Source organism: Wolffia australiana, chromosome 6 (assembly GCF_029677425.1).
Source record: "Wolffia australiana isolate 7733 chromosome 6, ASM2967742v1".
NCBI classification, from domain to species: domain Eukaryota; kingdom Viridiplantae; phylum Streptophyta; class Magnoliopsida; order Alismatales; family Araceae; genus Wolffia; species Wolffia australiana.
In genome coordinates this window covers 622,506-693,927 of record NC_135840.1, presented here as the reverse complement: position 1 = coordinate 693,927, position 71,422 = coordinate 622,506, and the positions used below count along the sequence as shown (strand labels likewise).

At 39.8% G+C, this 71,422-nt stretch overlaps 5 protein-coding genes and 2 long non-coding RNA genes across 14 annotated transcripts; 3 read left to right on the top strand and 4 right to left on the bottom strand.

Moving 5' to 3' along the window:
- Nucleotides 1-15,501: 15,501 nt before the first annotated feature.
- On the bottom strand, nucleotides 15,502-16,241 carry LOC144704413 (RNA-binding protein-like RNA recognition motif protein). The gene is made up of 3 exons (XM_078576830.1): nucleotides 16,159-16,241; nucleotides 15,878-16,004; nucleotides 15,502-15,786 (listed from the first exon to the last, which is right to left on the bottom strand). Exons 1-3 carry the CDS (start codon nucleotides 16,239-16,241, stop codon nucleotides 15,502-15,504), a joined length of 495 nt encoding a protein of 164 aa, XP_078432956.1.
- Nucleotides 16,242-34,971: 18,730 nt separating this feature from the next.
- On the top strand, nucleotides 34,972-40,272 carry LOC144704322 (pre-rRNA-processing ESF1-like protein). The gene is made up of 7 exons (XM_078576712.1): nucleotides 34,972-35,664; nucleotides 35,936-36,052; nucleotides 36,736-36,992; nucleotides 37,508-37,670; nucleotides 38,139-38,267; nucleotides 38,577-39,298; nucleotides 39,987-40,272. The coding sequence occupies exons 1-7, from the start codon at nucleotides 34,987-34,989 to the stop codon at nucleotides 40,180-40,182; spliced, it is 2,262 nt and encodes a 753-aa protein (XP_078432838.1). The 5' UTR covers nucleotides 34,972-34,986; the 3' UTR covers nucleotides 40,183-40,272.
- On the bottom strand, nucleotides 37,239-39,093 carry LOC144704326 (uncharacterized). Its single transcript, XR_013581791.1, has 3 exons — nucleotides 38,953-39,093; nucleotides 38,143-38,846; nucleotides 37,239-37,684 (listed from the first exon to the last, which is right to left on the bottom strand). It is a non-coding gene; the product is annotated as an uncharacterized LOC144704326 (long non-coding RNA).
- Nucleotides 40,273-40,530: 258 nt separating the features above from the next.
- LOC144704324 (uncharacterized) lies at nucleotides 40,531-42,333 on the top strand. 5 transcript variants are annotated; one of them, XM_078576716.1, is made up of 3 exons: nucleotides 40,531-40,961; nucleotides 41,238-41,595; nucleotides 41,764-42,333. In XM_078576716.1, the coding sequence occupies exons 1-2, from the start codon at nucleotides 40,546-40,548 to the stop codon at nucleotides 41,578-41,580; spliced, it is 759 nt and encodes a 252-aa protein (XP_078432842.1). In that variant the 5' UTR covers nucleotides 40,531-40,545; the 3' UTR covers nucleotides 41,581-41,595; nucleotides 41,764-42,333. The 5 variants fall into 5 exon arrangements, with proteins under 5 accessions (XP_078432842.1, XP_078432843.1, XP_078432841.1 ...); XM_078576717.1 differs by having other exon boundaries at nucleotides 41,792-41,935; XM_078576715.1 differs by having other exon boundaries at nucleotides 41,787-41,935.
- On the bottom strand, nucleotides 41,692-43,777 carry LOC144704323 (uncharacterized). Its single transcript, XM_078576713.1, has 4 exons — nucleotides 42,298-43,777; nucleotides 42,166-42,241; nucleotides 41,929-42,087; nucleotides 41,692-41,860 (listed from the first exon to the last, which is right to left on the bottom strand). Exons 1-4 carry the CDS (start codon nucleotides 43,752-43,754, stop codon nucleotides 41,777-41,779), a joined length of 1,776 nt encoding a protein of 591 aa, XP_078432839.1. The 5' UTR covers nucleotides 43,755-43,777; the 3' UTR covers nucleotides 41,692-41,776.
- Nucleotides 43,778-61,190: 17,413 nt separating this feature from the next.
- On the top strand, nucleotides 61,191-63,054 carry LOC144704075 (uncharacterized). The gene is made up of 2 exons (XR_013581731.1): nucleotides 61,191-61,373; nucleotides 62,341-63,054. It is a non-coding gene; the product is annotated as an uncharacterized LOC144704075 (long non-coding RNA).
- On the bottom strand, nucleotides 61,779-64,425 carry LOC144704074 (MOB kinase activator-like 1A). Of its 4 annotated transcripts, XM_078576309.1 has the most exons (8): nucleotides 64,167-64,425; nucleotides 64,014-64,062; nucleotides 63,051-63,159; nucleotides 62,873-62,966; nucleotides 62,646-62,779; nucleotides 62,403-62,566; nucleotides 62,174-62,251; nucleotides 61,779-62,089 (listed from the first exon to the last, which is right to left on the bottom strand). In XM_078576309.1, the coding sequence occupies exons 1-7, from the start codon at nucleotides 64,190-64,192 to the stop codon at nucleotides 62,210-62,212; spliced, it is 618 nt and encodes a 205-aa protein (XP_078432435.1). In that variant the 5' UTR covers nucleotides 64,193-64,425; the 3' UTR covers nucleotides 61,779-62,089; nucleotides 62,174-62,209. The 4 variants fall into 4 exon arrangements, with proteins under 4 accessions (XP_078432435.1, XP_078432433.1, XP_078432436.1 ...); XM_078576307.1 differs by lacking the exon at nucleotides 62,174-62,251 and having other exon boundaries at nucleotides 64,167-64,424; XM_078576308.1 differs by lacking the exon at nucleotides 61,779-62,089 and having other exon boundaries at nucleotides 62,096-62,251.
- Between the last annotated feature and the right edge of the window lie 6,997 nt (nucleotides 64,426-71,422).

Below are 71,422 nucleotides of genomic sequence, written 5' to 3'. Positions count from 1 at the left end.
TAGTAATACCCACTTAGCATTTATATAGCAGCCAAACTTTTTTAAAGTTTCCAATGTGGGATAAACACTAACCAATTATTCTTAGTTATGTGTCGAGCCAGGCCAAAAATCAACAAACGAATCACAACCCAACGGATCACATTCCTAAAAGAAGTAGAATGACATTATGATTGGGCTTCGAGACAACCCAGCCCAGAGCCCGCTTCATAACAAGCTTCTTTAATTATTCAGATATAATCTTGACCGTCCAATTTTCTTATGAGATTGGATGGCGAGATCTTCTCATCTTTTTTCATTTGTATTTATTTCCTTTTGTAGGCTTCTAATAGGCTGCGACAGTTAACGAGGCCAGAGGGCTCCTTCGATATATGAATCGCAGTGTGGGATGACGTTAGGGCCCTAACTACGACATTCCCTGCCCTGAGGCCTGCGTACTTATTGGGAGGGTGTGTTCGCGAGAGACTCACGATCTGTAAGGACTGAGTCCAATTAGTGTTACGATACACTAAGGGTGGTGATGCCCAATCTTTCAGGCCATCGCCCCCATATGTGGTGATACACTACGGACGGTGCGCATGCCGGTTCGCGCATAGGTGCAACGGATCAGGTGAAGTTTGTGTGTGTTGGGCGCGCGGGCTGACAGGCGGGAGCGTGTGGACGCCAAGCGCCGTGCGCCAGCGCCAAGTGCCACGAGCGGGCGCCAACACTTCATGCAAGCGCCAAGCACCACGCGCAGGCGCAGGACGCGCAGGTCGGGTGGCATGTCACGGGTGCAGCGCGCGGAGTTGTGTGGGATGTCGCGCAGCGGCTGCATGGGCAGCGCATGCATCGCGTGTGCGGGGCGCGGGCCAGGCAACACCCGTGCTGGCTGGTGGGCACATGCGTAGCGACAAGACTGGTGATCACCACGCCCGTGGGCGCGCAGCGTCTGACCCGTGGACACATGTGTAGCGGCAGGGCTGGTGGACGTGCTCGCGTAGAGCGACAGGCCTTGAGGTAGTGAGGCGACACTACCCTGGCGTGATGTGCCTCGTCTCGTTACTATGTATCATACCTGGTCTTCCCCCATGTAACGATCATGGCTACGATGTAACTCCTTATGATATTAATGTAATGACCCTATTCCTTGACAGGGCTGCATTCCCACACTCTCCTCTAACCCCTTCTACATGATCTTAAGCAATTGCAAAGACTTCTGCAGGAAGAAATCAAGGCTGCTCCAAACACTGAGGCCGACACGTGCCAAATTCGAGTGATAGTCATTCACCCTTTATCACATAATATCCACCTGTCACAGGAAATTTCATTTATGACCACCCTTTTTCATCATTATCCTCTGGTTTGACGTCAGTTTCCAGTCAAGGGAGGACTATCAGGGCAATCTGATGGCTTGGGAGGACCCCCAAGGCTGTCCCAGTACATCGACGCCCATGGGAGGTCCATCACAAGCCTTTAAAGGGGCTCAACAGCCCTTAATTCAGCATCTTCCAGTTCATATTCTTGGTAGCAACATGACACCCAACTAGAGCGCATCTAGCAAAATTGGATGTTGTGACACCTCCAAGAAGGCTTGGCTTGTTCAAGAAGGCGCTGAAGAAGGAATAGAATATCCCGAAAGTGCCTGAGCACGGAGGAGGATGGCTGAGATGCACCACAAAGCCATGGGATGGGGAACGACATCCTCGTCTGCAGCCGTTGGAATCTAGTCAATGCCAGTGATCCTCCGAATCTTCTTGGTAGATATCTATTTTATACTTCTAATTCTTCACTGATTTTCGGTACAAATCCATGTTGCAATCCGGTTTTGATTCTTGTTCAATAGCTTATCTTCATTGAGGTATTTTCACAAACAGCTTTTAGGCAATGATGATTTCAACTTATTTTATTCTGATTTAATATTATAAAAAATACCAATTAAATATATTACCTATATAGATCATATTTATATTATTTTAAGCTCACCATAAATATAAAACATTAAAAATACGTAATTATACTCCTCTTAATTATCTTCTATCTTCTCTTAACCTCTCTTTCTTGCTCTCTCTCACTCTCTCTCCCTATCTCTCTCAATCTATTTAATTAAACTATCTTAAATATGTCTAAATGTTAATATACATATCATATCTTACATATAACTTACTGTAAATTAAATAAATGACCTTCTTATCTTCTACTAAAAATAGGCTATAATTATTCTATCTCCCAACTCATCATATGTACCTCTTATACTATCTATCTTAGTATCATCCTTTATTCTAAAACTATAAATCTAATTCATAATCGTTCTTGCTAACTAATTGGAAAATCAAAAAAGAATTTTAAACATAAGAGGTGATATAGTGATATTATCTTATTACTATCTCAACTCTCCCTTTCACTGCTCTCTATAACTACATAATAGTAGTTATTATTACATATAAACTTAATTCTCTTAAATTATAACTCAACAGTTAAATTCACCTTAAGAGGACAGTCACTGTGGAGATGACCTCGCTCCGACTATTCATTTGAGTGGGTTTTCTATATTTAACTTCATTTAATTTAAGCAAATTAAAAGTACAATGACATTAAATTAACATCGTAATTTTCTCCATCAATTATGTCCCTCCTTGATATTATTTTGAAGTCATGGTATTTCAAACATGTCTCTGATTCAATTGATTATATTTCTGACAGTGGGATAACAGAAACAACATTGAAATTTGTCCCACATAAGGTGATGACTGATACATACCAAGTATGTCTTCCAGTTTATATTTTTGAATGTATCATTTCAAATTGTTTTTGCTCATAAATGGTAAAATTCAGGGTAATCCCATAACTTGAGTCTCATATAAAATTATGAATTTATACATTTCTCTATACTAAAATTATGGAATTATTTTTAATTCTAGGTAATTTAATATCAAGGATATTCTCTTCTATGGACATCTAGAAGTGATGTTTAAAGAAAATTATCAAAAATATATGTTTAGGAATCAAAAATTATCTTCAATAAGTGATCGGCAATATGATTCTAACTCCATGTCATGTCCTATGCAAGGAATTTATACATTTTCTCTGTAATAAAATTATGGAATGCTTCCTACTGATAGGTAATTTTGTATCAAGGATATTCTCTTCTATGGACATCTAGAAGTGATTTTTTAAGAAAATTGTCAAAAGTATGTCTTTGGGAGTCAACAATCATCTTCAATAAGTGATCAGCAATATGATTCTTAATCCATGTCATGTCCTCAATTTTGATGTTGACTTCCAACAATTTACATACCTAAAATTCAATCACAACTTATTATCCTTCTTGTTTGGAAGGTATCTAAGGGATGGGAGATCACTGACGAGAATCACTTGAGTGATGGAACCATATGTGTCCACCAAACTAGTCACACATTCTACATTGATTCAATATTGGTTGATAGAATATATTAATGTAATGCATATCTGATTCATATAATGAATTCCATGAATACATGCAATGACTAAGTGAATTAGGATGAGATTATAGTAATACTAATTTTTAAATGTGTGTTCTAAAGAGTCCCATTTAAGTTGTACTTAAGAAGGGCATCAAACTATTACAATAAAATATCACTATCTAGTCTCACTCATGTGATGAGTATGGCTGATGCATTCACCATAGGTTTAAAGAGACTAAGGAAAGGTATTGATTGCTCTTTGGGACAATATTTCACTCATTTATACCTATAAATCCCCTAATGGTAGTATTCCTAAATTCGAGTCAGTTTGATATGTGTCATATTTTTATATGTGATCTTTAGACTTGAGACACCAAAAACATATTTCATAATGGAAAAATGTATTTTGACTAGGATATATGAGTTCCTTATCATAGGATATCAATTAATATTAGCTCAAATTCAGCAACAGGTTTAGAAAGGTGATTGAATAGTCAAGATGGGATCATCCAACCTTCATATAAGAAAAGACACTTCAAGAATAATGATGTGATGAAGTCCTTGGCCATGGTAGTATCAAAATTTCTATCAAAATTTAAATATAGCATTGTGGATCTTATAGAGCATGACTTGTAGCTTGGCTTCCCACAATATGGCAGCTCAAAATATAGATTGGATCAAATAAATCATGATCAACTAATACATATATATGTGTGTGTGTGTTTAATTAATAAGGTTTCCTAATAAAGGTTAATGGACATTAGAGCCATTGACAATATTGATACATAAGAGGAGAGGATAACACGCAAAAAACCTATTAGATGTCAAAAGATATACATAACTTTTAGGGATTTTTATGAATAAATTACATTAAGTATAAATATTAGAAATCCCCATACAAAATTCATAAGGGCAAGAGTTCTTCAAGTTCCCATCCTTCTTCTCACTTCTCTCCTTGGACGCATTCCCTCCTGATGCAACGGTGATAAAATTGATGGTAGATAAATAAAGGGGATCACTTATATCAAGAGGAGATTACAAATGTCAAAGATCTTTTAAATACATCTATAAGGAAAAAACCTAAATGGCTCATCACAATTTTCTTAAAGAGCAGACGAATCATGGATTCCATTCATGCAAAAGATTTTCAATAGCTCGGATTTTACTTTGCTTTAAAGGTCTGTTATGACTCCATTTTTCTTTCAATGTGAAAATTTTATCATCATCCCAACCTCAAAACCCAAAAATTTTCTTTTCTAGGGAAGAAATTCCAAAGAGAATTTTTTTTCAAATCAATACAATTTTCCTTCTACAATTTTTTTCGTGTTTAAAATAATGAGTGGTCTCTTCTCAACTCGTTGAATGAGTAATCACCCCAAGGCACATTTTAAAATGGTATTCATTGATGATGCTTCCATTAAGACTTTGTTCAAGGCTTGGGATACCTCTAATATAGCTGTGCCCATAAAATCCTCATTTTTGCCCAGTGGTGTTGTCTAGGGTTCAAATTTTCTAAAAAATACTTATACATTTATAATATTACTCTACCCATGCAATAGAAAACAGGAGAAAAATTAATGTTCCGTGGGGATGATTTTTGAATGACAACAATCTCTTACTTCTCTACCCCAACTCCTAAGGAAGACATTGAGTGACCTAATACTACTCTCCCTTGAAATCTGAAATGTGATTTCTCCCGATTAAACTATAGTCTCCTATTCATTCTCTTGTACAAGATTTTGGACCAATTAGATAGGTATTTCAATAGTTTTGCCAATTTTTGAGAAACCACCCATAAATACTTCCATGTTCTCTAACAGCACGCTAGTTCTTACATTATTCTACTGAATTTTACATATTTTTCATGTATTGAAACTATAATATATGCATCTATCATCATGAAATACATTAAATATATTATTGCAATGATATTCTGGTTTCCTAGATTTTTTGGTATTTTAATGGATTTTTCAAATATCATGTCCATGAAGAAATAAATTAATTTAACATATATTTTAAGGGTATATCGAAATGGTTTTACGAATTGAAATGTCACTAAATAACGTTTAACATTGTTGTGCCATGTGTCTCAGTTCACTGTTGGGGCCAATTTACTGTGTGGATTGTGGCCAATTCACTGTTGGGACCAATGATTGGCTGTGTCGATCAATGCAAAAATTTGCAATTATGACATTGTGATTCATGATGCCTTAATGCATGAATCACAATGCCATAACTGCAATTTTTCTCACAGCAGGGACATGTGGAAACATGAGAGAAAAGTGATGACTAACATCATAGTAAATTTTATTTTCATGATTGTTAAATGTGACAAGAAGGAAGAGACACATACCAGCACTCAAAATATGGTGACCAAAATTTCCATACATTCAGCACAAACTTCATAAGATGCATGCACATATGGCAAAACTTGGGCATTTAAATGTAGAAAATGAAGATGTTTTATTGAATCCAAGAACGTGTTTGACATGTATCAGTTCACAATAATAAATACATATATCACATCATTAATCTTTCTCAATATTGGGGATTCCAATGAAACATTGGGTATCAATAAGGAGAAGAAAGACCAATAACTTAGAATGATCTAACTTCAGATAAGAATATTTGTCAAACTTGAAGGAGTTTATTACTGTACTTCCATGGACAGTTTTATTTATATTATGTACTCATTGATATAATGCATCTAAAAATAAACCCCCATTTTCATGCACAACAATCTTATCTTTTCTTGTGCATATTTAGGCCCAGTTAAAGAGGAGATTTTATGAACCATCAAGAGTATGTGATTTTCTAATTCACAGAGTAAATGAGGACACAATGGCAGTGGAGGGCTTTCCTTTAACAACAAATTGCCTAGATTGTGTCAAAACATGAGAATATAAGGTAAGTTCCTAACACTTATGTTGTCCTCATCTTCTCAACACCAATCTCTATCCATCCATATATTTACAGTTCACACTTCATCATCTTCTGTTCATTTACCATGGCCCCCATTATGTATACAAAATTTATGTTTATTAACTATTAAATATATTTATATATCTACTTATCACCCATCTCATTCCTTCACATTTCTATGTATCATCCCTCATCTCTCTTATATCTCTGTATTCCTTATATTTTTTTCTTATAATATTTCTGTTATTCTTTATTACATTCTTCTCTCTCCATCTTATTCATCAATATTTATTATCCTATTAAATACCCCATCTCATCCTCTAAAGTCATTTCACCATTTGAAAAAATTAATTAATTCACTAATCACCATTCTCTATGGAGATGACCATAACTATATAATCATATTTTTAAGGTTCCATTTCTTACAAGCTTGTCTTGAGTAGATTGACAAGCTTCCTTCAAAGCATGTAAATTTTCTCCTCTTGATCATTTGAGTGGTCTTTATCATTGTCCTTTGATTTCTGAGTGACGGTTAGATCTTATGATGTGAGCTCCTTCCTCCTCTGTTTTTTCATCTCATATGTGATGCGTGATTTAACAAGCTCATCCACTGATGTCTCATCCAGATATTTTTATTCTTTGATTGCCCTAATCTTCATACTCCTCTCTTGTGAAAGAGAACTCAAAATATTATGGCTAGTGTCAAGATTAGAAAACACTTTACCCAGGGTTTTGATTGAGTTAAAGATCTTGTTAAGCTGACTCATCATCTCCCCTATCTCCTCGCTGTCATTCATTTTGAAAAGCTAAAACTCAGTCATTGGCATCCCTAGACTTGTTATTTTGACTGTGGATGTACCTTGATAGGTGGTACATAATTTATCCCATATATCTTTAATAGTGCAAAGAGATGAGATATTCTCGTGTTCAGATGGATCTATGCAATGTAGGATTATGTTCATGGCTTTTGAATTCAGAGATAGAGTATTTTCATCGCCTTATCTAGTTTGACACACAAGCCTTTATTCAAGATGTTCCAGAGCTTGATACTAATGCCCATTAGGAAAATCCTCAGCCTACTTTCCTTGTAGGAAAAATTAGCGTCATCAAAAAAAGCGGGACTGAAGTGATGGAAATATATGTGGTCAGCAAGCCAATCACACAATCCACATCCCATTCTATATTCATAAATACAACATATTCATTATAGTGCATGTCTCATGCTTATAATGAAGTCCATGAATACAAGATCGGACTACCTACTTAGTATAAATCGAGGAAGGCCCTGAACGAAATTCACCCACACCAGAATTTTTCAGGGGTCTTCCCCTTCTTCTCCCTTCTCCTCACATCCCCTCTCCAACCCCTATGTGATCGAGACGATGTAACAACGACGACAGAGAAAGAACAGAGCTCATCGATGAGGAGGAGATTCGACATGCCAAGGGTCGTGTGGATACGTCTAGAGGCTGTACACTTGAGCAGCTCGACTCGTCTCACTCTGAGATCCAAGAAATCACGGATTTGATCAGTGCAAAGGTACTTCATTTTATGGTTTTATCGATGTTGTTCGATTCCGTTCAAGTCCTCCGCTGTGGAATATTTTGATTTATTCATCCATACCAAGGCCTCTAGAACCCAACATGAAGTCAGTTTATATAGCTTTAGGATCTACTCTAGACATCGATTGTGGTTTCAAAATCTAGCTTAGCTCTGATACTGCGTGTTAGTTTATATGGCTAGGTTTATATCTAAGAGGGATGAATTAGGTGATAAACCCCAAATTTAGGTAAATATTATGTCGTTGAGAATTTGAGTTTAATCAATAAAGTAAACCTATACTCATAGATAATTTAATTAGACAGCGATGAGTAAGGTTCGTCTCCACAAAGAACGGATATTTGGGAAAATACAATCTTAATTGGGTGAAGCACAAAGATGAGAAGAGTTACATATGCGGTAATGAATGTGTGATGAAAGCGAACGATATGATGAGAGATGGTTGATTAGGGTTCTTCTAATTAGGTTTTAAGATAGATGATGATGGAGAAACGAGATGGGGTCATAAAGACAACATGTTAAGTGGTGGATACGATGAGTGATGCAGCGTTATCAAGAAGGGATGATAAGTTGAATTAGGAGAATGAAATGTTAGCTTAAATGGGAAAGATATAGGTAGGTGAGGAGATCGTCACTTCATAAGACGGAATATGAAATGGTTTAGAGTGGATGATATGGTATGATGATGGAGAGGATGAAGGATGGGAATGGATAATGGAGAAGGATGGTGGTGAAAGAAGGTGAAACTACTTAGAGTGTTGGAAATGATTCAATGTAAGGTGAAAGGCTAAACTTAGATCCCTATGTTCCGCCGGGATCAAGGTGTCTTCCTGATGTAGATCAGCCTCCCCACTTCTCTGTCGAACCTCTCCAAACACTAGAGAAACCAAGGAACACTTGGTGAACCTTAAAAACTTCACTTTCTTCAAATCAGCCTCACAAGGAGGAAGTGATCTTAAAGATGTTTATAGATCCAACCACATAGATGCATAGAGGATGAAAAGACAAAGCTGCCCTTAAAATTCAAGCTTGATCTGAGTTCTAGATCGTTGGATATCAAGCCTGGAATTGGATGATTTCTAGCTTTCGATTCACTTCAAATATTTCTCTCTCCTCATCCGCGTTAGCGTCATCACGTCATTCAGTTAGGGTTTTATCTCTTATGGGCATTAAATGGAATGAGTGGCTGAGATTCCTCATCATTTGTGATCGACAGCTCTCTTCGCTCCACATGTCACCTCGGGAAAAGACAAAAAAAGAATAATGATAGTATATTATTTAATAGCTTTTGTCGTAGCTGATGTGGGGACACATCAGCGCGTTCCACGTCAGCAATTTCCCCTTCAAAAACCAATAGAAATGTGACATCTATGTGTCACGTGTACACATGTGCCCACGTGTAGACGTGGCGCTCTGTGGTGCTACCACGTCACCGGTCGTCATTGTTGATTATTCCAAGGAGAGAGAGAGAGAGAAAGAAGGGAGAGAAAAGGGAGGGAAATAATGATATCTTAATCCTCTCTTTCTCAGGCCGTGAAAATTCCTCCTTTTCTGATTGGTCCATATCACCTATGCCAGGAAAATTCAAGAAAAATCCAAAATATATTCTAAATTTCAAATAAATATAATAAAAGCCCAAAAAATACATAAATTCAATGCAAAATAAAGATATATTTTGACTTATAAAAATCATATCTTTCCAAATTTAATATCTAAAAATTCCAAGAAAAATTCTATTCTGACTCAAAAAATTGTTTTCTTTCAGACTATGCAAACAGAAAAATCTCCATTAATACATAAAATACGGAAATCTCATAATATCATTCTAAAAATGAATTTAATCATTTTAAGCTTGATAACATGCATATATGATTAATTCAATGCAAATAAACATGTAAATATGGTCCTATTAAGCTACTAAAAATGCATGTTATCATGATGTATTTCAAATTTTATTTCAGTTTTATAAGAGGATTTTCGCATATATAGTTGAATGAAGATGAAGGATCGACACTGTGATTTTTACAAAGGTTAGGGATAGACCCTTACTTTCGTCTCGGGGATATCATTTCTTGGAGTTCAATAAGGACATACTCTGATTTCAAAGCATTCCAGGAAAAAATTAAAAAATTGGGTTAGACAAAGATATTTAATAAAAGAAAATTTGGTGAACTTGCCACTCCTCGGCCCCTTTAACCGCGTCAGATGGACATCTCTTCCACCGTCTCTTCTTTATATCACTCAGGTCACTTGGCCCCCTTAGCTATCACGATGGAGGCTACCACACCCTCGAATCAATAACTTAAGTCGCACATAAGAGCCCCCCTTAGCATAATCTAGGAAACTCTCACAATATCCCTAGAGCTCTCAACATTCACAAGAACTCCTCTACTAATCCTTTGATGATTATCATGATGATTTAGCTCAACAAACTGAAGATATAAACATAAATATTCAACCAGCCACTAAGTGTACTTTTGATACTAATTTTTAATAAAAGTTAATTAATTTTTAATCATAAATGTATCTTATAAGAATGAGATTTTTGCTGTTGTTATGTCTTGAGTCAAGTAAACTCCATTTAGTTTTTTATCCATATTTTTAAATGAAAATGTGTAGATGGGTTTTCAAGGTGACTCAATTAAAAATGGTAAGTAAATGTATTTTAATCTCCTTAAGTCAATAACTCAAAAGAATAAAATTGTATAAAATTGGGAAATCAGTTTTAATAAGTTTTCTAGAAAATCATAGTTAAAATTGTATGAAAATATAGGTAGAATCTTAACACTAACATCATTTCCATGAAATATGATGAATATAGTTTAATATTTTCTATAAACTCTTTTTTGTCTATTATAAAGCCCGCAAATCACAATTGATTCAATTTCTACTCAAATCATAACATCTGGATGTCAACTTCAAGTGGATACAAATTATGTCTTTAATGTGGTGGATGTCTCATGAGTTATTATCATTTTGGAGTCTATCATTAAAAAAGAGGAAGAGAGAGCTGCATTGAAGTATGATTTTTATCATTCCATCCAGTTAGAATTCGACACCCAGAAACATTGTATTTTTGAGTAAGAGGAACCAGTGTGAGAGTAAATGTAAAACATTCTTAAGACATTTTGAATCGGTCCAGATCATATCCCTGATGGAGCGTGTCCAGACGACAACAATGAATCGTCAGCGGAGCCATCATCGTCAACAACAGCATAGCCGCCAGTCCGTGTCCAGCCCGACCAGCATGCCAAAGCATCCGCGAAGACGCCCGAGTTTAAGTAACCTGGGTAGAGCACGTGTTCGCATTTTTTTGCTATCTATTTTCGTTGGTTTAATCTCTGTTTTGTGTTCGTTACAACAAGGACAACCTACTCGTCGTGACACCTCCGTATCCTCGTGTTTTTGTATCCATCCATGTCGTTTTATTTTTACGTAGTTTAATCTCTTAATTTCCTTATTTATGTTGTAAATAAGGGGGGGGGGGATTCTTATTGGACTGCCCTTGTTGAACTCATTGTTAGGGGTCCATCATGGCCCTATATAAGGCCATGATGGCACCACGTTCAACTTAGATCTGGAAATTTTAAGTTGTTGGCCGTTATTCTGCGTTTTTAGATCTCACCCCAAGAGAGAAAGGGAAGAGGAAAAAGAGAGGGAGGAGAAGGGAAGGAAGAAGAAGGAAGCGTGAAGAAGAGTGGGAGGAGATTCCTGATATCAAGAGAAAGGAGCAAAGATCATCCATGGTATTATCTTGCTTGTGGTTCCTCTGCCCGTCGGAATTCTTTGTCATAGCCGCCGCGTGCCCGGAGGTTGTGATCGCTAACTCAATCGTACGGGTGCAGTTTTTCCTTCGATGGGTTGAAGAGTCTCACCCCTTGGTGGATGGATGATGTTGTCGTTCAGACAGACGCACGACGTCATTGCGCCTTGTGCGTTTGACTTAGCTGCGCACCTGACCATTGACCAGGACATGATATCGTAGCAACGTTCCGACCCTTTGCGGATTTGACTTAACCGCAAAGTGGAGAAGGAAAAGACCGCGATCTACTGGCGTTCCGTGGGATGAAACACCTGACCCCCCCCCCCTCCCTTCACGGTCGTGGCCAGTCGAACATTCAGTCCACCGTTGAGCAAGAAGGTGGAAATTGTCCTACCATGATCCCTGCACCAGTTCGCCCACTAACAATGACCCAAATTGACAGGTCCTTCTGCACCATCTGTGGCCTCTTTAGGACCTGCCCATTCTGTCAGATATGATCTTGCCCTGGGGTTCCCTCCTCGGTAGCGCATTGTTCCCTCATCAGGTGCATCCAGTGACGTGCCTGCTTGGGTGAGCATCTTTCCCACCGTGGCGTACGATGCACCACTGTGATACCCCACCTTCGAGCCGGCTACCACTGCTTGTGATCGCTACCTGATGTTGTTGCACCGACCCATCTTAAAGGCACACCTGATAAGCCCAGTCAATTGTCCAAGCTATGTTGCCACCCTCCTCCGATCTCCCCTATTGTTCCCGCACCGGTCGCCAGTCAAGCTACGCTAGACTCTTTCTCGGATCACCACCACTCATTAACCCGCGCCAACTGTTGCATCGCCGAAGAATTTGATGATGAGTACAGCCACCGATGAGGTACATCGTTCCCTTTGCTCGTCCGTTATATTACTTCTTTCAGTATATTTTTGACTGCACTCCACCGCGCTTGAGTAAGATTAGGTGAGAGAGTTACTTCGAGAAAACTATGAATTGAACATCTTCCTAGGTATAGGCCAAGCCCGTCCGTTACATGCGAGCCCCTACGGAATTATTCTGTTCAGCACCGTAATCACCATCGTCGCTCCGACTAGGGTCAGAAGGTCACCATCAACGTCATCGGCTGCCCACTCTGGAGCTCGGAACTCGGTGACTTCCCGCTCGTTGGCCCTACACGTACATTCCACTTAGGTCATTCGCATCCACGTAGTTACATTTCACTTAGCTAACTACCCATCGGGCGACGCCATTGACGACATCCGCCATCAATCCCCCTTGTAATCATTATTCTTAGTTATCTAAAATAAATATACATTTAATGTTGACCAAAGAATACAATTATTTTATGAAGATTAGTAGAGGTTTAAAATATATAAAAGATGTCGCATTTTTTGCCTTGATTGAATGATTGATATTAGTGAAGTATGAAACAGATAAGAACGAGAGCAGGTTAGGCTGGCATGGGTGCCAAAAATGGATGCCCCTCATCTAATTATACTTGACTTAATTTTTTTCTTAAATTTCCTTTAAATAAAGTATATATGTCGATGCCCATTTAATCTTATGTGTGTAATCATCTTCGCCCATTGATAAGCCAAAAATAGGGGTGAATTATCCAATTAAAATCTTTTATCGTTACTAATTTTAGCTTATACAATAAAATTTATAAAACCCTAACTTAAGATGTATAATGATAAGTATAGGTACGTCCAAGGGAAGCTAGTAAGGTAATTCAATTGGTGATCTACTTGAATAATTTAGTTTCATCTTCAATGAAGATCAAAATGCCCTAATTAAATGAAGAATTTAGAAGGGAGGGTAGAGGAGATGGGAAGAATAGAAGAAGTAAGGATCTCTAAATTGGCTTCTTTGGTCCAATCCAAAGGATCAAAGGAGTCACGTAGAAGGGTTAAGAAAAAAGTTTAATGTCAATTTGTTTTGGGGCGAAATTCGTATCATAACTAATTCCTTAACCTCTTTAATAAACTCAATCTATTCTTACAGGGAAATTAACCTCTTTTTCTTTTTATTTTCTTTTTGTGTTCTTGATTTGCAATTGGAATTGTTAGATCAATTCAATGCTCACTCTTAATCCTAGTAAGGGCTTGTACATTCTGCTCAAGCCAAGCAATTTAGAATTTCATACCAAGATCATGAATAATAAAAAATTGCACTAACACAATCCAAATTCCACTAAAATTCAAATACAATGAAGTAAAAAAAATACCAAATGCAGATGATCCAGGCTGGTTCTCCTCTCTGTCTTGCAGCTGTGAAAGAGTCCCTTCCAGAATGACCTCCTCAATTCAAATTTCTGATTTTATGCTTAGGTTAAATGGTAAAAATTCCCATTTTACCTGCATTAAGTAATTAATATTTATCCATCGATGTAGTCTTGAAAATGCCTTCAAAATATTGTCATTTATTTATTATCCTTTGAATTATCATTTTTAATTTATTGAATTATCATCAAATAATTCCTCAGATTAAATAATTAAGGTACTCATACCCTATCGACACAAACTAGGTTTAGTTTGTTTTGACGTAATGTTATGTCAAAGAATATCTAATTAAACTTTCCCAAAACGTGGTCAGCATCGCAAGAGGCTGCATCACTATATATGGTAGTTTTACCTACAGGGAGACATTAATGAATTTTCTTGTAATAAATATTTTATCTCATATATGTCCTCAATACTATCTAAAGTAGTTCCTAGATTCATGACATAACTAATATATAATAAAACCATCGTATGATGAATATGTTTGGCTAGTATATTAATTATTTCAAGAACTTTATCATCAGGCATAAGGGTTCTAGGTACAAAATATAATTTTATCCCTACTAGAACCATATGATAAGTACATATCCTACTCTATCATAACCTTTTAAAGTATATAAAATTAACCTTGATTAGGATCTCCATGATCAGGAAATCACAAAGTGTAATCTTTAAATCCCTCCCAAGCATCATAATTAGTTACTCAATACTTGTGTGAACTATGTAAACTAAATGTGAGGGTTTTTATTCTAAAAAACAGTTCTTTCTGAAAAACATTTATTCCAACTGTCCCTCATCTGTTCAATTTCTATTTATTATACCAGTATGTACATTTTGATAAATAATCAATATGTCTATAATCATCCTCATATTTTAGTCCATGGAATGATGGCAGAAGACTAATCATACGTGAGTCAATTATGAATGTGTAATATGAGGTTTCAATGAGTCTAGTAATTGCTCTGTAATAAATGATAGTCTGAATGCTCCCTAAATATCATCATTATACTTTCTTTGTGGTACTAGCCCATGGTTTGATGGTAGCTAAGTGATTTCTTGCAGTAAAAATGAAGTAACATTTAAATAATTAGGACACACTAATGTTACAAAGCCAATCCTAAATGTTAAGAAGTAATAAAAACTAAATCATTTTTCCTGTCCTCTTTGTTATCCTTCAGAATTGGTTATTAGAATAAATATATGGAAATATCCAATAGTCGTAAAGTATTACGAAAAATATGTGAAAAGCGATAGCATTTCCTTCAACTCACAAAGTTATGACTTAAAGTAATAAGGAGCCTAATGTGTTCCATGTGAAATAGAATTACAGGAAGAAATCAAACAGACTTCAAAGAACATCAGTTGATCACTTCCTACAAAAGACAGTGGCAGTTGAAGTTTTCAGGAAGCAGTAGTTCAACCTTGTTGGTGGGATCAAAATAAGGTTCTCACATGTATATGTCATAGGGCCCATGGTCCAGAAGGCACATTTGCCTCTATTTCTTTTCTCTCTCTCACTCTGTCACCTGGATATCAGAAATTAAGATTACTAGAGATCATTTGTCTAATCCAGCGGCCGCTTCTTCTTCCCCCCTCCATGGTCAAGTTCCTCGTCCATCGCCTTGAGCTTCCCCCGGATGGCGGCAATCGTGGCGGCGCGGCTCGTGCAAATGGAGGACGATGCAGCGGCTGCAGTGGTCAGATTCTTGCCCTTCCGGTCCTTACTGGCAGCACGGTCAGACGTCACGGGGTTGACCTCTGGGGACCACCTTTCTTGGGCGAAGTGGACGACTAGAGGCCGGCCACAAGCAAGCCTCCCGTGCATCCTGGACTTGGCCAGCTCAGCCTCCTGCTCACTCACTTCAACTGAAAATAATCAGCCACTAATCATGGAGATCAGATGATGATTAGATGGCGATCAGGCATTGTTGTAAGATTACCTCTTTAGAGCTGTACTGAATGAAGGCATACCCCCTGGGTTCTCCTCGCTTCGGACCTCGAGTGTGCCACAAGAAGTCTTCTGAGATTATGTTGCCAAATGGAGCAAACATTTTCAGTATGGTGGCCCTGGTTGGCATTATGATTATGACCGATCAATTTCAGCTCAGATCAAGCAAATTCTCTCTCAATCTCTCTCCCACTAGTCCACCTTGTGGTAAAGAGAGTCAGAATAGGTCTCAAAAAGTCTCTCTAGCTTTCTCTCTCTAGATATGTGACTCACTCTGTTATTCTCTGGTCAAGATTGCCGACGTAAAGTCTGTTGTCTGAGGTTTCATTGATGGGAGGTCCCTTGGTGTCCTGCATGAATTAAGGTTGGTGGGTCTCCCGACTTAGTTGACTGAATGGTTATAGAGCAGCGATACCTGCAACAAATGAATCATTGTGATGATAATGAGTTGCTTGAAAAAATTGGCCCTGTAATTTTGACGGAAAGCAAATGATGCATGAAAAGCAAACACGAGATATCATTCATTTCATCCTTTTTTCATTTAAGTACCCCTCCCTAGAGAAAACTAGGGATAAAACCCTACAGAAGGAAACACAGATGGGGGTATAGAAGATGTTAACATCCGTTTTACTTAACATGTCCAGAATAAAGGGAGGGATTGATCCAGTGGGAGCCGACTGAAGGTCTAATGATAGAGATAGATGATCACAGAGGTAGGAGATTTCTGAGGGTTGAGTGCGAGGACAAAGACTTGGGTGGAGTAGAGAGAGAGAGAGAGGAATTAAACGTGACTTCAATTAAGTAACCTTCTTTCTGCCATCTTAAGGAGAGAGCTATACTAAAGGAAATCTAACCTAGAAGTTAAATGAACAAAATACCACTATCGGGGAGAGCCGATACAAATTTTCTTGGAAAGCATAGGATCGTATGACATGTCACTGGATAAGACGGTTATGGAAGATGGGTCGAATATGCCATTTAACAAAAGGAAACAACTAAATGTATAATTGTCATTTGGAGCCAGAAATTTACCAGGCTTAACTCATACAACTTGGAATCAGCTCATAGGCTCTAAGAGGTTTAATTAAAAAGACCCATCTAAGCGTCTGGGATACCTATAGTTACAGATTTGTGGGGTAAGAAAGAATCTCATCTACACCTTAAAGGATCTCATTTTTCAACCATTTTCCAATCTCGCACCAGCCCCAAATCGAGAAATCAATTGATATGTTTTCTTCCTCTCCTCTTTCGTCTGTTAGGCTCTAGAGGATTTGAGAAGGGCATGTTATATTCTCTTTGTATCTATTAACGTCAAACTTCATCGCTTAACGACGATGGATCAACCAGAAAAGATATGACGAATCCGGCCAGCTAATTCAGCTATTTCTTGGACTTCCGATTCCTTAGTCCAGTGCATTTGAATAAGTTGACTAAATTCAAGTGTATGGCAGATTTTCGAGAAAAACCCTCAATAGAAACATTGTTCAAAGACTCTTTGGCGACTGGAACACCTATACGTTGGCTGATTGGGTTCTATTGTTTAAAAGATAACTCTTTTTTCATTGTGCATACAGCTCTTACAAGATACCTCAACTAATATTTGTGCACCTATAACAAGCTTAATTTGCACGAAACCTAGTTAAATGTATACACGCAATACCGTGATAATGAGGTTTCAGAGATATGCTGCAATCGACAAAGAAGAAATCCAGAAGGAGAACGGCGATCTAGTCCAAAAAGAATTTTAAGAAAATCAGATAAATGTAGGATGAATGTTGGTTCGAATATAACAAGAACAGAATAGTGTTACGGGAACCAACACGAAACAGATAAAAATCAAAGCTTCATCAAACAACAACGGATTGCAAACTGAACAACGCAAGAACGATTTGCCGATCTCCAGAAACTGATTACGATGCAACTCGAAAGGAAATCAAATATTAGGAGACATCGGAAGATAGAAATTACCAAAAGTAACAAGAGAACTGCCTGCCCCGACCAACGCGATGACCTCCTTGTAAGTTTGAGAGAATTAAATATTAATATCTGAATTAATATTCCAGTTATTTACCTAATAAAATTTAGAATGCGTGAGGACATTTATTAATGTCCTGGAGTGATAAAAATTATAGTATAAAAAGCTATTTGATTGCTCAAGCCTCTAGTGATTACATAATATTTAGCTGTTTAAATTAAATTTAATATCAACCATGGTCCGTCATCCACCTCGTCCCTTGCCATCATCAGCCATCCATCCTGACCTCAGAACGGAAAGGGAATGAAAGCCAATGCGGCTTATAATCCATTTCGTCCTTGGGTGCCAGTAATTTACTCTAGATTTATGATTGTCATCCATCTGTTCTATCCATCCCCTCGGATGTGACCAAAACCGCATTACCCACTCTGTGATGGACTTCTAGGGTTTGCAATTTTGGAGTGAAGTTCGGTCAGACCAGATCAAACCTAGATCGTTAATCTGTCGTTTTAGGGCAGATCAGTGAGTGTTTGATTTGGGTTTGAAACTAGACCCAGGACCGGATATATTTATTTAAATATTTAATATTTTAAATATTAAAATATTTCTCTATGTCATTAATTGGTCAAACCAATCAACTTTCATGGTTCCCACATTTGCCATGGGAAAGAGAAATTAATATATGCTTATACTCCATGCTGACACTCCCCCATGATTGTCTTTCACAAAAAAACCATTTATTGGATGATAAGAAACCTGGAAACATCACTATCCTAATCTATAAAATTCAAAGTAAAACCTTCTGTGAGAAACTGGAATACCTTATTTGGCAGTTCTATATGAGGTTCAGGATGTTTATTAGCTTTTATGTTTCATTAATCTCCAAGGGTGATGCCAGGACATTATATTTAAATAAATGTCAATCTTTTCAATGTTGCCTAATCAATGGTTTGGTTGAATCGTTGCTTTTTACTTGGGTGATGTTATGGCAAGTAATTCAAACCATAATGAATTTATTTTTTCCCGTTATTTATGTATCTTTTTATAATCATAGATGATTTTTTGTCTCAGCCTTTTGGTCCACGTTTTTATATTATTTTTTATATATTTGTGTATATATTTATGACAGGATGCCTTGGCTCTGTACTTTTCATTCAGTTGTGTGGATAATTGCTCGATCTAAGGAGCTGGTATAAGATTCTTTGATTCTGAACACTCGTTTATGTGATGAATTTCAAGCTAATATGGCTCATCTTCAATGTAAGCCCCCTCTAGTTGAACCTAAAGTGTCAGAATGTTTTTGTCTGTTAATCATTATTTTATTTAATATGTTTAAAATGTACTATGAACTCATATCATCCAGAAATTCTTCAATGCAATGGTAGATTTTTCTCAACAGTGTGATTCCATAAGTAGTATATAACTTTTCATTCGTTATTATGACTTTATTGCGAGAGATTCTGTAATTGAATAATAGTTTTATCTGTATCTGCTTTCATAATTTAGTACTAGCTGCTACTTGTCATGTTTTGAAGGTACGACCAACTAACATTTTTGTTTTCAAATTTTGATGTACTGAATACATAATCATTTGGGACAGAAATGAGATAACACTAGATTAGGTTTAATGTAACACTGATTGAAATGGGTTGGTGATCCCTTCATTTTTCAATAATTTCCCACGTCCTTCGTTCACCATTTCTCACACCCATTGTTATTCTGATATGTCTCTATGGAAATCATATCACAATGAATTTACTCTCCAATGAATTTGGCCCATCAATATTTTTATTGCTATTTTTTTGTTAGATGTCTCTGTGGTGGAGTCTCTCTTTTTCATCATCATTTTACTCTCTAATGGGTGAAACATGTGTGTTTTCATTCTAAAGATTTTGAAGTAAATGAGAGGAGTATGAGAGATTGAGAGAAGGAATTTGAGACATATCTCTTGATATTCTTCAATATTTTTATGAATAACATGAGGGTTAATCCAGTTTCTCCATGCAATCTTAGATTTTTTAGTGTAGGTATGGATCCCATATTTATAACTTTATTAGGCCTTCCTATGCCAAACATAAGATTTTATCTTAACAACAAATAGTACAGTTATTTTATCTTAACAACTGTAGATTTTGTCTTGATTCATTCATGTCATCTCTCTTCAACTGGGTAAATACCATGTATATGCACATTTTATTCACCACTCCATAATATGCACGATCCCTTCTAGACCATTCCATCACCATCTTGACCAAGATGATGCAGCTAAATCTCTATCCAAGGTAGTAAGGATACTAGAGAAGGCACTCGCCAATGATCTCTCTTACACATCTGTACTAATTGAATGATGGATTAGGGTTTCATGATTAATCATACCATAAGTCGTTTGGGAAGTCTCATGCAGATGAAGGATTATACATGTAGGATAATCGAACACTACTATATATCTTCTAGAGTAGGGTGCGATCGTTCAGAAAACAAGTACAAAATCGGGCGCTGGTAACTGAATACACAAAGCGTTTTGTTCGGAGCTCATTCGTTATCTGCATTTACGTAATCGATATCCAATATCTGTTATCGGGTATCGATGTCGGATGACAGAAAAATTTTGGGACGTTATCTATAACAAGTACGTTATCCGTCTCTATTCAACGAATTAATAATATTTTCTAATTCGTTATCCGATATTATTTACGGATATCGGATAATGAGAACAACATTTGTAATGGGCCAACATTACTTTTTACGTTTTGTTGGCCCAAAACGTGCGTCTAAGGTGGAGGAGCTAGAGGAGACAATTCGTTCTCTAGATTAGGGCTTCGATTACGCACTAAATTTAAGGGTGCAATTTGGATGGAGGAGTTGGTGCTGGTGGAGTTGGAACTGGTTTTGGTGGAGGGAGCTACTAGTGATGGAGCAAGACCTGCTGGTGAAGAGTTGTTGCTAGAAGAGTGATGCAGGATGTCATCTAGGATGTCGTCTGGTTGGTACCGAGTCGATGCTCAGGTGCCGAGATAGTGGTGTCGAACATCGTCAATGACGTAATCCGACTGATAAACCCTAAAGGGTATATAACTATGTTGAAATGACAGGTGCCGAACTCCGAGCCCCGAAGGGTCGTCGAGTGACGATGATGGTGGCCTCTCGAGCCTCGTCGGAGGGGACGAAGGCAACTACAGCGCCGAACAGAATTAATCTGTAAGGACCCACATGTAATAGACGGGCTTGTCCCGTACCGGTAAGGACGCTCAATTATCATAGTTATCTCTCTCACTTCCTCTCTCACCTATCTAGCCCGAGCGCGGTGGAGACAATCGAAGACAATCGAGCGGGTGACGATGACGCTCAACCCCGACTCGACGAAAACATCAAAAGAAAGACGAAATCAAAACACGGGAAAAGATATGGACGAGCTTTTTCACCCAGGGTTGGTGGAACCCGGGTGTCTTCGTTTGCGCCTTGGTGTATCGGTTGGAGGAACGCGAGCCAACTGGAGTCGATGAAGACGATGACAAATGCTTCAAAGACACGACGGCGATCTCGGATGGGCGATCTCCTTCAAAAAGCTATTGAAGGTGAAGAGTTGCTGGCAAAGAGTTGCCATAGAAGATCTACTATTGAATACAACTTTTTGAGCTGTTGAAGACGCCAGAGCCATACGCATACCATGGCAGGGGTTCTCCTTTGCTTTATGTCTGTTTCTCCACTTCTGATTGAGCTACCTAACTCAACAAGGGTTCATGCATTGTTGCATGTGTTTTGGAGTCCTCTCTACCATCGTCTCCTACTTCCTTTCGAAGTGTCATTTTTATTCTTCTTACTTCATGTTCGTGTCCATGTTCCTATGTATATTTCATTATATGTATCTAAATTTATTCATTTGTTTATTTTGTCTTATCTATGTATGCGTCTATAAATGTACATATCCACAAACTTATCTACCTGACAATGTGTCTTGTGTCTAGCTACGTACATGCCCACATATCTACCTAGTACCTTCCAATCTATCCAACTATCTAAGTAGCCCACAGCTATTTATTTAATAATTGACCACTTTACAGATTTATATAACTTCGTATTTACCATCTATCGATCTACCAACCTATCTGTATATCTGTCGATTTGCCCATCAAATTATCTACCTATCTATGCATGTTTTCCAATCCATTCATCAAAGTATATCTTTATATATGTTTCTACCAATATATATAAGCAATTAGCTATCTACATGTTTACTATTCCACCTCTTTGCCCAAAATACCTTTCTTTATTTCACTTTTACCTAAGTACCTATTTACTGTATCATCTATTTGTCCATCAATTGATGCATGTTTTTATACAATCCATACATGTTTCAGTACAATTCACGCAACATCTTTTTTTGGTGCGATTCTTCTGTTATCAAATTCCAAATTCCAATTTATATTAAAAACAACCATCAGTGAATGTTTCGATAAATTAGTTATCATTGGAATTACTAGACTGTCTACTTTATTTTTCCAATATTATTCATGGTGATATTTTATCTTTTGAATATTATTTAGAGTCCCTTTTTTACCATCAGTACATTACATATACACCTTACACTTCACGCAAGCAGCTGCCATGTCAATGACAGAGAGCGCTTTACCCCAAATTGATGAGTTGGCGTTTGAGGAATTACTAGAAGAACATATTGCTGATGCGTCAGAGCTCCGTGGACAAGCAAAACTATCACCTATACTAAAGTACTTTACACTTGTTGGGGATTTGACATATGAGTGTGAAATTTGTCGCACGAAGAATGCGACAAAGGAGGTCCATCTAAAGCACCCAATAGATGGTAGTAGAAACGTCTTTTGGCGCCATTTCAAATTCGTTCATCCGAAAGAACTTGATGGGCTGAAGTGCATCACTAGTTTGCAATAATGTATAGATGACTTAGCAGATGACAAGACATCGGGTCTCTTCGACAGAAGGCGACCAATGAGGGGTCAAACACCAGAAGAGACCAAGGACATCATTAGTCTACTAGTCTGTCGCACAAACTTGCCATGGCGTTGGGTTGATATGGATGCTTAGAAGGAGACATGGCGATTTGCGACATAAAGTGAGGTACCCTCACCTAGTGCACGAGTTATCAAGACACAGACAATGAAGTTGTTTGAGAGGATGAAGATGGAGATCATGCGCACATTGTCCGATGTCGATCGTGTGTCGCTGACAATCGATAGTTGGACGGCAGAAAATGGTCATGACCTTTGGGCATAACAGTTCATTGGATCGACGCTCGTTGGACGTATCGTGAACATGTCCACATCTGTGGGAACCACGATGGGGAGTCTATGGCAGAAATTCTTGCCGATGTGCTTGAAGAATTTGGACTCCTCTCAAAGGTGAGTAATGTTAAGTCTATTGCTCTGTGATGGAGTTGTTGAATGTAGGTTATAATGTTTAATGTGCTTTCTATTGATATTATGTGCGGTTACCACTGATAATGCATCAAGCAACAAAAGAATGATGGCCATATTAGGAAGAAGATTAAGTGACCATAGCATAGGGTTAAGTGCCATGAAACATGTTCCATGTGTCACACACATAGTGAACATCGTCATTCAAGCTGCATTGAAGAGTTTTTTTATACCTACTATGGCACCCATTGTTGAGGAAGAGAGTGATGTCGACATGACTGTCGACATGTATGACTGTGAATCAGATGTGGAGGAGGGCCAAGAGGACGGTTCATTGCAGCGGCGCATCGGTTCACTTGGGGACGTAGTGACTAAAGTGAGAACAGAAGTTCAAGTTATTTGTCGAACAATAAAGCGACGTATGTATTATACTGATCTATGTAGGACACAAAATAAAACCAAGATTGCCCTCACTTGACTGCCCAACATGATGGAGTAGCACGCATGAGATGCTAGAATAAGCTATTGCCAAGAGAGATGTGATTGATGTAGGGGCTGCATTCTTCACGACAAGGGGTAGCCAGATGAAGATTTCGAGTGAAGAATGGGAGTTGCTTGAGGAGTTTGCCTTCGTATTGGGATCTTTTGCGTACACAATAGGTCATGTTAGCATATGAAAGGAGTATGTTATTGGGGATGTCCTCCTCCTTGTGCGGGCATTAACACGACACATGGAGGACATCATGAAGCAGACTTTTGAGTTCACATTGTTCACCGGCAAGAGACTGCCTCAAGATGAATGAGCATCATTACTCCATGCAATTGTCGCCAGGTAGACAAGACTAGCTGAAACTATGAGAAGTTGTTGCGAAACAACGATGCCTTCCTCACTACCACATTACTTGACCCATTTCACAAGGGGTCAATGTTTGACGAGGCATCCTATTTGAAGGCCATATCCTTTGTTCGAGGAATTCTCCCTACTACAATAGCATATTCACATGACCGATGTGACACAACCATGCCCCAACAACAACCATCAAAAACTTAGGTCAGTCAGGCCCTTATCACCGAATCGTCTATAAGAACAACCTCACCAGCTTCCTTCGTGGACAAATTTCAGACATTCCTACGTACATCCCACCAAGGAAGGAGAGATTCTACACGTGCCTGGTGGGGTAGTAAGGATGTTCTTGTCTATCCAGAATTATAAAAAATTGCACGTGAATTTCTATAAGTGCCTACTACAAGTGCTCCCTGAGAACGGTTGTTCTCCACTGGTAGAGCAGTTGTCACTTACGAGAGATCGCATTCGGAGGGGATGAGTATTGAGGCATTTGTTTGTGTAAAGTGTTGGTGTCGAGGAGAGAAAACCAAATGATACGACATTTGTCTTGGCGGTGACCCAGATCCATCAGGTATGATTCTAATTCATCTTTATTTATGTTACATCTGGATGGTAAAGTGACATGGCATTTATTTCAGATCTCGTAGTAGCTTTGGAGTGGTAGGAGGTCTGTAATGTCGAATCGTAAGGGGTTTATGATGAAGTCCATGCAATGTTCTGATGCCGAAACAAACTTTATTTTCAAACACGGAGAAACATTTATTTTCATTACTCTTTTTTAATACAAGTACATTGTTTGAGATTGGTTGGACATTGATGAATCAAATAGTAGGTGCTAAATGACATACTTGAGTGAACTTTTTAATGTCTATAAATATTTAAATTTATCATTTAAACATCATTTAGCACTTAATTCATGGAGTTGGCCTAAATTAGTAATTGATTATTTATAAGTATTCTTTTAGACTAACCCCACTTGACTCATAGAGTCAAGTGGAATGAATCTCACTTCTCTTTTAGAGTTTTTGACATTTTCAGGTTTAGGTCTCATTTGAGGGTTATTGGGCAAAGGAAAAGAGGTTCAAGAAGGTCTAACCACGTTCAGAGCTCTAGGAGTGGCCCAGAGTTACAGCTTGCATGACTTTAATGAGCCTTTAATCTCATTAAGACCAAATCTTCAAAAAAAAACAAGCCAAGTGAGCGACCATAATGAGGAGTAATCAGAGGACTCAAACTTGATTGAAGGGAACCTCTTCACCAGGATTGAGGCTGTAGAAAAGATCTGGACCATTCAAGGCCTTGGGAGATCCATGGGTCATCATTTCTCTCTCTTCCCTCTATAAACCCCTCACAATCCAATGTAATATGCGCTCTTATTTCAATCAAAATCCAAGATTTAGTGGCATGTGTGCAATTTTTCTTGAGTCCTCTTACCTTTAATGAGAGTTGGGTAGAGCAGGGGCATTCCATAAAAAGAGCTGTTGGAGAAGTGGAAGAGTCTTGATCACATTGGGCCTTTGCGGGTGTGACAAAGAGGTTCGATCACTATTTCTTCCCGTCATCTCTATATGTTCACCTTTTTTGTAGGTTAGTCGTGGAGCTGCTAGACAACGTCCAGACGGTTCCAACGCCTCCAACATCCAGACGGTGAAATTTATTTTATTTTATTTTATTTTAAATTCCAAATAATCCTAAAAAATCCTTAAAATTTCCCAAAAACCATACTTTACCTAATGTTTCCTTTTAGGATTAATTTTGATATAGATAAAATATCTTAATTATGCTTCTAGTAAATATAGTTACTTTGCTTTATAGGTAAAAAAAATTATTAGTATAAAACAAATTTATACAAAACTACTAAAAAACTATTTTAAACTGAAAATTCACTAACTATTACTTTACTCTCTTAGGTTCGACCCTTACTTTCCTTAGGCTAGTAAGGTTTATAAATATTGTTGTTTTAATTTTGATTACCTAAACAACTATACTTAGTGACTATTTTATCATTAATACACCCCAAAATCTTAGTTATTAGACATGTGATACTTTTTTACTTTATATTTGAGTATTACATCCGATATTACCATTACAGGTGCCATGATGTCAGTTTATGAGCTAGCAACACAACATCAACGCATACCACATCGGAGTATGAGACAAGTCCTTGACTGCCTGGGGAAGAAACCAAAAGACTCGATTGTTCAAGTCATCAACTCTGATTCTGAAGATGACGGCAACATTAATGGCAGGCCTAACATAAATTGCGGAGACAACACTATCAATGCCCCTCAATTCTCACCGAAGCAAATTGAATTGATCCATGGCAGTTCGATACAAATCCTTGAAAGTCTTCACTTCACTCTAATTGAGCCCATTCTATCAGTGTCTGCCACAAGTGCTCCCTCAGAACGATTGTTCTCCGTTGGCAGAGTGATTGTCACTTATGAGAGATTGAGTTTGGAGGGGATGAGTATTAAGGCACTTGTCTATGTAAAGTGTTTGTGTCGAGGAGAAAAAACTAAATGGTACGACATTTGTCTTGGTGGTGATATTGATGCTGAACTAGGTCCATCATGTATGATTCTAATTTATCTTTATTTATGTTACACATATGGATGGTAAAGTGACATGGCATTTATTTCAAATGCTGCAGTAGCTTAAGAGTGGTAGGACATTTGGATGATGGGTTTACGATGAAGTCCATGCAGCGTTGTGATGCCAAATCTAACTTTTTTCCCAAACACAGAGAAAGATTATCTTTGATTACTATTTTGTTACTATAAGTACATTTTTTGCAGCTGGTTGTACGTGTGACACTTTTGTCTTTATATTCGAGTATTACACCTAATATTACATAAGCCATATAGATCATTACACGTGCCATGATGTCAGTTGATGAACTAGCAACACAACATCAACGCGTACCATGTCAGAGTATATGAATGCTCCTTCAATGCTTGACGAAGAAACCACAAGACTCAATTGTGCATGCCATCAACTCTAATTCTGAAGATGACAACGACAACAATGTCAGGCTTGGCATAAATTTCAAAGATAACACTATGAATCCCCCTCAATTCTCACCAGATCAAATTGAATTGATCCATGCCAGTGCGATACGAATCCTTGTAAGCCTTCACTTCACTCCAATTGAGTCCATACCCGAGCCACACATCCTAGTGAGCCGTGATCCATCTTTTGAGCCATGGGCTGACCACACCTACTGGACCCACTGAAACTTCACCTCAGTAATGATAAACCTTGTTGAGTTTTAGGTAACCCCACAGCCTTTATAAAAGGCAACATCCATCACCCAAATCTGGCAGGGAAAACGAATGGCTTGTGGAATGAAAGCCTATGATGTTTGTTATAGTGTACATTTTGTTAAGTTCCCCGACTTGACATCAATGTGGAACATTAATTTAGAATTAATTTCATAACACTATTTTATCAATGTACATTAACTGTCCATCAATGTTCATATTTTCATGCACGTCAAACGTTATCTGTTCTGTAATCTGTTATCCATTCCAAGTACTATTCCATCCACAACATATGTTATCTGTTCCAACATTGTATTCGATATCGTTATCTTTATCCCCTTAATGATATCGTCATTTGATATCGTTATCAAACTAAAAATATCCAGAATCGTTATCCGTTCAATAGTACGTAGCAATATCCGTTATCAATATCTGATACCGATGTCGTCTGCGTTTGACATTTTTCTTCATACGGATAACACATTATCCGATTACGAATAACTCATACAGATATCGTTAGTAATACCCTATTCTAGAGCATGAGGTGTAGCTTGGCATCCCATTGGCTGAAAACTAAAATTTTTTATTGGATTAAATCGATCCTTAGTTAATTAGTTTATATATTGATATAGTTAATTAATAAGATTTTTAATAATTTTTATTGGGCCACTTAATTATTTAACTAGAACTATACATAGGCTTAGAGGATCGCACGCATAAGATTATATGGGCATCGGTGGATATATTTTTACTTTCTGGATTTTTATGAAAAATACTGAGTAAAGTATAAATAAGCGAGGGGCACTCATTTTAGGCACTCATGGCAAGCTAGACTAGGCACCCTTCCCTTTCTTTCTTCTCAATTTCTCCACTAATCTAAGAAGAGGGTCTTCATGGTGAGAAGATCTATAAGTGCTTCTTGAAGAGTTAGAGAAGAAGAAGAGGATATCAAAGAGCACCTTGACCACGTGGACACATGAACTGCTATAAAAAATCTCCAAGAGAGAAAATCAAGGTGGAAAAAGATGCCCACAATATGCACATGATGTGTAATGTTTTAAAGATTGATTTTGAATATATTATCACTCGTGTTACATAGAAAATAGTTTTCTACCCTTCAACCAAGCCATTAGAACCCAACAATAATATCATGATCATTCATACTTACCATATAAGTAGGATCATAGTGCTACTATTTGAAAGTAGTTCAATATATGTCTTAAGTATCCGTAGAATTGGAATATTTACAATATATGTTTAGAGACTAGTTACCATTGTATTATGATCTCAGCATTGAAGAAACCTCAAATTGAAAGAGTCTCAACCTCATAAATTTGATTTAGGGTTCATTATGCGGTACTTATAATGGGGAGGAGATATTACATACAAATAGAAGAGAGATATTACATACAGATAGAAGAGAGAAAAGAAAGAAATCCATTCAACACTCCCCCTCAAGCTGGTGAGTGTATATTATCCTTTCCCAACTTGCCACACAAATCTTGAAAGTGCGGTACAGATAGGCCTTTGATGAAGACCGTCCCCACTCCAATTTCTCTTTAAAGAAGTGGTGATCAATTTGAACATGTTTAGTGTGTTTGTGTTGCACTGGATCATGGGCTATGATGATAACAGACTTATTGTCACAAAAAAACTGAGAAGGGTGACAACTGCAGCTCTACAAAAAGATTGGTGAGCCATAATACCCTACAGGGACCTTGAGCAAGGGTGCAAAACTCTGCTTCAGCATTGGATCAAGAAACAATGGCGCTTCTTACTATGCCACGCCATAAGATTGCCTCCGAGAAAGGTACAACACCATGTCATTGAGTGTCGATCAAAATGGGAACCCCCATAATCAGCATCTATATAAATGTCCAAATGGAAGCCACCATTACACTCGAACCAAAGTCCAAGTCCAACAATACCATTGAGATAGCATAGTACATGGTTAGCAGCATGCATATGACACATCTTTAGATGATGCATAATTTTTTATACACACCCACTTCATAAGCGATGTCAGGGAAAGTGTGAGTGAGATATATTCTTTTACCAACCAATATTTGGCACCTTCCTTGATCAACATCCTCCTCATACTTCGTCAAAGATAGTCGATGGTTCACTTAAGTAGGATAGGGTAAGGGGTTGCGAGTCCTTTTTTCCGAGCTCTTAAAGAAGGTCAGCGATATATTTTTGTTGGTAAAGAAAAAAACCAGTAACGGAATACGCCACCATAATACCAAGAAAGTATCAAAGTGGACTTAGATGTTTGATGATAAATTCAACAAAAATATGTGAAGTCAACTAAACACCCACATTAGAGTTATTTCCTGTTATTATAATGTCATCCATGTACACAAGAAGAAGGGTGACTCCCCAGATGGGGAATGATGATAGAAAAGAGAATAATCACCATTGCGTTGAGAATAACCAAATAATTTCATGGAGTGTGTTATGACCAAACCAAACCTGAGGAGACTACTTCAAGTCATAGGGGCCTTCGAAAGATGGCATACCAAAGAGGACACCGAAGGAGCGCATAGCCGAGAGGCAAGGACATATGAACCACCTCATGGAGATCACCATGAAGAAGGGCACTCTTGATGAGTATAACCCTTAGGCACCAAGTGGGCCTTATATTGTTCAAGAGTGCAATCGACGTAGACCCAAAGACATAGATAAAATGACAACTTACCAAATATTTTCCCGAAGGCAAAGTCACAAGATCCCAAGTCTCATTCTCTTCCATGGCATGACACCACTAAAGAGAAGCTAATGCGACATCCATAGTCTTTTGAATGGAAATGGAATCAAGACTCATTGGAAAGGCACATTAAGAAGGGGAGATACGATAGGAGGAAACATAATAGGCCAAGGGATAAAATGGTTTGGCAGTACATGACCAAGGGAATCCACGGAGAGCTATGGGAAGCTCAGTACTAAAGGGAAGAGGGTTATGTGGTTTAGGGGTAGGTGTAGTGTCAGGGTAGAGACAACCAATGGAGGACGGTGCGCCATCAAGTTTTGGTTGAGGAACAAAGGGAGGGAGAGAAAAAAGAGGAGTAGCAGGGGGGTTGTAAGGAGGAGGTATATGAGGAACAAGAAAATTAAAGAATTCGACAAGTAGACGAGGAGGGGAAAAGGATGAGGAAGGGTTAGCAAAGCAGAAGGGAGTGGACTCATTGAAGGTGATGACATTACTCACAATGAAGTGATTTGTAGACAGATGATAGCATTTGTAACCCTTTTTATGAGAAGAGTGACCCTCTGAGACACTATAGTGCGCTTAAGGCCCAAGTTTATCTCAAGAAGGACGATGGTTAGTGACACAGAAAATGCACCCAAAAATGCGGGGAATAAGATTAGTTTTCAAGGAAACCAAGGGATAAGCCCAATGTGGGGCATCAAGGGGAGGAATGTGGGAAAGGATGCGGAAGGGGGGGCGGTTGATGAGATGGACTGTGGTGAGAGAATCCTCACCCCAGAAATATTTGGGCACGTTCATGTTAAGTACAAAACAACGGGTGGTATCAAAGATGTGATGAAACTCGCGTTCAACAAGACCTTTCTATTGAGAAGTGTATGTACATGATGCCGTTAGAGTTGAAGAATGTGGAAATAGTGGAGTTAACATAATCATGGGTATTATCAGAGCAGAATCATTTTAGGGCTGTATCAAACTGATTTTTTATGAGGGCATGAAGTGAAATCACAGTTTGACAAAGGTTAGATTTATTTTTTAGGAGATAAGCCCATATGAAGTGGGTGAACTCATCAAAAATATCACCAACCATCACACCCCGACGCGGTAGGGACGGGGACAATACCCCATAGATCATTGTGAATGAGAGAGAAAGGAGAAGATGACCATGAAGACATATAATAAGGACGATATGTTATCCGAGTATATTTAGTCAAATTATATGGTTCACAAACAAACCCATCCACAAGATGTCCATGAAACAACTGAGGGAACATCAATTTCATAGTAGAGAAGGAAGGATGTCTCAATTGACAATGAAGAAGCCAAAGATTATCATGCCTCATTCAAGAGAGAGAAACTCCTACAACAGGGACAAAAGGAAAGTGATAGAAGATGTAGATACCACCTCGTTCCTTAGCAAGTTTGTTCATATGCCCCGACACCTTATCGCAATAGAAATGAGTAATAAGTGTGAAGGATAAATCTTGGCCCAAGTCTTAAACAAGGTGATGAAGTGAAAGGATGCTAACGTTAAGACATGGAACATGAAGGACATGGGTGAGAGTAAGGTGGGAGGAGAATTGGACGCACACTACACATGCGAAAGTGAGGAGGTCAAGGGCGCAATACTAACTTCATGAAAACTAGGAGAGGGGGTGTAGGTGAGGAAACACTAGGACTCATGGGTCATATGGGTAGTGGCACCTAAGTCAATGATCCATTGCATCCATGAAGACAACAGAGAGGAAGGGACAAAAATTTTACCTCCATGAACCAGCGGAGTAGAGCCCACCTTATTAGAATGAAGTAGGTGGCAATTTCATCATGCCTGAGCTTAATTTCCACAGAGGATGATGCGTCAGCAGCTGTTGGTTGGGGTACCCTTAGAAGAAGACAAAGGGGCATAACAAGAGAGACCATAGCAGTACTAGTGCAATAGGGAGAGAGGCAGAATATGTTGAGGTGGTCACCAAGTGGCTTTGGTGAGCATTCTTCTATTGCAGCTTGTACCAAATTCATAACACACAAAATTAATACTTTCATATGATGGTATTTATATATTTATCCACATTAAATTGGTTATATATTTGTGTAATCAATCTTAAAATGATTAAGTCTATTTTTTAAAATGTTGTTTTCAATTTTTTACATTTTTTATTATTTTTTGGGATTTTTTCTCACTACATATTCTGAAAAAGAAAAACTTTGAGTCACAATATGATTTTTCTTGAATTTTTTTACATAAAGATATGATTTTTCTAAGTCGAAATGCAAACTTAACTATATTTTCAGGTTAATATTTAATTTAATATGTATTTTAAGATATTTATGAGTTTTTTATTTCCACTGTGCCCCGTTTCAGCGTTTGATATGTCGAACGGTGACCAACCAGAATTTATGGTCAATGATTAGTGACAACCAATCATTGAACCTTGGTAATGATTGGCATTATCTAATCCTTAAATGCAAACCATTATGGCATCACTATAAGCGATGACGTAATGGCATTTATGAATAATAGAATCTCTTTCTTATTTTTAAATCGTAGGGGTGATGTGCCCCACTAAAAAAAGAGTGTTTTTTGCAATAAATGTGATGCGGAGACGGAGGATCGAAAACCGAAAATAATAGTTTTTTCTCCTTTTGACTAGTAAAAAATTACAGCTCAATTGGTATGTCGTGAGACATAGGCGTCCACGCATATACATGGCACACGTGTCTCACTCTCATTAGCCATCATAGAGGCGTGCTGATGCACTGCCATGTCACATGTCCTCTTCTTATTTAAATAATATAATATAGAATATCGCTAAACTTAACTTTTGTATTTTTCAGCAAGCTACATTTGACGCAATGGAATCCGTTAATCATGAATGATGATGATGAATCTGAGCTGATGTTCACATTAAATATCACGGCGCGACAAAACCCTAACAAAACAACATGATTGCACTACCAAGAGTGAGGAGAGAGAAATATTTGGATTAAATCAATGGCTAGGAATCGTCCAACTTCCATGCTTGATATCTAACGATCCAGAACTCCGATCGAGCTGAAATTTTATGTGTAGACTTGACTTTATGTCCTCTATCCATTATATGGTTGTATATATAAATTGAGATCCCGATCTTTGCAAAGAATATTTTCAAACTCACTTCCTCCTAGAGAGTTTTATTGAAAGAAAGTGAAGTTTTGAAGGTATGTCATTAGTGTTCTTGGTGTTTGGAGTGCTTTGTGAGTATCAACAGAGAAGCGGGGAGGCTTTTCTGCGTCACGAAGATGCATTTATCTTGATGAAACATAGGGATCTAAGGTTAGCCTCTTTCCTTACACATTCTTCAACACATTTATGTAGATCATCTATCATTCTTATCCATAATCCATATCCATTGATATCTTTCATTCTTATCTACCATCCACCTCAAGTGTCACATGTGCTATCACGTTCTCCCCATGTGTCCTCATCTCCATTTGTACATAGAAACATAAACCACCATCTTAATCTCACTCAACTTCTACTTCTACCACCTTCATCTCTACATTTCATCCCATCGCTTATACTCCGTCTTGTCTTCACATCCTCCTATATTCTGTTAAACCCTTATTTAGTAAACCCTAAATCAGATACTTCTTATCATTTCATCTCATCTCAATATCACTGTTTCACGTCTTCCTTCATCCTACTCTCTAGTTTCCACTTGCTTGCTCACAACCCACCACTCACGCCTTATTTTTCTCATTCTTCTTAAATAGGAGTCATCCCAATCTCTGATCACTAGCTTCATCCCACCGCTACATCTTACACTATACGTAACCCTTCTCATCATCACAAATTCACCCTATAGGGGGAGTTATTTCCATAGGATTTGATCCTTGCAGAGCAGCCTTTCTCATCACAAGCTAGTCAAATTATTCATGACCAAGGTTTCAAATTTTATTGATTAAACTCAAATTCTCAAAGACTATAGTTCCGGATCGTCCGAGACATGGACGATGGATGGGGCGTGACGAATTTGTCCCGTCCCACGTCCAAAATTTTGCAGACTCGTCCAAACCGTTCCGTCCAAGATTCATCCCCGGACGAAATAGTTCGTCCACGTCCCATCCATGCCAGATTCCTCCAGTCCATAAAAAAGCAGCACGTCCCTTGTCCTGGATGAAAAAAAAAACGCGTTTTAAAATTTTTATATACTTTTCTTAGTTTTTTAGGGAAATACGGAGGAGAGAGAAAGCGTAGGGACGTGTACAATTACTTTTGGGGGGCGTCAGTTTACGCGCGTGAAAAAATGCAGGGACTTTGATGCAAAATGTCAAGGAATTGATTAAGCGATGCCACATGGCAAGATCTCAACTGTCGGAAGCAAATCCAAAGGATTTTTGTCCATCCCTTACCGTCCATCGTCCGAGACCTCTGGACGGGACGGTTTTTTCGTCCGACTGGACGAAAACCGTCCTATCTGGTCGTCCCAGGAAAAATTTCCGTCCCTATTTTCATCCAATCCCATAGACGGGACGATTTTGTCGTCCTCGGACGAAATAAACCGTCCCATCCACGTCCCTGCACTATATCAACAACGTAATTTTACCCCTAAATTTGATTTTATCAAACATCATTTAATTCCTTCTAATGGACTACATTATTTTATAACTGTTCTGATATGATTTTGACGTTAATTTGTCAACCTTATCGAATTGAACCGGGCCAAGGCTGTACCAAACTTTAGGTAAGATTTTGGGCTGTGCTAAAAACTGCGACTGAGATCCCTACTGATTGTATTGTCCACCACAAGAGTTACCTTCCACCCTCTTTTCTATACTTAATGGTCCAAGTTTTAAGATAATTAGGCTTTTAACGGATTGCTCTTTTGGAACGTTAAAGCCCATAAACCTGAGATAAAACCCTAGCGCGGAGGTCTTCAATGGGGAGAAGTAGAGCGATGGTCAGCCTCGAGCTTCCGGCTCGGTCGTCGAAGATGGAGAAGAAGACGAAGAACAAGAAGGGAACGAAATCGCAGGATTCGATCACTGCGATCAAGGCCGTCGGGAAGGAGAAGAAGCGTAAATTTCGCCGGGAAGATGATGATGATGATGGTGGAGCGGAGAGGATTGATGATAAGAGGGAGAAGAAGAAGTCGCAATTTCGCAAGAGAGGGGAGAATGGAGATCAGAGCGGTCGCCAGTCAGAAATCGAAGAGAGCAAAAGAGAAAGAGGGAATCTTGCAGGCGGGCGGAAGAATCTCATCACTGATGCGCGATTTGCGTCAGCTCAGTCGGATCCGCGGTTCCAGCGAATGCCGGAGAACGTGGGGAAAGTTACCCTCGACTCTCGTTTCGGATCCATGTTCACGGATAAGAACTATGGATCTTCGGCTCCCCTTGTGGATAAGCGGGGAAAGCGGAGGAAGAGTAAGGGTGAGAATCCGCTTGCAGAATACTATCATCTGGTTGAAGAAGATCGAGGGGAAGCCAATGCGTCTTTGAATTCCGGGGGCGAGTCGGAACTGCTTTCTGAAGATGAGGAAATTGCTGGTTTATCTGGCTCTGATTCCGATACGAGCTCCTCTTCAGGAGACGGAGAGAGCGATGACGATTCCCAGGTCCCTTGTTTCTCTCTCAATTTGCCGACTTTGGCTCTATTTCTTTGATTTGTTAATATTCAACGAAGAATTATTTCAAAAAGAAAATACCCAACATAGAATCCTCATCGTTGTTGACGATTTCAAAGTTATATTTGAAGCAGCTGATCTCTACATTTCTTCCATCCTTCGACTTGGATATGATACGATCTCTCATTGTATTGTGCAATTCATCGATACTCTGAAAATTTGATCATGAACATGACATTTCTTTTCTATCCCATATTTGCAGCTTGGAGTCGAAAGTGATGGTTGGAGATTCTGGTTGACAAATCAGGAGGAAGCGCCGACAATCGAACAAGAGACCCACAGACTTGCGGTCGTCAATATGGACTGGGATCATATAAAGGTGTTTTGATTCTGCCTAGATTCTATTAATATTCGTCACGCATGATTTCTTCAAAAAAAAAAATTAATATTCGTCACGCATGATCTTCCTAACAAATTTTATTATTGAAAGCGTATAAGCTTGATTGGAATTCATGAATGTCCTTTAATATAAAAACGTGCTCAAATAATCTTAACTCTTCACTATTACCTTCATCGATCGACATGGTTTGGGATCTAAACGAGGGTTGTTGACCATCATTAAAATTTTCAACAATTGCCGTTTTGGAAAACGGTGATGTGCGCATTTTTCGTGGTAATATTTACGTCAACCTCATACCTTGTACAATCTTATCTTGCCCACGATTTTAGAAAAAATAGATTTCCTCATAGTTTTAGTCTCTAGGATAGAATGCATTATAGAAAGCTTACAGGAGACAAAACCATGATTTAAGATACTCAAGAGTAGAAAAGCCAGTACCTTGAATCATCTTTTCTAAAAAAATTGAAATAACTTCTCAGCGCATATATTTGTCTGACATTATAGTTAATTCTCTGAAATTCCGTAAGACGCAAGGATAAACATGTTACATTTAAAGTAGAAATATCAAAGTTTGAGAAATATCAAAGTTTATCAGAACATATAATTTTTTAAACAGATCATTCCATGCTCTAGTATTAAAATTATGTTTTAATTACCTGCAGGCGATAGATCTGTACGTGCTGATGAGTACAACACTGCTGACATCATGTCCTCAGAGTGGCGGACAAATCCTCTCAGTTACCATCTATCCCTCCGATTTTGGCCTCAAATGTATGGAAATTGAAGCGATCCGTGGGCCTCACGCACTAATGGACGGTCAAAATGATCCAAGTGATGGGCAACAAGAAGATAGCGACAACGATGTCGACAATGAAGTTGTGAATGAAAAGATTCGTTCATATCAGTTACAGAGACTTAGGTGACTATCTGCCCATCTTATTTCTGCCCACTTACTATGGATTCAGCGGTGTTTTAGAACATATGCCATTTTGGCCCGTAATTCTTTTGTGCCCAGCATTATGTCCTGTTATTTCCCAGTTATCTTTATTTTTTCGATGAAGCACAATCTTGAAGTAATTATCCGATTTTATGCCATTCAAAGAACACGCTAGTAGCTTTCATTTTCTCTCTGGTAGTCTCTGAACCAGAATCTTGTAACATGTGATCTTCGGGCAACTTTTATTGATTTAAATCAAGAGGTGGCCTTATTATACAAAAAATTCTTCCTTAACTATTCAGGGGTTCCTTTTTGCCCTCAAAATCTAAGAGTATTGCTTCTTCGAGAGAATGATTGAGAAAGAGAGGTGTTCGAATACGAAAATGTAATCTTCTGGGACAATCTTTTTATTTGGCTCCTGGTTTATTTCTCTTTGAATATTTTCATCTAGAGATAGTGATAGCTTGTGAAGGATTTTAATTGAGCTCTCCTTTCAGGTATTATTATGCGGTGGTGGAGTGTGATTCGGTCTCGACAGCGAGTCGTCTGTACAATGCACTGGATGGGGTTGAGTTCTTAAGGACTGCAAACGTTATCGACCTCCGTTTCATCCCTGATTCCATGACTTTCCTCCATTCTCCGCGTGACATTGCTACCGAGGTACGCCATCTCATCTAGCAAACACAGACAAAGAGAGAAGTGTCATAATGCAATTATAAAGGAATATGTAGGAAAGTTTTGATTTTTATGTAAGAGGCATTAAGTGAGATTAAAAGTTGGTGAACAAATCATCGTCATCTTCATTCATGGATGAACATGATCACTCGTCGTCCATTCTCGGGTGATCTTCCCTCTTTTCTTAAAAAAAAACATGATGACGACAGGTGATCACTTGTCGTCATCTCCGATGGCAAAAGAATCCTACTCTGATACATCTCATGGGATGGATCAAGATTCTTCATTGTCATCTTCATGGAGAAATTTCGTCATCGTCATCCATGTTTGGCTGGAACTAATGGGGTGATCATGAAGAAGAAATGCGGAGCCTTTATGAAATTGGTGGGTTGATTAAGCCTTCGTTTGCCGGTCAATTTTTTCTAATGAATGATGGGTTATTCGTGTTTTCAGGCACCTGTGGATTACAAGCAGCCAGATTTCGAGACCACAGCTCTGCAGCACAGCTCGGTGAAGCTCACTTGGGATGACGACGAGCCCAAGCGTAAGAAGATTCTCCGCCGCAAGTTTAAGTCTGATCAGGTAAATCCCTCAAAAGATATTAATGGTTTAATTGGGAAAATGCCTGAAAACCCCACAAAAAATGAAATTAATCTCCCGCAAGCCATGTGTCTTAGGCCTGAGCTTCATAATCTCTAATTACGTCAACCCCTCCAGAATTTTCTATCTTGGTCAAAATTATGGTGCAATTAGGAGAGTTCCTGAAATCCATACAAGAACCGTATGTAATATCCCGCAAGCCTTGTGAATTGATCTTCTAATTAGGTCAAAGGATGTCTAATTATGCCAGAATATTAAACTAATATCGCCAAAACTTGGGCGATTGTGCAGATGGACGAGCTGGAGCAGTACCTGGCCTCGGAGGACAGCCAGGAAGAGGAAGAAGAAGATGGTCATGGTGATGATGATGATCGGGACAAGTACCAGGCCCTCCTCCATGATAATGGTGATGATGATGATGATGACGATGATGGTGATGATGATGATGACGATGGGAAGAAGGAAATGGAGGTGACCTTCTTGCCTGGGGTGGAGAATATAAGCCGTCACATCGACAAGAGCAAGTTGAAGAAGAGCGAAGAAACTGTATGGGAGGCTGCCCTGAGAAGGAGGAGAGAGAAGAGCAAGTCCAGGAACAACAAAGCCATGAGCAGCGATGATGATGATGATGACGATGATGATGACTATGGTTCTGATAAGGGATTGCCTGAAGGCGACGATGATGACTTCTTCGCTGATGAAAGTGAGGTGGCGGCAGCGGCACGGCCAAAGAAGGGTCGTCGGGCAGCGCCGCCTCCGCCAGTTGAGGCAGCCACTGCTGCTGAGCTGGAATTGTTGCTGGCCAACGACGAAGGGGAGGGGGAGCATATAAAGGGTTTTAATCTCCGGCCGAAGAAGGGCAAGAAGACGAAGAAGAAGAAGAAGAATGAGGAGCAATTGAGCACGGTGGCAGACAAGCTGCCTCAAGTGGACGCTGCCGCCGATTCTCGCTTCAATTCCCGGCTCTCCTCCAGTCTCTACGCTCTCGATCCCACCGACCCACTGTTCAAGAGGTATGTAATCTTGAGAGAGAATGGAGGAAAGGTAGAAAGAGAAGAAGAAGAAGAAGAAGCTTGTGAGAGAGCAAAAAAAGATGTAGAGACTGAAGTGGAGAAAGGGAGATCTGGAGGGTGAGTGAGAAGTTGGTGTAGAGATTGAAGTGTAAGGGAGAGTTAGAGATTAAACTAGAGTGAGAGAGATTTGAAGTAAAAGGTAGAATTAGATATTAAACTAGAGAAAGGAGAGCTGGAGATTTTACTAGAAGGAGAGCTAGAGATTTGACTGGGGGAAGGGTTGGAGAAGAGAATATGAGATTGAAGTAAAAGGTAGAATTAATGATTTAACTAGAGAGAGAAAGGAGAGCTAGACATTTTACTGGAGGGAGAGCTGGAGGACAGAATATGAGAATGAATTTTATGTTCTAGAGAGAGAAAGGGAGAGCTAGAGATTTTTTAAGGGAAAAAGAAAAAGAACAGGAAGTTGAGAAGATGAGCTAGATTTCTGGTAGACTTCAGTGTAGAGAGAAGAACATTGAACTAGAGAGAGAAAGCGAGAACAGCTAGAGTTTGAATTAGTGAGAGAGCAGTGATAGAGAGAGAAAATAAGAGAACTCCAAGGGACTATCCTAGAGAGAGAAACAAAGGAACTAGACACTGAACTAGAGAGAGATGAGGTTCTGATGAGGTTTTTTGAACTCTGCAGAAGCGCGACAGGGATGAGGCAGGAGAACGCCCAGAACAAGGGAAAGCCAAAGAACTCCGGCGGCGCCGCCGGAGAAGATAGGCCAAGCTCGCCGGCGACGGCGGCGGCGCCGCCGCAAGACAAGGCCAACAAAGAGAAGCACGAGATCATGACCCTTGTCAAGTCTCTCAAGCTCAAGACCAAGGCCTTAGCCTAAGTTGCGAGGCCAATTCCGTCATTTCACATTTCAAAAAAAATTAATTTATATAATTCATTTTCGGATATTTTATAAGTTAAAAGTTTCTTTCGGGAGCGGGTCGGTGTCAGGAGCTTTCCGTACTTTCGGATAAGGCTCCCTCGGAAACTTTCCCAGCCGTCGGATCCGACGCGGCGCGACACGTGGCGGGACGGGATCTCATCGCGGAAAAACCCCAGCCTCCTCACAATTGGCATAGACGCGCGTCTCCTCGGCGCTGGAAAAGGGCATTTCTCGAAGGAGTGAGGAAAGGGGGTTAATTGGGATGAGATGAGTGGCGGAGGGGTTTTTGTGAAAATGGCGTAGCATATACTCCATTATCCGATGCTGACGGCGGGCTTATTTTTCCGAGAAATAAAAAGGAGGGTTTGCCTTCTTGCGCACCGCTTCTCTGGCTCAGGGAAAGGTTGTTGGAAGGAGGGAGGGGCGATCTTCTCCGTCGACGCAGATCGGAGAATGTCGCCGATCGGCAATGGCGGAACGGTGATCGCGCAGCGCAGCGATGGCGATCTCAGATCTACGCCGATCTGGGCGGTCAGAGCGATTATTCCTCCGGCAGGCGCCAAGAACGGCGAGATCGAGGCGGAAGACGAGGAGGCGAACTCCAGCAGCTCCTCGATCGGCAGGAATAGCGATTGCTCGGACGGATCGGCCGACGACGATCCCGCGGAGGAGGTCGAGAGCGTGCCGCGAGGTCCGTTGGACACCACCGGCTCTCTCGAAGAAGCGCTTCCCCTGAGGTAACGCAACCTCTTCGTCTTGATCCTGATCTTGATCTTGATTTGTTCTTTGGATTTCCCGCGTGTTTTTCGGATCGGTCTCGATTCTCGATCCGCAGAGGTCTGAATGCTCTCCCCGATTTTTAACCTAATTTTAACTCGATAGAATCAATGCTCGCCTCCGGCGAATCGCAAGCTCCGTTTCTCTAAAAAAGGAGAACGATCTTTCCTCTCGCTGATGATTCTTAACCCTAATTCGGGACGATTCCAAAATTCTTAACCCTAGTTTGTTCTTAGCAGGCGCGGGATCTCCAAATTCTACACGGGGAAATCGAAATCGTTCACGAGTTTCGCGGAAGTCTCGTCGTCGTCGTGCAAGGAGCTGGCGAAGCCGGAGAACGCCTACACGCGGAAGCGCAAGAATCTGCTGGCCTTCAGCATAAACTGGGAACGCCGGCATAGCCTCGCTCCGGCCAACTCCACCACCAAGCGAGCTGCCAACTCCGCCCGCCCGCCGCCGCACCCCTACGCTCCCCGCCACTGCTCGCCGTCGCCCAGGTGCCATTTCTCCGCCCGATCCCTCTCCCTCGCCGATCTCCAGTCCGCCTCAGACTCTAGTCAGCACTTGTCACTCAACTGACCTTCTCCTCACCAGGTTACACTCCTAACCCATCTTCTTCTTCTTCTTCTTCTTCTTCTTCTTCTTCACTGTAAATGCCCGCCATTACCCCTTCTGTTTGACGGATCCAGGAACAAAAATCATCGTCCATCTTTCACAAAAACCATAATCTTTCTTTCTTTCTTTCTTTCTTTCTTAATCTAGTGATGTTCTTCGGTCATGAACAGCGCAGTATGGGGCCGTCCAAACCCACGACGTGTAATCTGCCGCTGCTCTGGCCGGCCACGAAGCTCGGCGTGATCTGCCCGGCAATCACACATTTAGTGAGAGCGACTGAGAGACAAGGGAAGAGAGAGAGAGAGGGCAGACCTGGGGGCATCCGAAGAGCTTGAGAGTCTGCAGCCCCGAGCAGCTCCCGGCGATCAATCCGAGCCCTTCGATCGTCATCCTACGGCAGAAGGACAGGTCCAGGCTCAGCAGATTCACCGCGCAACGCGTGGCCACTGCCTGCGCCGTGAAGTTCGACGCCTGCCCAGCCCAAAAAGAAATTAAAAAAATCTAGACAGAGACAGACAGAGAAAAAGGAATAAAAACCCGGGACCGGACCTCTCTGATGTTGTTGACCGATAGCTCGGTCAACGCCCCGCCGGCCGCCTCCAGAAACGCCGCCACCGCCTTGTCGCTGCAGTCAACGAGTCAGCGGAGTCAACGAGGGACGAGAGGACAGAAGGAAGTCACCTGAGAGGGTTCCGCCGGAGGAGGAGGCGGCGGAGGGCGGCGCCGCCGCCGGCGAGGTGGGCGAGCGCGCGGTCGTCCAGTTTGACCACGTCCCGGAAGTCAACGCTCCGGAGACTCGGGCAGTCCTTGGAGATCTCCCTCGTCGAGGCTTCGGTCAACGCCCGGCAGCGAGAGAAGCCGAGCTCGGCGAGGCGGGGGCCGTGGGCGGCGACGACGGCTCGGACGAACCGGTCGGAGACGCCGTCAACGGCGGCGACGGACAGCGCGTCGAGCTTCTCTAGAGCCGTCAGCCCGGGAAGAAGAGCAGACGCCTGCAACGCGCAGTCGTCGACGCAGAGCTTGCTCAGAGAGCTCCTCAGAAGGCGAAGAAACTCGCAGAGCCCCGCCGAGCTGAGCCGCGAGCACTGGCTCAGATCCACGGCTCTCAGCCGCGGCGCCGACTCGGCCAGCGCCGCCAGCCCGTCGTCTGTCAACCGGTACGCGCCCTTCAGCGACACGGCCGTCAACGCCGCGAACCGCGGCCCGCCCGCCGGCGACGCCAGCGTGCCGTCGTGCAAGCACCGCCCGCACAGGCCCAGCTCCAGCGCGGTCAGCCGGTCGGTCGCGGCTCGGGCGAGGGCTCGGTCGAGCTGGTCCTCGGTCGCCCAGGCGCAGTCGGGGATGGCGACCTCGGCGGGGGACCCTTCAAAGAAGAGACGAAGCGCCTGCTCGTCCATCTTGCGGAGGTCGCAGAGACGGCGACTCAGCCGGTTTCTCAGCTCGTCGGGGACTCCTCGCAGGGACTTGATCTCGCTCGCGTAGTCGCACAGCGTCGCCAGGCTCAGCTCCCGAAGAGAAGGCGGTCGCCGGTCGGGCGCGGGGGCTTGATCCGACGGCGGAGGACGCTCGATCGGGAGGCGGTCGGGGGGATCGGACGGCGAACCCCGGGCCAGCAGCAGCCTCTCTCTGTCGTTGATGATCTTCATGGCGGTGGAGAACGGGCCGGGCCAGTCTCCGGACTCTTCCTCCTCGGCCATCTCCTCCTCTTCGTCGTCTTCGGGGGTGAAGAAGGCGTACTCGGGCGCCACCGCCACGGCTTTCAGTCTCTGCGCTTCCGCGACCCTCGTCCTCCTCTCTTCTTCTTCCGGAAGAGGCATCTGCGGTCGGCCGCGCGTAACCCTAGGCGGCGGCCGTGGATCGACGGTCACGCTTCTCTCCGGGAGCGGATCGGACGGCGGAGGAGGAGCGACGGCCGGATTGATCGCCGTCGGAGATGCGCCGAGGAGGGGCTCTTGGGGGGATCTGGAACGGGACGGGACGGAGGGAGGTGTCTTCCTCTTCCGCTGGCCGCCGGGGCCGGGGGAAACGATAGGCGTCGGAGAGAGGGCGGCGAGCCTCGCGCTTCGGCGGGGAGTGGCGCCATGGCTGGATCGGATCGATTCCTTCGTCTTCCTCCCGCCTTTTCGCCGCTCGGCCATCTACGAAAGCTTCCGACTCTTCTGTGTTTCCTTCTCTCGAGGCTGCGCGGCGGGAGAGTTTGATATCGGAAGCCGTGATTCCTTGCGAGGTTCTTGCGACCGTTGGATCCAGATCCGACGGCTGTCAGGTCCTCCCTTACGTAGGGTATTTTAATATATAGTGCGCGGACGGCGGACCGGATGGTTTTTTCGTCCGTGGACGAAATAATCGGACGGGACGGACGTTCGGACTAAAGACGGGATGTCGAATGGTCCGCTCGTCTCGGGACGGGACGGTTTTTTTGTCTGGGGCACTGGACGGTGGACGGACAGGACGGACGATACAAGTGACATTCTTAGGGAGATTATTTGGTCTTTAATTATTCTTTGGTTTTTAATATGATATATGGATGTGTCTCTTGGTCTATCTAGTGATAAGCTACTGTATTGAATTTTTTTACCTAAATGAGTATGGTTTACCAAGGATATTTATAAAGTTCCATATAAAATAAAATATATCTCGATGATGATGCTAGAATTACTTTTTCCCTGTAACTACTGAATGCAAAAGAAATATCATCATCTTCGTAAGGATATTTTCATGAGTCTTTACCTAACAATTTAAGGATCCAAAAAAAATCCAATGCTTCATTTCTATCATGTTGGAGAGATAGTCTAAAACGTTGATGGTGTAATTGTTGGAGAAATTTGCTGTAGAATGAATAATTGTGCAAGTCAGAATTCACTTATGAGTAGCATTTAAAAAAAGGTAAAAAGAGGTATTGCCTTGTTAATTGTCACTAGAGTCAGTTGAAAATCAAGAATAATGAGAAGCACACAAGTGAAAGGATGACTTTTTTTATTGGTTAACAGTTCGGGCCAATAGTATCATGCACATGGGTGAAAGTCATGGGGAATTGAAGGAAAACTTGGAATTCCAGTATTTACTTAAAATCCACAATGCAATCTTCCAAAATAATATAAATTTTAATCCACTGGCCTAAAGTTTTGCTACTATAATAAACATTAGACCTTGAAGCTATGAAGACCCATCCTTTAATGCAAACCCAAAGGCCGAATTCACCCCTAATGTGTTTTGGAAAAACCGAAGAAATAAGAAAATAAAAGTAAATTTGATGGGAGGGAAATTCCCACAAATATCTTCATATTCCTCCAATAGCAATGCAGAAGAAAGAGAATATGATATATCTCCGAGATAATATTGAAATTCATCTGAGAAATCAACCAACCAGTTCAATCTCCACTAGGTTCGCACCCAATAAATGAATAAAAAATCCCCAAATAGAAAGAGAAATAGAGAGCGAGAGACAAAGAGAGATGGAGAGATGGATGGGCTGATGGAAAATTATGTGACCGGCAAGCCAATCACACATTCCACATCTCGTTCCATGTTCATTAATAGAACATATTCATTATAATGCACGTGTGATGCGTATAATGAAGTCCATGGATACATGATCGGACTTAGGGAATTGTGATGAGATCGTAATACAGAGATCACTAGTCTTTAAGCATGTGTTCTAAACATTCCTATTCAAAGGATAGGAGAGAAGGACATCGAAGTATCCGGATAGAATAGCACTATCTAGCCTCACACATGATGAGTATGGTCGGTCCAGTAGCCATTAGTGTGGAGACACTAAGGATAGATAGTGGGTGCTCTTTAGCGGAAAGAGTTCATTGAGTTGATTCGTACGAATCCCTGAATGGTATTATACCAAACTGTCAATCAGGTTGATTCACGTCACTGTTGTGTAAGTGGTCCTTAGACCTGAGACACCAAAGGCATCTTGTGGACGGACGGTTGTACTTTGGCTATGGCCAACGAGTCTCTATTCATGGGATTCTAAACGATCTTAGTTCGGGTACATCAAGAAGTTCACGAAGACGATTGAGTGGTCAAGATGGGATCGTCCACCCTCGGTATAAGAGGTGAAAGCTCAAGGAAGATGATGCGATGAAGTCCTTGGCCAAGTCAATGAAATATCGGAGAAGAGTTCTTTGATGATTTTCGAATGCATCAAGTACTAACTCGGATGACCGATTAGGGTTTGACAGATGACCATACCCTAAGTCGTCCAAGGAGCGTCAAGTGGATGAGGGATTATACATACATGGTAACCGATGACGAACATGTTCCATGAGTGAGTCGATACACACTCCTTTGTATCTTCTAGGACACGAGGTGTAGCTTGGCACCCCATGTGTCGGAGTCTCGACCTATCGATTGGGTTAAATCGATCCGACATTAATTAATCTATATGATGATATAGTTAATTAATTTGGAAGGCTAATAAAGATTATTGGGCTGCTGAAGTGGTTAACTAGATTGATACATGGGCCTAGAGGGTCACACGCAAATGGTCTTTTGGACGTCGGAAGATATACATACGTTTTGGGGGTTTTTATGAATAATACCCACTTAGTATAAATAGGGGAAGGCCCTGAACAAAATTCACCCAGAAAATAATTGTTTAGTGACCTTCCCCTTCTTCTCCACTCTCCCCACACCCCTCTCCATGCCTGATGCGATCGGGACGACATAACGACGCCGACGGAGAAAGAACGGGGCACGTCAACGAGGAGGAGATCCGATATGCTAAGGACCGCGTGGATACGTCTAGAGGCTGCACACGTGAGCAGCTCGACTCAGATCTCTCCAGGATCCAAGAAATCACGGATGCGATCCGTGGAAAGGTACTTCATTTAAGGTTTTTGTTGATGCCGTTCGATTTGTTCAAGTCTTCCACTGCGAATCGTTTTCATTTATTCATCCATGTCAAGGCCTCTAGAACCCAACATGGGCAAGGAAAAAAAGGGAAAAAAATTAAAGAGAGTGGATGAGAAAGAGAGTTGCAGAGAGAGAGAGAGAGAGAGAGAGAGAGAGATGCAAGGAGAGACAGAAAGAGAAATAGAGTGAGAGATAAGGAAAAATATTTAGAGATATACAGAATGAGATAGAGTATCAGATATATGTATATACACATATATACATGAAAGATAGATAGGTATATGATAAGAGAGAGAGAGTTTCAGATAGATAAAAATATATCTACAAACCTATATATTCTTATTTATATAGAATGAAAGAGAGCAGTAGAGACATGAAGGGAAACAGAACACAAATGTGTAGAGAGTGTGAATGAGAAACAGAGAAAATAATGAATAAACATAGAGACAAAAAAGAGACAGTGAGATATAGAGATATTCAGGGAAAGAAAGAGATTTGTAGAGAGAGAGGTATGCATGGAGAGACAATGCGGTGCAGAAAACGAGAGATATATGAACAAAGAGAGATGTTGAGGTAGAGGTTAAAGAGCACTGCAGAAAGCAAGAAAGACATGCCATAAGAAGGAGAGAGAAAGAGCAATGAAGAAATTGAAAGAGACGTGCAATAAAAGAGATGGAGCCAAAGAGACATGCAAAGCGAGATAAATATGCACAACGAGCAAAATATGAAGAGCGAGAGAACTGGATCACCAATAAGATCAATACTAACAAGAGAGAACAGATAGCAGTAAAAACTCAATGCCAATAAGAGCTAATAGATGCTCATTGATAGCCTAGATTTGAGAGTAGAGGATCCCAAACGAGAGACTAGAGCAAATCAAGAGCTGAGAGATAGGTTGATCTTCCTAGAGAAAAGATGTCCGGAGAGAGAGATTGATCGTCTGGCGACTCGTATGGATGAAATTCAGGAACCTTTTTTTTTTACCATGTAACTGGTAGGACCCCTTGTTATATCATCCCAGACGTTGGACGGAACGATACTCCCCTCGACAGGACAACTTCAAGATTGGACGAGACATTGATGATTATCTCCAAGAGGGGACATGGACAATAATCTCTAAGACGGGAAAAATTTTAGAGGGGACAATGCAGACAAACCCCTAAAAAATGGGACGTGAGACGGGATGATTGTCAATCCCATCATGTCCTTCATCCTCATCATGGACGATTGTGCACTATATGTATATATATGTCATAAGAGATGGGAGTAGGAGCAGAAAATTAGGGATGATGTGTGTATGCTGGTGTGTTCATTTTTCTGGGATATTTTGAATATGAAGTTGGTGATGGAAATATTTGACAATGAAAATGGCCTCTGTTGCGGTCAATGTCTTGCCTCTTTGCTTGTCATCAAGATGTTTTTTATTCATTCCCTGACCAAAGGTTATTGGAGTAGGCTTGTTGAACATATGACAAATGACATTTCGAATGGACTGGTTGGCACTGAAATAGTTGTCCCTTCAGTCATCAGTTCTCAGCATTTGTTTTCATCTTTTTTGGCATCTATCCAAATTATTCATCATCACCATTCTATCATCAGTCAGGTTCCATCATTCTTATGCAACAAAAAGGAAATGGAATATGGAATAGGGATCACTGAATTGGGTCACCCTACCCTCCCACCCAAACCCCTCTTTGCATAGATAGATGGATAGACAAATAAATAAAGGAGAGCTCCACGACCAATAAATGTGTTATTTGAAGATATATCCCTTATAGATCCTCACATCTATGTTTGTAGACTTATGGTACAGAACTCAGTGTCAGTGTCGTCCTTTACATGTACAAGAACCAAACCATTTATCAGCATGGTCTTCATCAATGAAAATCATAATCCTTATTGATTGTTGGGTTCTATGCATTGTTTCAACCATGGAAACATGATTTCCATGATGTGGAAGAGTGTTAATGGATTCATAATCGATTATTATAATAATACATCTTATGTACCTTAAGGAGAACTTATTCCACATTTGACTTTGTCACTATGAGATCGTTCTGAAACTGTTCACATGCCTGACCTCTAGAAGTATCCACGCGATCATGTTGGGCTTGGATCTCCACTTCTTCTTCTTCAACTCTTCCAAAAAATCTTGAAGATCTTCTCACCATGAAGATACTCTCCTTGGTTGGCTATCAATTCTGGCTGGCCTGGGTGCTTAAAATGAGTGACCCTTCCCTTTTTATATTTTACTTACATTTTTCTCAAATACCCATAAAGCAAACTAAAATATTATCACCAATGCCCTTATGATCTTATGTGTATGATACTTTAGGCCCATGTATCATTCTAGTTAATAACTTTAGTGGCCCGATAACAATTATTGACCAACCTTATTAATTAACTATATCAACACACAGATTAATTAACTAAGGATCTGTGGGGTGCCAAGCTACACCTCGTGCTCCAGAAGATACCAAGTAGTGTTTATCTCTCATGGAACTTTTACTTTCATTGATTACCATATATATATTGATAACATGCAAATAAGAGCTGATAAACTGTTAATTTTATCATATTTTTGGGTTTTCAATGCATAAAACATTAAGTTTTAAGCATGTTATCATGATTTTAGGTTAAAATAATAAATTCCTTAAATGATAAGTCCAAAAATACGTGTTTATATGTCATTATTTTAAGGGTTTCCTGTACTTAATCACTAAAATTTATATATCCCTTAATGCTTGAGTAAGGGGTCGAACCCAAGGGAGGCGATAGGGAAATTCAATTTTTATCGGATTAGGGATTAGCACTTTAGATTTAACATATATAAAATTTTAACTCAAGTGATGCAAGAGGCGTGTAAATTTTAACTACCCTTCTAACTCTTCCAATTCGAATTATCTCAATTAATCAAAGGTTTAATTCTGATGTTTTTGTTAGCAGTAAGAGTCAGATTAATGATTAATTAGCAATTCTTGGTAAGAATTGCTAAGTAATCTACTAAGTATATTGACTATGTTTGATTGGGGTCTTAGATTCTCAGAATTGTTTTTACCCACTTATTTTCACCAAAACTTAATTCAGATCAATTAGGTTTTAGTGTTAACTAGTGAATTGGGGATGATTGAGGCAATTTTAATTACTTCCAATTTACTTCTCAAAATTATTTTGCAAAAAAAACAATCACTGTTCTCACAGATTAAAAATCAAAATGTAAGGTTTAATTGCAATTTTTTTAATTTTATCCAATTACTTTTGAATTTGTAAAAATGCACCTAGCTCACAATTCATAGCGACGATTTTTGGACTCGGAGTGATCTAAAGCTCACACTAGGTGGAAATTTTAGCTCAATTTAGCTGTATAATCTCACGCTAATTAGTTCTTAAGCATGGTAAAATCCCAAGTCAACGGATCTAACTTAGAGTTATTTATTTATTTTTATATATATTTTGTGAATCTAAAAGCTACCGTATATTGGCAAATCGTGAACACGATTTGCCAATTAAGGTAATTGGGATCAAATATGAATGGATTAATGCTCACTTTCGATTCAAAACTATTTCACTAGGGTAACTAAAGGTCAAAAAATTCAAAAATGATAGAAATTCTAGAATCAACAGAAATAAAATCATAAATTAAGAAAACGGCGAACAAGAATGACACTACAAATTTGCTAACATTGAGTACGAAATCAAGGATAAAATCAAAGCAATAAGGGCCTAGAGATACAAGGATTGATTTTGTATTAACTGGGAGGAATCCTGCGCAACGAACGACCGCACTTTTCCACGAGTTGATACTTTGAATGGGGGAAAAATACGGCGCCGGATCGGGAAAATTCTGGTCCAATTCAAGCTCTGAATCGTTCCTGGCGGATTCACGCGAGACTCTCGAACGACTAAGGGTATGGTTGATCATCAAATGCTAATCTGTCATTCTATTAGTATTGATGCCTAATGGGGATCCTTGCATAACGCCTTCTTCAATATCCTCACTACCCTAGCTAGGGATTTGCTGCATCGTCTTCCTTGAGTCAATCTTCTCTTATACCAATGGCAGATGATTCCTTGAATCAATCTTTGTGAGCTTCTCATTACATCCAAGCTATGACATTTTTGAATCCTATGATTAGAGGCTCGTACATCGTAGTCAAAATGTAGTCATCATGCAGGAGATGTCCTTGGTGTATCAGGTCAGTGGATCACTTATACAACAGTGACATGAATCAACCTGATTGACATTTAGGTATAATACAAGTCAAGGATCCATACGGATCAATTCAGTGAACTCTTTCTCCAAAGAGCACCCACTACCTCTCCTTAGTGTCGCAACAATACTAGCCACACGATCAGTTATACATATTGAATATGTAGGATCAATTAAAGATATTCTATCGATATCATTTGATGTCCATCTCGACTATCCATCGAATAGGAATTTTTAAAATACATGTATGAAGTTTAGTGATCACTGTATTATGATCGCATCATAATTCACTATGTCATTGCACATATTCATGGACTTCATTATAAACATCAGACCGGAATAATAACATAATATTTATTCAATGAACTTAAATATACATGGCGGTGTGATTGGTTTGGCGACTACATAATATCCATCATTGATGACAATAGACATCCATATTGATTGATAGTTTTTGCACTCAATGATAATTGACATCCTTGTCCATAACAGTAGTTGTTCCTATTGCTGACTCAACCATAGTTTTCATCAAGGGTGTAATTATCATCTTTGTCATTGACAATCACCATCCTCATGTCTATAGTCATCATCCTTGGTGAAAATAGTTATCATTCTTATCAAACATGTTTATTGTATTTGTCATCAACAGTCGACATCCTCCTCAATAATGACAATTAGGGCTAGACATTTAGGACCAAGGACTGATTAGACCAGACTGAAATGGTACTGTGGGTCATGTAGTTGAAGGTGGATCGGTTGGTCAGGTAGGTTTAGGTCCAATGGCTAAATTGGACCAGAACCAGAAATAAATTATTAAATATTTATTTAATATTTTTTAAAAATTCTAACTACATTAAATCTAACTCGCCGGAGAGGTTTCTATCAAGCTCAGCATACTCATATTATATTTGACTATCTGCGATCACCCAATTAACGAAGATGCACTCTCGAAGGGCCACAAGAACCCATCAAAACCTCTTCATCAATTGAACTTTTCATCCTTCCTTGTTGCCCTAGATAGTTCTTCATAAAAAAACAAAGGTGTGGGGGGAGAAAGGCCTATAGAGGGAGATATTGTTGGGGTGGGGGGGAGGGGAAGAAGGAAGGAAGGCAAATGGGCATTCATAACCAGCGGTTCTAAATGTTGTTATGTTGATATTCAACAAAACAACTAATGGACATTTCCACTTTAACATTGGCATTGACTAGTCAACCTGACCAAACCCAGACCAAATAAAACTGGATCAAGACCAAACAAGAACAGGACCAGAACCAAAATAGACGACAAGGACCGTCAACCTAGAATAGACGACAAGGACCGTCAAACCCTAACGACAACCATAGTCGACAACAACAACATTATTGATCTTTGACTTTATAGTTGACAGTTGTCATCCTCCTCAATTTCCATTGTCATTCTCATTTACTACAATGCTCTTCTACTCCACAATGATAATTGTTGTCGCAATGATAGTGTTAGTCATAAAAAACAAAGACAATTACCCTCTTCAACTATGGCTTTCATCTTTGTTGACTATAACTAGACATGGTCACTCTGTTCTGTTCGTTTAAAATGAACAAAAAATTCGCACAAACGAACTGCACAGGGGTCTGTTCGTTGTGCTGTTCTTTTTATGTGAAAAAATTAGAACAGATGTTCGAAAAATTTGCACAATTCACACAAATTCGCACAATTCACACAAATTCGCACAAACCGAACAAATTCGCACAAACCAAACAAATTCGCACAAACCGAAAAAATTTGCACAAATCGCACAAATTCACACGAACCGAACAAATTTGCAGAACCGGACAAATTTGCACAAACGAACAAATTCGCACAAAATTGCATAAAATTACTCGTAAATTGCATAAAATTGCACAAAATTGAAAAAAAATGTTTTGCATCCAGCAAAGTATAATATACTAATAATATTTTAATTTATTATATACTATACTAATGTATAAAAGAGGGGGATAATAATTCAAATGGAGAGTTTATTACGGTGTGTTTGTAATCATGATGAAATAGTTTATTAAGACGTTTGCAAATTCCAAAAGATGATAAGTGTGAGGAAAGATTTTAATTAATATTATCATACGATGAATAGAGATTTTAGTTGGGAAGGTATTATAAAATTTTAAATAAGAGATAATTTAATTAAAAATATAAATTGAGAGTTTAAATGACTAAAATGATAAAGAAACGGGCATAAAATATTTTTTAATATTTAGAGTAGGTAGTGCAGTTCGGTCTGTTTTTTTCAGCCCGCGCGCGAATTTTTCAATCGCATGAAAGCTCTGTCCGATGTGCGGACTGATTATGTGCGACGCAATCGGACCGCACATCACACAAAATCAGAGAAAAGAACAAAAACTTGGCATGCGTTTCTTTTATACCAATTTTGTAGATTTATTTGTATTAATATTTATACCAATTTTGTACCCTTAATTCATAATCAATTATACCAATTTTGTAGATTTATTTGTATTAACATTTTTTCCTAGTCAAACGAGCTCATCAGAAAAGTACTATTTATACAATTCTGGTATCTTCAAATATACCATAATTTTTTAATTGACAAAATTAAACTTGGCATTTTTAAGTTTACATTTTTAAGCTTAAAGTTGTTCACTTTTAAGCTTGGCATTACTCAGTCGAGGTTTAATTGACAAAATTAATGAGTCCATGCCAAACAACTAGTAATATAGACATAATGAGTCAATGAGTGCAAAGTTTTTATGACTTAAACTATGGATGACCAATTATATACGTAATGTATATGTAAACACTGATAGATACCTAACAATTCAATATTTTGTAAATCTTAATACAAATATTTATAGATGGAAAAGTCCAAGTGCATTTTGAAAACATAAAAGATGTTCTGCCAACTTAGTTTCATAAACATCAAAGGAGCTGAGAGACAAAAGGGCTGACTTTTTTTTGGACAGCAACAATCATTGCTGGAGTGAAATTGTGACGCTCCCAAAATGTGCTGTCATTCCATTGAGTACTCACCACTTCTCCTCCATGTGTTGCAGGGTTGAAGTCTTTTGACAAAATAATAAGAATTTCTGTAATGATGCGCTTGGTACTTACCCCAATAAGTATGTCTTGAACTGGGCAACGTTGCTCTGTGTTGCCTCCATCTATATTATTTGTGTGTGTCACATTGTCATCACCGTCTTATTCAGAGTCTGAGCTAATGACAATAGCAGTCGGGTCTTGGGGTAGCTTTAGCAGTCTTTGTCGGAGAAGTCGCACACTCCTCTGTGGTGCGCTCCTATTTCTGGCTCATGTGCCTCCATTGCCTCCTTGTGGCTGTGGATAGACAGGAAGACAGACAAAATTGACAGATTGAGAGGAGAGAGTAAAAGAGAGAGGACCAAACCTTAATAGACAAACATAATTGTCAGGGAGCATTTAAAAGATTAATAAATGAGGATATAAAAACAAAGAAATAGAGAGAGAGAGAGAGAGAGATCAAGCAGAAAAAAAATGAGTGAAGAAAATGGGAGAGATGGGTTCCTCAGTTGGAACAGCAATGGACATCAAATCATTGATGTACATAGATGTTAATGGTTATAAGATAGAGAAATGCAAACAGAGAGAGAGAGAGAGAGAGAAACACTCACGGGCAGACTTTTTGAGAGAGGGTATTTCTTGAGACAGAAACACTCACGTTGCAGTTTTAGGGTGCGTTCACACGAATGTCAAATGGCCCATCATCTTCATCACCATCTTGGTCCTCATCTACTCCCAAGTCATGGTTGTTGTACCATGACTTCAACATCATTAGGACTTCAGTGCTCTCTACCGTGAGCCTCAATCGCCTGTAGTTGATTAGACGGTGACCTTCTGAGAATATATGCTCACACGCCGCACTTGGCGCTTGAGCATCTAGAAATTCCTTCGCAACCAATGCTAACGTGGGGTTAGAAAGCTGACCTGTTATCCTTAGAAAATTAATCAGATATTCAATCAGGAAAGCAAGAGATTAGGAATATAAAAAATGCAAATTTCATGATACCTGCTGTCTTCCACCAAGGCAACACCTCTATACTGAAAGCTGGGGGGGCCATTGCATATACGTCGAGCTCTTCAATTGGATCAACTCTTTGTGGTAGTTCAGACGGATCTAGTAGTTCGTCTAGTTCCATTTGTATGAAATCAATTGTCGTTGATAAAGCAGATGGTTCGGTGGGTCGACTCCCAACATTCCTAGATACTGAATGGGACTCCATGATATTGTGAACGGTACATAGAACATCATTCTTAGCCTGTGGATCAATCAAGTGAAGCTTCATGCATGGGTCGAGTAGAGAGGCGATAGTGAAAGCCTCATTTCGTGTCAGTATGGACACATATTTTCTAACTTCGCCCGCATAGAGTAACATACATTAGGTAAGGTGTTCCTTTGCCTAGCAGACATAGCGTGTCCATTAGGAAGCATGGAGGACTTCGTTACTCCCACTCTAATTCGCTCAAGGTGTCTCATCAGTCCCTTAATAATGACTATACCCTCATTTGATGTCGGTGACTTGCTCCAAATAGCGACAGAGGTACCGTGTTGGAGTGGTTTGAGTAAGTCGACAATTTTTTATACAAGGTCCCATTCTGCGTCAAGTAAAGAACGTTTGCGAAGAACGGTTGACATCATCATATCGATAAATAATTTCTTCTCAATGCAGCCGCGTAGCATTTTGAAAGTTGAGCTCCACCTTGTAAGGCAATCTATCGAGATCCTCCTCGTGTTTGACATATTTAATTCTCGGTAGTAGGAAAAATATTTCGCCTCTTTCTTCGACGATCCTCGTATAGCGATGACCACCTCTCTTAGGCGCCGAACAACGTCCCCCAAAGAAATTGCTGGAGGATTGGACTCCTCCGCATTGAACACATTGTCAAGGTTTGTGAGGTCTACTTCATCAATGAAGCTTGACTCGGGCCCATCGTTGACGACATTGAGCGCCTTCAATCTGGCCTACATAACTAAGTTGATTACATGTGCAATACACAACACATGTCTCTTTGCAGTAAAATGGGGGTTCACTGCGCTCAACTCTCGTTCTAATGTCACCATCATTGTTGAACTATTCGACGCATTGTCCGTCGTAACTGCGCATACCTTCGTGCTCAACTTAAAATCTGCCAGAACCTCCAGCGCAATCTCGCTCAAGCACTCCCCACTATGCGAGCCCTCCAACTGACGTATAGCGAGGACACATTCACACATTTTCCATTCTATATCTATCCAATGAATGGTGAGTCCAATAAATGAGATTTGATTGGCAGAAGTCCAACAATCTAGAGTAATGACCACTTTATCGACACTCTCTAATCGGTCATGAATACCGATCTTTAACTCAATGTAAAGATTGAAAGTTTTTTCCTTCATAGCCCTTGTTGATGGAATCGATATCTCTTCTTATGCGATGTATCACAGTAGTCGTATGAAGTATTTTTTACATACAATATTCCATGGTGTGTCTGATTGACAAATGAAGCTTACAAGCTCTTCTTTTTTCGTCTCTGGCGCGCGATCAGTGAAGTACAATTTTCCTGTACTTTGTCGGTCAAAGATGTTCGCCACTGACGGTTGGTTAGAAGAGCTCCCTTCTTGACCCTTCAATTCATTATACTCTTTACGGTGCACATTTAGCAAATGTCACCATAGGACCGTACTGCAACTATACTTGTTCTGCTCAACTGTCACTACACGACCCCTAGTACGAGTCGCACATATATTGCATGTGAAAACCTTAGGCGCCACCTCTATGAAGTGTATCCGTGCAGTGCATTCGTTCTTTCTCTTTCTCTTCTTTTGGCTGTGGCCAACACTCCCCCCTGTCGGTGTAGAGCTCTCGGAGGAAGCAGAAGTATGCGATCGAGGTGTTCTAGGCATCTTAAATTACAAGTTCATCCTAAAGTACAAGAAAGATAGATCAATTTGGAGATAAAGATAGAGAGAAATCAACATAAACATTTCCAAATATTAGCTGATCTAATTTTACGCAGTACAACACAAATACCATGGTTTATCCAAGAAAACAATGTTTCAAGGACCAAACATAAATACCATGGTTTTAAAATTTTAATCAAGGGTATGACAACCATTCCTTTGGAATACAATGAAGACATTAGTACTGAATGAATTCAGAACAACAGTAAAATAGATTCAAGAACATATAACTTACTTCCAGCATTTTTGGTGACAGAATATCCTTTTCAAAAGAAGATTTGTTACTAAGCAATGATCAATACATCCAAAAATTTATGCGGGCATAGAGAGAGAGTGAAATTAACATAGAGAAGAGGAAATTATTTGAAAAAAGCAAGCTAAATCAACACAAACTGAAATCAAAATCAAAAAGGAAAATTTACCAAAAACAAAGCAACCCGAATTCCGAAAGACTTCAGAAATGCTCCATATGCTCCTCAGCTGAATCCGCGCCAGAAAAGTGAGTCTGCCGGGTGCCAACACAAACCGCACAGAGAGAGTGAGAGTTTGGATAACCGAACGACCAGGTGTATAGACAGAGCATTTGAGAAGAAGAGGGAGAGGGAGAGAGTGAGTGGACGTGTGGGAAGGAGAGAAGAATAGGGAGAGGGAGAGGGAGAGGTAGAGAATGATAGTGAGAGTGAGAGACAGAGAATTGGAGAAGAAGAGGGAGAGGCAGAGGAAGGGAGTGAGCGAGAGAGAGAAGACGAGGGAGAGGGTGAGGGTGAGTGAGAGAGAAGAAGACAGAGAGAATGAGAGTGAGGCTGAGAGTGAGAGACAGAGAATTGGAGAAGAAGAGGGAGAGGGAGAGGCAGAGGGAGAGAGTGAGCGAGAGAGAGGAAGACAGAGAGAATGAGAGTGAGAGACAGAGAATTGGAGAAGAAGAGGGAGAGAGTGAGCGGAATAGAGAAGAATAGGGAGAGGGGGAGGGAGAGGGAGAGAATGTGACAGACAGTGCGAGTGAGAGACAGAGAAATGGAGAGGGAGAGGGAGAGGAAGAGTGATTGAGAGAGAGGTAGACAGAGAATTGGAGAAGAAGAGGGAGAGAGAGGAAGAGAGTATGCGGAATAGAGAAGAATAGGGAGAGGGGGAGGGAGAGGGAGAGAATGGGAGTGACAGTGAGAGTGAGAGACAGAGAAATGGAGAGGGAGAGGGAGAGGAAGAATGATTGAGAGAGAAGGAGACGGAGAATTGGAGAAGAAGAGGGAGAGGGAGAGGGAGAGAGTGAGCGGAAAAAAGAAGAATAGGGAGAGGGGGAGGGAGAGGGAGAGGAAGAGTGATTGAGAGAGCAGGAGACAGAGAATTGGAGAATAAGAGGGAGAGGGAGAGGGAGAGAGTGAGCGGAAGAAAGAAGAATAGGGATAGGGGGAGGGAGAGGGAGAGGGAGACAGAGAATTGGAGAAGAAGAGGGAGAGGGAGAGGGAGAGAGTGAGTGGAAGAAAGAAGAATAGGGAGAGGGGGAGGGAAGTGACACTGAGACTGAGAGACAGAGAAATGGAGACTAGGACAGCGACGAGAGTGAGAGGAAGAGAGAGTGATAGAGCCGGAGACAGAGAATCAGAGTGACAGTGAGTGTGAGAGATGAAAAAATGGAGAAGAAGAGGGAGAGGGAGAGCGAGAGGAAGAGTGAGTGGAAGAGAGAAGAAGAGGGAGAGGGAGAGGGAGAGAGTGGGCAAGTTCGTACCTCACCGAGAGATTAGGCAACTGGTGACTCGAGAAGGTTCATCGTCAGAAAAAGCTCCGGTGCACTCCTCATCTGACGGCTGGAACAACGAGCGCGAGGGGACTGGGAGAGCGACGCCCGACGAGGAACGGAGGGAGCAGCCGAGCAGGGAGACTGGGAGAGCGATGGCTGATGAGGGACGGAGGGAGCAGGGGGGGCTGGGAGAGCGATGACCGATGAGGCACTGAGAGAGAAAGGGGGGCTGAAAAATACCTAAAAATCGAGATTCCAAAAGGGGGATGGGAGAGTAGAGATGACGGGATACGGGGAGAGCGACGAGGGAGTAGGGTGCGGGGGGGGGGGGAGAGACTGGGAGTGTGGAGGGATTTTTTAAAAAATAAAAAAATATTCGCACAATTCGCACAAACGAACCACACAGGGGTTTGTGCGAAGTTCTGTTCGTTTTCAACTTTGTTCTGTTCGGAAATCTGAACAGAATGCACAATTCGCTCCAATTCGCACAAAGCGAACAGAAAGACCATGTCTAACTATAACCATCATCCTTGTCAATGATAATCGTTATATCTCGCAATGACAACAATCATCAATTAAGTTTCCATCAAGTAACAGTTGTACCAGCAGTCACCATCATCCATCCCTTATTTCCCTCATCAGTCATCCTTCAACTCGGATAGATGAATGATAGCATAAATGATTTCAACACTTCCAGATGGACTGAATGGGACTGAACGACCATCCCTTCAGTCATCAGTCCATGATAATTCCTCTCATTTGAATATTCATATGTCTAGGTTTTGTCGTTGTCATGACTCCATCATCAGACTCATTACGTCATTCGTCAATGATGGAAAATGAAACGGATGATGGAAGGATGAATGAAAAAAATATTACATAATAAATAAAAATATTAGAAGTTTTTAAAAGAGTTCCTCAAAACTGCCACAATCGTTGTGCCTGTCGTTGTCGCCGCCCCTTGGTGCATGTCGATTGATGCCTATCGCCGACACCATGGCTGCCCCCGTCATCCGTGTTTTTTTTGGGTTTGTATATTCTAATTCTGATTTCCAAAATATCTTTCACCTTAACCCGTTTCTATATATTTTCACAATATACCATTTCATTTGCGATCATGTGATAAACATTGTTCTCTGTTTGCACTCACTCATAATATTATATCTATTGTAAAAGATTTACCGCTTGTTCCTTTGTCTCTTTCTTCTCTATCTTACCATGCTCTCCCTCAGTGTCTCATTTCTGTCTGTCTCGTTCTCTTCTTTCCTCCTTGCCTCTCTTTTCTTCTCTTTTTGCTTTATCTCTCATTATTTTTGTAAGTAAAATAAGGAAAATAAAGCCAATAAGATAAGTAGGAAGAATACTGAGACAGAGCATTCCAATGCTGAATTGTATTCGAAATATGTAGTTTTTCTTTACATTAAGATAGTATTTACAAATATTTCCTCGAGAGAGCTGTGCCGTTAGATCTCAATCTTCATCTTATTAGATTGATATTACGTGTGTTAATATTGTTGGGTGTCTTGCTTACTATGATGGCATGATGTTGCATGTCTTGTAATGTTGTTGTATCTTGGCTGCTTAGTATAAGAGGCTTGTGATAATGTGTCATATTGGTTGTAAATTAAGGTGTTTCTTATTGTTCATCGGTAGTCGTCCCCATCCTTGGTGGTTGTGGACAAACATTGGCAATCATCGTTTCCCTCCTCGATGGTCATCTGGAAACATTGTCTATTCTTAAATTAGTAAGATCCAATATATTTTTGTTCTTAAATCAAAGCCTTCTATAACTTCCCATATTCCAATTCTGTTAGTGGGCGAACTATACTACATAGATTCACTACTAGCAGCAAGGCACAAGCTTACTAGGGGCCGCAAGGTGCGAATTTACACATTGTTTCCAAAAATGGAGGAAGTCATCCAAAACATGAATGATTGAAGTAGAGGGAGAGCAACCAGAGATAAATGCAATCATAGTGAGCTCCAGATGCCAGATCAAGAATACAAAGAAGAAACACTGGCTATATTGATAATACCGTCCCATCGTCATTGGACGCCGTCCTCGTTGTCCACGTTAGCCATCCTCCTTGGTGGCAGTCATTTTCTGAGTCATCGAGAAGCGTCATCCCCTTTGTCTATGGTTGCCATTCCCACTGTGGACACTTGTCTCAACCTCGTCATCAGGGATTTTAGGTCGTCCACAATCCTCATCCCCATTATTGCTGTTTGCCATCCACATCATCTACGGTTGCTGTCCCCTCAGTCAACATCATGTATGCTATTCGTTGACAATCATGGTCCCCATTTTTCCCTTCTACTAAGATACGTTATATTTTATTTTTATTTACTATATATTCCTTCACATTGCCCTAATCCTGAACTTCACCAGTCATCCATGCCATCCATTCCGTCATTTTGTCATCAGGCATCCGTCATCCGTGACGTATGAATGATGGCCGATAGACATGGTTGTTCTGTTCTGTTCGTTTGCAACGAACAAAAATTCGCGCAAAAGAACCGCACAGAGCCTTGTTCTTTGTTCTGTTCTTTTTTTTTCAAAAACGAACAAAATTTGCACATTCGTACAAATTCACACATTCACACAAAACTATAACAAAATTCACACAAAGCGAACAAAAGAACCACACACGGGCCTGTGTGATGTTCTGTTCGAATTTGTTTTTGTACTGTTCGGAAAATCGAATAGACCGAACAATTCGCACAAAAAAAACAGAACGACCACGTCCTATGACATTGGATGCTATATTTGAACGGGACGGATGACGACTCATCATCAGTCTGGAAGGTGACGGATGACGATCAGTCATCCGTTCACCAAGTCTATCCTCAAGTGTGCAGGTAGTCACACGGTGCTCAAGGCGAGGCGATCTTTCAACGAGGCGGCACCGCCGCCTGAGCATTCGCCGTGCGATCCAAACGAATCTCTGGAACGATTTGCGAAGTTGATCTTCTTGCGGTGTTGATTTCTTCCCCTCTTTTTTATTCCGAATGGAGTTGGCGTTTCTGTTCTGCGACTTCTACAGTGATTGTTCGATGTTTTTCCTTTGTGGCTTTCGCTGCCCTAGTTCTTGCCCTAAACCTGATTGATAGATTCAAAATTTCTGTCGAACACATAATAGATCTCGCCGTTTTCAGAAAACATACTCATCGTAGTTAGATTGTCTTTGGATTGAACGCACACGTTCTTCTCCGCAAGAGTTTGTTCGCCTGCGTCTTTCTTCGATGGAATGACATTTACAGAATACCTGATCCACGAAGGTAGATTGTTTAGAGTAAATACATTCCTCTCCTGCAACAGTACGTTTGCTTCCTTTGCACATACTCTATTCGCCTTTCATGATCTTACTCATTTCACAATGGATGGAATAACATTTATCTTGATATTAGACAAGAATTGAGAATGAGCACTAGGTCTCATTCATCAAATATACACAAGGAAGAAGACAACCAAACACTCTGCCCATGCAAATTTCTCAGTCTCACGAAGAACATCAGTTGCAGCAGCCCAAAATCTGTAGAGGTCGAGCTTCGTTATTTCTTCACAGGATTTTGGAAGCTACCCTTTCCTGTCGCACCAATCCCAAAAAACGCCCCGATTCAGTAGGAAAGAAGAATGGATTCTATAAGATCGTGAAGCGGCGCGAGCTCCGCCTTGTCGATTAACCGAAATTCCTGCAACCATGGTGAATTAAGAAAGCTGTCAGCACGATACCCTATCAAACCGATTGATGATCAAGTCTTGAGAATTATCACTGCCCTCTCAAATCTCGCATCTCGCTTTTTAATTTATTTTTAGTTTAGTTGATGATGAGATACTGAGGAAATTCCACTGCCCTGAAACAAAAATATTTGAATTTAGTTGGGTAATATTTATTGTTTGTTTTCACTTCTTTAATGTGTCTCTCTCGGTGACACTTTTGCAGGGCAAAAGAATCGCTAAATATTTCTATTCATTTTATTTGGAATCTCGATGGAGGAGACTTACCCAAGTGAACAGAATGAAGTGCTTGAAACAAGTATTGAGGTGAGCTTCTTCCTTGAGACTGACAATCTTTTGAAAATGAGAGTGGTAGATGTGCGCATAGACCCTGAACAGGCGCTTGAGCATCGTCCTGACAATATCAGGGAAATTAGGAGGAAAAGGCACCCCTGAAACGCAAAACCCTTCAGTCAACAACAGAGGACGTTGCTGTTCTTCCTCGATCATAACAAATTTCATGCTTGTTACCCAGTTTCTGAGGGAAAATAGACTCGTCATCGAGCTGTGATGCTATCCAATCCATCAAGAACTCCACATATTTTGGAGCAGAAACTTCGATGGGCTTCTTAATCTGAACCCCATCTGCCCACCTGTACTCAAACCTGCAGATAAAATCACAACGGTCAACTCTCCTTTCCTCTTTGTGAATCAATCTAAAACTTGGCAATTTTTAGATTGAAGAGAGTGAAGATCACTTGGGTCCTGCAGTCATTGTTGGACATGTGGCGGGCGTACAGAACTCAGTCAGGGTGCCGTACAAAAGATTGATTTGGTTGAAGAAGTCAACGGCTGCAGGAGCGACAAACAAAAGATTAGTGTATGGAATTATTTATTATGTTTTAATGGTTTCAATGAAGGGAAAAGATGTTACACTGTTTACAGCGAGCCATTCGTTGAGGTCCTCGCCAGGTGGCAGCCTCACAGCGTCTCTAAGATTTCCACTGCCCAGCGTGGCATCGATGTGCCTCTTCAGCTGTGCTCCCTTTTTCCTCCCATCCAACAATACATCGTCAGTTCTTCCAAAAAACCCATCACCCTTTCATTTTAGGTTGCAGAAAGGGATTTTTTTTTAAGAAACCCATAACCCTTTCTCTCTCTAGGAAAAAAAAATCACCCTTTTCTCCCTCCAGCAGAAACCCAGCTCTCTTTTTCTCTATTGGGTAAATTCATCATCTTTTTCTCTCCTGATGAAACCCAACTCTCTTTCCTCTCCCGTGGATAAACACTTCACCGTTTCATTTGGCTGAAGAAAGATAATTTTTTTGTACAAACCCAACACCCCTTCTCTTATCTCTCTAGAAAAAACGCATCACACTTTCCTCCCTACAGCTGAAATCCAGCTCTCTTTTCTCTCTCTTGAAAAAATTCATCACCCTTTTCTCTCTCCAGCAGAAACCCACCTCTATTTTCTCTCAGTGAAAACATATCACCCATTTCTCTCTCCAGCTGCAACGCAACTCTCCTTTCGCATCGGGGAAACCCATATTGCAGTTCTCTCTTCGACGCCTTTGTTTATATTCCTAAAAGAGAACCCCATCTTTACATTCTCTCTCTTGGAAAACCCACAAATCAGTTCTCTCCCCAAGAGAAACCCATCTCTCTTTTGTCTCGCTTGCAAAAGCCCAGCCAGCAATTCTCTCTCTGCAGCACTCTTGTCGGCATCCGTCCCAGGAGAAAAAATTCACTCTCGGTAACAACGCCCAATTCTCTCTCCTCCACGCACTTTTGCCCATTCCATGATGAAGAAAGAGAACCCATTTACCCGTTCTCTCTCATCATCCTGTCTGAAGGAGAGAGACAGAAGGCCTGTAGAGATAGAGAGAGGGAAAGGCTGACCTTGTCGGTGGAGGGAGCACTTTTCTTTGGCCGGAAGGTCTTCTGGTTCCTGGAAGAAATCAAGAGAAACAAAGAATTGCAGATGAGAAATTCCAAATGAGGAATTGGATGGAAGAGAGAGAAAGAGAAGGACTTAGAGAGAGAAAGAGGGACCTGTTGCCGAGGCCAAAGAGGCTCATGGTGATGGCAGAGGAGAAAGAGGAAGAAGAACAAGAAGAAGAAGAGACTTCTTCTGGTGGGTTCTCCTCGTTGGAGGAGGACGATGGCAGGAAGTTATTCCCAGTTTTGTAGGAAAATATTGAACATTCTCCCTGTTTTAACGGAGAAAAAGGCGGTGAGAGATTTGGAGGAAGACAGTCTGGCCTCGCCGATTCTGCCGGTTGCTTGGCCGCTTCTTCCTACTTTGCTCTTCTTTGATTGACATCTCTTTCTCTCTATATATCTCTCTCTATCTCTCTCTTATTCTAGAAGAGAGATGGGAGATGCTGCCAGGTCATCAGCGGTGGCCCCGTCAAAATCATAGCTTTTTTAGGGGGGGTTTTTTATTCATCTTTCTAACTGTTTAAATTGTATGTTGGGCTGACTGGACCACTGGTGGACCACAGAGAACAGTGGCCATAAAAGCAGTCGGCCCAATAAGAGTCTGGGACCCTTGCGTTGAAGCTACTTGGGCATGGGAATGGCCATTGAATAAACTTTTGAATGGAACTTTTATCATAATTTTTTGTTCCTTTTGAGTAAAGTTTTACATATTTGTGGAATTTTAGGAGGAATCAGTTCATTCGGTTGAATTGGATTCGCGGTTTCTGCAAGTCAATATTTCCCTTGTTATTTTGAATAAAGAAAAATGTGTTCTTGCGTTGGGAAGATGGACCCCTTCCCTTGAGCTACTTGGCCATCGGAAAGACCATTGAATAAACTTTTAATGGAACTTTTATCATAATTTTTTGTTCCTTTTGAGTAAAGTCTTACATATTTATGGAATTTTAGGATGGATCAGTTCATTTGCCTGAATTGGATTCGTGGTTTCCGCAAGTCAATATTTCCCTTATTATTTTGAACAAAGAAAAATGCGTTTTGTGTCATTTTTAGGTCCTCATTTTTGCAGAGATATACAAATCCATTAACGGATATATATATATCATTGTCATGATACATAATTAGATAGCTAATACCAAATTGAAATGCCCTTGGAAAAGGTGTGAAGTCTTGAGGCCGTGCTGAAGTTTCAATTAATTTTTGCAAATTCATGCATCAAGAAAATATAAGATTACTGGCCTCAGTAAAACCACAAAAATTGAAAATCCATGCCCTGAAAAAAATACAATCAAATGATGGTCATCATAAAAATAAAAATGAAAATGTCTTAAAAAATTGATATTATTATAAAACTCTTTCATTCTAAAAAAGATTATTATAGAACTCTTGTCACGTTTTCTTACTGTATGGAACTACTCTGCCACAGTGCAATCTTATTAATAAATTGACATGCTTTGAAGAGACATGCAATTCATAAAATCATTGATGGTTAAGTTTGAACGATTGTAAATCATATTTGAAAATCTCATTATATCATGCAAGAGAATGTGCAAGAACTGTTTATTGCACCATTTGGTATTTTTGTTGATTTTGATCCTAAGGAAATAACCGAAGATTAGGGTGTAACTAGAGTCTCTTTGATGTTATTGAACCTGCTACAACTTAGTTTACTCAGTTCCAACTTTGGACCTTAGTCCTAGATGCCTTACGAATCATCACTCGATGTCTAAATTCACTTTAGATAAAGTTAATAAAAAGCCCTCCAGTCATTTCGATATATGAAATATGTAAAGTTCACTTTATGTCAAAATTAACTTTCTAATGAATTGAGATATGTGCTTTTTAATTTTGACTTTATGCTAACAGAGAATCTTGTCTTCTTCTCATTCGTCAATCCTTCACCTTTTCTTCTAACTTTTTCATGAAATTCCGTCTCAAGGAAACATAAACAAAAAAAGGTTAAGTGCCCCTAAACATGCATCAGCTCATAAAGTTATCAAATAAATATCGAGCAAAAATCACCTAGATTTTTAATTCCAGAACGTTCTGACAAAACTTTGGATCTCTATCTTATTGATTTAATATTGTGACTTCGAGCGTTGATTGAAGTTTGAGATGTTGGATGAAAATTTCTATTCATAAGCTTGGATGAGAATAATCAGAACTAAAACAGATATTTCCAAAGCAGGTCGACTTGGCAGAGTACAGAATACAATAAGGCTTCAGGGAAAAAGGTCGAGGTCTCTTTTATCTTGAGAATAAATTGTGTCAATGTGATTGAAAATATTTCCCAAAATTTTATTTTCTGAAGCTCAAGAAAAAGATAACGAAGTAGATGTCAAACATTAAGTGTTCACCTTTTTTTGAAATCCCATTTGAGAGAAAGATCTCTTATATTGTATACACACACACACATATCTATCGTTCCATATTATATAAGCTTATCCTGTACAATTACCTGTTGACATTTTAATTAAGATATTTAAATTTAAACACAATAACGTAAATTCTATATGGTATATATTCGACCAAAAACTTAGTTGATCAAAAAAATGTATTTTCTAATTGCATCTTACTAGCCAAGTTCATGAAAAAGTGTGTTCACATATTTAATAATAGATATCATAATTCATGAAATAATTTTCTCATAGAAAGATCACGGAAAATTTTCCTTTAATTAATAATCATATATTTATGAATCTTCCAGAATGTTGTTTTCAGTCTCTATACTGTTTTAGTTGATTCTCATATAGGCATACAGTTTTGAGTCAATACTAATTGACTTGGTGCTGGATTAGTCTAAATTATCAGTCATAATATTCTCTAATTAGCATAGGTTTACTAAATATGAATGCAAAAGGAATTTTCACATGTTCAATGCCTACCAAGCACTCAAAATGCATTGATCGTGATTGACGTAAATATATTTTTAGTAATAGAAATACATTTATAAATATGTTGACATTGATTGACGTAAAAATCCATTCACAAAAATAATAATACATTTATAAATATATTTGGCGAGTGAGGGTTTAACGTAGGATATGCATACTATTTCAAGCTATTCATTACTCAGAAATTAAAGTAGGGTTGGGCCGTCTCCTCAATGTCAGAGCCCTAAAAACATAAGAGGCTATTTATTACTTCTGCTGATTTCTTCATGTGAAACTTGCTGGATTATAAGAGGCTCTTTGGAAACCACTTAATAACCTTTATTTATCAAATAAAATAACAAATTTGGTTATTCCAATACAATTATACAACATTACTTTACTTAGGAAATTCATCAGGTATACATGCAAATACTTTGCTGTGGTGACCCATAGAATGAAATCCATGGTATGGAAATCAAAATTTCAAATATTTCAAAATTCTTACATGGATAATGGTATACTGAAAAATGCCGATGAATCTCATAGGTAATATCATCTGAAAACTAGTAGAAAATAAAGTAAATCACAGTTTATAAAGCTACTTCCTGAGGGAAACCAATCCAATCATACTCAAAAAAATTAGAGTAGGAACTTATGTCGTTTATTGAAATGCTAAGAGAGAGAGAGATCCATTTGACTTTACATTTCCAAAACGATAATGATATTCAACGTGATCATGTAATCTTTCTTAAGCATGGAAAATGCTATGATCTAAACATATATTATTTAAACATGATTTGGATTAATTTATGGTTTGAATTAATAATTAATGTTCATATGTAAGAAAATGTATTACTTTCCCTGAATCATGTCTCGGCATTTCAAAAATTTCAATGCATCAATTTATCCACCCCTTTTGTATTCATGAAGGAGGGTTTGAACTACTGTCAACAAAAAAATATCAGTTGTGATGTTAAAACACAGTTCATTGTGTCACTTGTAACTCAAATATAATTGGAAACAATTTTTCATATCCATTCGCAGATATTCCTACCATATGTATCATACAACATCAAAATTCCAGTTGTATATATCTAAAATATCCCCCATAGAATACCAAATTATTAAATAGAAAATTACACATATTTATGTGTTCAGGATACTATAACCTATCTATCCTTTTACTGAATGGTACATATACAAATTTGCAACCTCAGTCCTGATAGGTAGAAATCCATATGGATGCAGAAGTACACGATGGCTTGAAACTAATATTCATACCATCCCAATCATAAAAATATTTTCATTCTGGAGCATAATATACATGTAAATCTCCATACCAAACATGATACTTATTGACATAATAATGTGGTCTGGGATGAATAGGCATGGAATCACTTATCATGTGGCAGTGAGCGGTCTCATAAATGGTCTAAAATAAGTTCTAATCGAACTTTGATGAACTCAATTTTAAGTTTGATTTAGCATTGCGAGTTGCGAAGTTTTTGAAAAAAAATTAACTTTTGTTCGTTTAATGTAGGATATGCAAGGTCAATCCTCAGAAAGACTGACCATACAGAGAAGTAACTTATCAAGGTTCAAGACAAATTAAGAGATATAGTGATATTGAAAATAATTCATGAATCTAATCATAATATTTTGGTATTCTCTAGGAATTATAAATTATTATAATAGATATATAAATGAAATTTAAAAAAATGATAAAGAAAATACATATGATATGATAAATCAGATAATATTTTGTTGATAGAGATATGAAGATGGGGAAATACTTGTATGTGATATGTCATGACTAATAAGGATGATGAATATAATTTTGATTTGATGGGGAATGTGCGGAAGGAAGGTTTGACTGATTTGGGATGAATACAACATAGAGATAGTGTTCATTCATATGGAGCTTAAGGGAAGGAAAACCTATGGATATCAAGTAGGGAAGATCATACAACCCTCATGTTGATGATTTTCTAGTCAATAACTTCCTAATCAGCCTCAATAAAATATTCACTTGCACACTATTAAACAATAGTGGATCCCTAAAAAAGAATTTCACAAGGCTATCCACTTCTAGGGAAATACTCTAAACTTAAAGATGTGAGAGAAGATAGAAAGGGGTAAATGCTAGGGTATCGTCTGTTTCATCCCAAGATCTAGAAAGGAGGGGTAATATTACATTTGAGGCACTTCCATTGAACTCAGACATAAATTCTTAACTTCCTATAGATGGGAGATTTTTCCCCCATTTGACAAGGCCTTAAGCACCTTGGGTTTGCTTTTCTTGGGCCTTGGATGTACCAGGGTCATGGATTAGGATTCCTTATTGGGTGTGGTTTTTTCCTTGGATGTATGTGTTCCATATTTGGAAAAAGTTTTCCAAACCCATAATTTGGCCTTATCCACAAAGTTGGATCTTTCTGACCATATCACAGTACTTAACAAGGTTGATCTTGAGCCTTGAATGCCCATTTTTCATGTCTTGGACCTCCTATGTGTTGGGTTCAATGCCTTAGTTCGTCCACGGAAAACATGTTTCCATGGATGCGGAAACGTGTCGATCGATTGATAATCGATCTTTAAAACCAATACATCAAATGTACCTTTGGGGAACTTTTTCCACCCTTGAGATGCTCTCTTTGAGATCATTCTAAAGCCAATCATGTGGCCAGCCTCTAGAAGTATCCACGCGATCACGTTGGGTTTGGATCTCCACTTTTTCTTCTTCTTCAACTCTTCTTGAAAATCTTAAAGATCTTCTCTCCATGAAGACACTCTCCATGAATGAGTGGAGAAGAGAATGGAGAACGGGAGGGGTTCTGTTATTTGGCTTGCATCGGTGCTTGAAATGGGAGCCCTTTCCCTCTTTATATTTCACCTAAGGTTTTTCTAAAAAATCCTAAAAATAAAATATATCCACAGATGCCCTTATGACCTTATGCGTGTGACCCTCTAGGCTCATGTATCATTCTAGTTAATAAATTTAGTGACCCAATAATAATTATTGACCAACCTTATTAATTAACTATATCAACGTATAGATTAATTAACTAAGGATCAATTTAACCGAATCGATAGGTTAGGTTTCTAGCCGGTAAGGTGCCAAGCTACACCTTGTGCTCTAGAAGATACCGAGTAGTGTTTGAACTCTCTCATGGAACCTTTACCATCGGTTATTGTATGAGTACAATCCACCCAAGGGACACTCTCAAACTACATAGGGTATGGTTTATCGTCAAACCCTACTCCGTCATTCGATTAGTACTGATGTGTAACGGGGATCATTAGAGAACGCCTTCTCCAATATCCTCACTACCCTGGTGAGGGATGTTTCTGCATCATCTTCCTTGATTTTATCTCCTCTTGTACCGAGGGAAAATGATCCTGTCTTGACCACTCAATCACCTCTGTGAACTTCTCACCTCTAATCCCATGATCAGAGGCTCGTAAGTCATAGTCAAAATGTAGTCGTCCATGCATGTGATATCCTTGGTGTATCAGGTCAGCTTATACAACTGTGACATGAATCAAACTGATTGATGTTAAGCTATAATACCACTCAGGGATTCATACAGATCAATTCAGCAAACTATTTCTCTAAATAACACCCAATATTTGTCCTTAATGTCGCAAAACTCATAGCCACATGATCAGCTATACTTATCATATAAGTAGAATCAGCTAGTGTTATTCTATCTGGATATTTCGATGTCCGTCTCGACCATCCATTAAATAAACTTAAATAAACATGGTGGTGTGATTGGCTTGACGATCACATAATATCCATCACTATGATTATAGCAATGATCTAGGATCCTATTTTTCTCTTACTTGAATCCAAAATTGATGATTTAATCCCCTAAAAAAAGTACACAGATTGACGGATATTATGTGGTCGTCAAGCCAATCACACCATCATGTGATGCCGATTGACGTCTAGGACGTCGTCCGGTCGGTACCGAGATGATGCTCGGTTACCTATATAGTGGTGTCGAACGTATTCAGAGACATCGTTTGATGTATAAATCCCCTATGAGAATGTAACTACGAAATGATGGTCCTACGTGGACGTACTTGCAGGCCCCGACTCGTGGAGATTGTCTATCTCCGGAGCTCCGAAGGGGATGTCAGGTGACAGTAACGGTGACCTCCTTGCCCTCGTCGGAGGGACAACAACGGCTACGACACTGAACTGAATTAAATCTTTAGGGGCTCGCACGTAACGGATGGGCTCAACCCGTATCGGTAAGACACTCAAATTTGTAGTTTTCTCTCAATTCTCTCTCACCTATCTCTAGCCTGAGCGCGGTGGTGTACAATTGAAAATATACTACAAAAGATAATGTAACTAGCGAGCGGGAGGACGACATACCTCACCGGTGAGCTGCTCGCCATCAGGATCTTTGTCAATTGCAGCAACTGGTCGCGAGCAAAGATGAGTTGGAGACGTGCTGGATAAGGACTCGGTGCATCTCGACTGGC

Coding starts and splice junctions, on each gene's coding strand:
- LOC144704074 (XM_078576307.1), bottom strand. CDS start 64,192: ATGAGCCTCTTTGGCCTCGGCAACAG. Junction 64,063..64,166: donor CTCTTTGGCCTCGGCAACAG/GTCCCTCTTTCT, acceptor GATTTCTTCCAG/GAACCAGAAGACCTTCCGGC. Junction 62,780..62,872: donor ACAATGACTGCAGGACCCAA/GTGATCTTCACT, acceptor TTTTATCTGCAG/GTTTGAGTACAGGTGGGCAG.
- LOC144704322 (XM_078576712.1), top strand. CDS start 34,987: ATGGGGAGAAGTAGAGCGATGGTCAGCCTCGAGCTTCCGGCTCGGTCG. Junction 35,665..35,935: donor AGAGCGATGACGATTCCCAG/GTCCCTTGTTTC, acceptor CCATATTTGCAG/CTTGGAGTCGAAAGTGATGG. Junction 38,268..38,576: donor GCAAGTTTAAGTCTGATCAG/GTAAATCCCTCA, acceptor GCGATTGTGCAG/ATGGACGAGCTGGAGCAGTA.
- LOC144704323 (XM_078576713.1), bottom strand. CDS start 43,754: ATGGCCGAGCGGCGAAAAGGCGGGAGGAAGACGAAGGAATCGATCCGA. Junction 42,242..42,297: donor CTCCGGCGGAACCCTCTCAG/GTGACTTCCTTC, acceptor CGTTGACTGCAG/CGACAAGGCGGTGGCGGCGT. Junction 42,088..42,165: donor CGGTCAACAACATCAGAGAG/GTCCGGTCCCGG, acceptor TGGGCTGGGCAG/GCGTCGAACTTCACGGCGCA.
- LOC144704413 (XM_078576830.1), bottom strand. CDS start 16,241: ATGCAGGACACCAAGGGACCTCCCATCAATGAAACCTCAGACAACAGA. Junction 16,005..16,158: donor CTTGACCAGAGAATAACAGA/GTGAGTCACATA, acceptor AATGCCAACCAG/GGCCACCATACTGAAAATGT. Junction 15,787..15,877: donor TTCAGTACAGCTCTAAAGAG/GTAATCTTACAA, acceptor GTGAGTGAGCAG/GAGGCTGAGCTGGCCAAGTC.
- LOC144704324 (XM_078576716.1), top strand. CDS start 40,546: ATGCTGACGGCGGGCTTATTTTTCCGAGAAATAAAAAGGAGGGTTTGC. Junction 40,962..41,237: donor GAAGAAGCGCTTCCCCTGAG/GTAACGCAACCT, acceptor GTTTGTTCTTAG/CAGGCGCGGGATCTCCAAAT.